Source organism: Thalassophryne amazonica, chromosome 22, assembly GCF_902500255.1.
Source record: "Thalassophryne amazonica chromosome 22, fThaAma1.1, whole genome shotgun sequence".
Taxonomy (NCBI): domain Eukaryota; kingdom Metazoa; phylum Chordata; class Actinopteri; order Batrachoidiformes; family Batrachoididae; genus Thalassophryne; species Thalassophryne amazonica.
Genome location: NC_047124.1, coordinates 38368064 through 38421378, shown reverse-complemented (window position 1 = coordinate 38421378; position 53315 = coordinate 38368064). Strand labels below are relative to the sequence as shown.

The 53315-nt window shown below is 43.4% G+C and overlaps 1 long non-coding RNA gene across 1 annotated transcript; it reads right to left on the bottom strand.

Moving 5' to 3' along the window:
- Window positions 1–8786: 8786 nt before the first annotated feature.
- Window positions 8787–31764, bottom strand: LOC117504188. The gene is made up of 3 exons (XR_004558740.1): window positions 31754–31764; window positions 30833–30841; window positions 8787–8963 (listed from the first exon to the last, which is right to left on the bottom strand). It is a non-coding gene; the product is annotated as an uncharacterized LOC117504188 (long non-coding RNA).
- Window positions 31765–53315: the final 21551 nt, after the last annotated feature.

The following is a 53315-nucleotide window of genomic DNA, read 5'->3' as shown; positions in this document are numbered from 1 at the left end:
AACACCCCCGAGTCACACTAACTCAGAATGCTCGTAGCACGGGCCGGGGCGGAGGATTAGCAGCAATCTTCCATTCCAGCTTATTAATTAATCAAAAACCCAGACAGAGCTTTAATTCATTTGAAAGCTTGTCTCTTAGTCTTGTCCATCCAAATTGGAAGTCCCAAAAACCAGTTTTATTTGTTATTATCTATCGTCCACCTGGTCGTTACTGTGAGTTTCTCTGTGAATTTTCAGACCTTTTGTCTGACTTAGTGCTTAGCTCAGATAAGATAATTATAGTGGGCGATTTTAACATCCACACATGCTGAGAATGACAGCCTCAACACTGCATTTAATCTATTATTAGACTCTATTGGCTTTGCTCAAAAAGTAAATGAGTCCACCCACCACTTTAATCATATCTTAGATCTTGTTCTGACTTATGGTATGGAAATAGAAGACTTAACAGTATTCCCTGAAAACTCCCTTCTGTCTGATCATTTCTTAATAACATTTACATTTACTCTGATGGACTACCCAGCAGTGGGGAATAAGTTTCATTACACTAGAAGTCTTTCAGAAAGCGCTGTAACTAGGTTTAAGGATATGATTCCTTCTTTATGTTCTCTAATGCCATATACCAACACAGTGCAGAGTAGCTACCTAAACTCTGTGAGTGAGATAGATTATCTCGTCAATAGTTTTACATCCTCATTGAAGACAACTTTGGATGCTGTAGCTCCTCTGAAAAAGAGAGCCTTAAATCAGAAGTGCCTGACTCCGTGATATAACTCACAAACTCGCAGCTTAAAGCAGATAAACCGTAAGTTGGAGAGGAAATGGCGTCTCACTAATTTAGAAGATCTTCACTTAGCCTGGAAAAATAGTCTGTTGCTCTATAAAAAAGCCCTTCATAAAGCTAGGACATCTTACTACTCATCACTATTTGAAGAAAATAAGAACAACCCCAGGTTTCTTTTCAGCACTGTAGCCAGGCTGACAAAGAGTCAGAGCTCTATTGAGCTGAGTATTCCTTTAACTTTAACTAGTAATGACTTCATGACTTTCTTTGCTAATAAAATTTTAACTATTAGAGAAAAAATTACTCATAACCATCCCAAAGACATATCGTTCTCTTTGGCTGCTTTCAGTGATGCCGGTATTTGGTTAGACTCTTTCTCTCCGATTGTTCTGAGTTATTTTCATTAGTTACTTCCTCCAAACCATCAACATGTCTATTAGACCCCATTCCTACCAGGCTGCTCAAGGAAGCCCTACCATTAATTAATGCTTCGATCTTAAATATGATCAATCTATCTTTGTTAGTTGGCTATGTACCACAGGCTTTTAAGGTGGCAGTAATTAAACCATTACTTAAAAAGCCAACTCTTGACCTAGCTATCTTAGCTAATTATAGGCCAATCTCCAACCTTCCATTTCTCTCAAAAATTCTTGAAAGGGTAGTTGTAAAACAAATAACTGATCATCTGCAGAGGAATGGTCTATTTGAAGAGTTTCAGTCAGGTTTCAGAATTCATCATAGTACAGAAACAGCATTAGTGGAGGTTACAAATGATCTTCTTATGGCCTCGGACAGTGGACTCGTCTCTGTGCTTGTTCTGTTAGACCTCAGTGCTGCTTTTGATACTGTTGACCATAAAATTTTATTACAGAGATTAGAGCATGTCATAGGTATTAAAGGCACTGCGCTGCGGTGGTTTGAATCATATTTATCTAATAGATTACAATTTGTTCATGTAAATGGGGAATCTTCTTCACAGACTAAGGTTAATTATGGAGTTCCACAAGGTTCTGTGCTAGGACCAATTTTATTCACTTTATACATGCTTCCCTTAGGCAGTATTATTAGACAGCATTGCTTACATTTTCATTGTTACGCAGATGATACCCAGCTTTATCTATCCATGAAGCCAGAGGACACACACCAATTAGCTAAACTGCAGGATTGTCTTACAGACATAAAGACATGGATGACCTCTAATTCCTGCTTTTAAACTCAGATAAAACTGAAGTTATTGTACTTGGCCCCACAAATCTTAGAAACATGGTGTCTAACCAGATCCTTACTCTGGATGGCATTACCCTGACCTCTAGTAATACTGTGAGAAATCTTGGAGTCATTTTTGATCAGGATATGTCATTCAATGCGCATATTAAACAAATATGTAGGACTGCTTTTTTGCATTTGCGCAATATCTCTAAAATTAGAAAGGTCTTGTCTCAGAGTGATGCTGAAAAACTAATTCATGCATTTATTTCCTCTAGGCTGGACTATTGTAATTCATTATTATCAGGTTGTCCTAAAAGTTCCCTGAAAAGCCTTCAGTTAATTCAAAATGCTGCAGCTAGAGTACTGACGGGGACTAGCAGGAGAGAGCATATCTCACCCATATTGGCCTCTCTTCATTGGCTTCCTGTTAATTCTAGAATAGAATTTAAAATTCTTCTTCTTACTTATAAGGTTTTGAATAATCAGGTCCCATCTTATCTTAGGGACCTCATAGTACCATATCACCCCAATAGAGCGCTTCGCTCTCAGACTGCAGGCTTACTTGTAGTTCCTAGGGTTTGTAAGAGTAGAATGGGAGGCAGAGCCTTCAGCTTTCAGGCTCCTCTCCTGTGGAACCAGCTCCCAATTCAGATCAGGGAGACAGACACCCTCTCTACTTTTAAGATTAGGCTTAAAACTTTCCTTTTTGCTAAAGCTTATAGTTAGGGCTGGATCAGGTGACCCTGAACCATCCCTTAGTTATGCTGCTATAGACTTAGACTGCTGGGGGGTTCCCATGATGCACTGAGTGTTTCTTTCTCTTTTTGCTCTGTATGCACCACTCTGCATTTAATCATTAGTGATTGATCTCTGCTCCCCTCCACAGCATGTCTTTTTCCTGGTTCTCTCCCTCAGCCCCAACCAGTCCCAGCAGAAGACTGCCCCTCCCTGAGCCTGGTTCTGCTGGAGGTTTCTTCCTGTTAAAAGGGAGTTTTTCCTTCCCACTGTCGCCAAGTGCTTGCTCACAGGGGGTCGTTTTGACCGTTGGGGTTTTTACGTAATTATTGTATGTCTTTTGCCTTACAATATAAAGCGCCTTGGGGCAACTGTTTGTTGTGATTTGGCGCTATATAAATAAAATTGATTTGATTTTGATTTGATGTCTGTCTGTGTTCCACAAGGTTCTGTGCTAGGACCAATTTTATTCACTTTATACATGCTTCCCTTAGGCAGTATTATTAGACAGCATTGCTTAAATTTTCATTGTTACGCAGATGATACCCAGCTTTATCTATCCATGAAGCCAGAGGACACACACCAATTAGCTAAACTGCAGGATTGTCTTACAGACAGAAAGACATGGATGACCTCTAATTTCCTGCTTTTAAACTCAGATAAAACTGAAGTTATTGTACTTGGCCCCACAAATCTTAGAAACATGGTGTCTAACCAGATCCTTACTCTGGATGGCATTACCCTGACCTCTAGTAATACTGTGAGAAATCTTGGAGTCATTTTTGATCAGGATATGTCATTCAAAGCGCATATTAAACAAATATGTAGGACTGCTTTTTTGCATTTACGCAATATCTCTAAAATCAGAAAGGTCTTGTCTCAGAGTGATGCTGAAAAACTAATTCATGCATTTATTTCCTCTAGGCTGGACTATTGTAATTCATTATTATCAGGTTGTCCTAAAAGTTCCCTAAAAAGCCTTCAGTTAATTCAAAATGCTGCAGCTAGAGTACTGACGGGGACTAGAAGGAGAGAGCATATCTCACCCATATTGGCTTCTCTTCATTGGCTTCCTGTTAATTCTAGAATAGAATTTAAAATTCTTCTTCTTACTTATAAGGTTTTGAATAATCAGGTCCCATCTTATCTTAGGGACCTCATAGTACCATATCACCCCAATAGAGCGCTTCGCTCTCAGACTGCAGGCTTACTTGTAGTTCCTAGGGTTTGTAAGAGTAGAATGGGAGGCAGAGCCTTCAGCTTTCAGGCTCCTCTCCTGTGGAACCAGCTCCCAATTCAGATCAGGGAGACAGACACCCTCTCTACTTTTAAGATTAGGCTTAAAACTTTCCTTTTTGCTAAAGCTTATAGTTAGGGCTGGATCAGGTGACCCTGAACCATCCCTTAGTTATGCTGCTATAGACTTAGACTGCTGGGGGGTTCCCATGATGCACTGAGTGTTTCTTTCTCTTTTTGCTCTATATGCACCACTCTGCATTTAATCATTAGTGATTGATCTCTGCTCCCCTCCACAGCATGTCTTTTTCCTGGTTCTCTCCCTCAGCCCCAACCAGTCCCAGCAGAAGACTGCCCCTCCCTGAGCCTGGTTCTGCTGGAGGTTTCTTCCTGTTAAAAAGGAGTTTTTCCTTCCCACTGTAGCCAAGTGCTTGCTCACAGGGGGGCGTTTTGACCGTTGGGGTTTTACATTTATATTGTATGGCCTTGACTTACAATATAAAGCGCCTTGGGGCAACTGTTTGTTGTGATTTGGCGCTATATAAAAAAATTGATTGATTGATTGATTGATTGTGTATGTGTGGTTATGTGTTTTTTGTGTGTGTGTTTGTGTGTCTGTGTGTGTTTCTGTATTTGTGTGTGTGTGTGTGTGTGTGTGTGTGTGTGTGTGTGTGTGTGTGTGTGTGTGTGTGTGTGTGTGTGTGTGTGTGTGTGCATTTATGTGTGTCTGTGTGTGTGTGTCTGATGCTGATTGGTTCGTCCCTGCAGGAGCTTCCTGGTTCGTAGTGATATCGGGATCATCCTGATCAACCAGTTCATTGCTGAGATGATCCGTCACGCCATTGACGCCCACCTGCAGTCCATCCCCGCCGTGCTGGAGATCCCGTCCAAAGAGCATCCGTACGACGCGTCCAAGGACTCCATCCTGCGCCGCGCCAAGGGCATGTTCTCCGCCGACGACTTCCGATAAACCCGCGTGGCCCTGACACGTGTCCTTCCTGCTGTGTTGTGTTTGTGTCCTGCATGGAAACAATAATATTTATCTGGAGTAGTTCTTTGAGCATTAAACGTCAAGACTGAAAGACTGGTTGGTTAATAAAATAAAAATATAATGCAATGCTAAAATAGCATCGTCTTCTTTATTATTCACAGTTCTTTTAACCGTGTGTGTGTGTGTAACCCCTGGCAAAAATTATGGAATCACCGGCCTCGGAGGATGTTCATTCAGTTGTTTAATTTTGTAGAAAAAAAGCAGATCACAGACATGACACAAAACTAAAGTCATTTCAAATGGCAACTTTCTGGCTTTAAGAAATCAAGAAAAATAATTGTGGCAGTCAGTAACGGTTACTTTTTTAGACCAAGCAGAGGGAAAAAAATATGGAATCAATTCTCAGGAAAAAAATGATGGAATCATGAAAAACTAAAGAACGCTCCAACACATCACTAGTATTTTGTTGCACCACCTCTGGCTTTTCTAACAGCTTGCAGTCTCTGAGGCATGGACTTAATGAGTGACAAACAGTACTCTTCATCAATCTGGCTCCAACTTTCTCTGATTGCTGTTGCCAGATCAGCTTTGCAGGTTGGAGCCTTGCAGTGTTGGGCACGTTACTTTGAAAAAGTAATTAGTTATAGTTACTAGTTACTTCTCCCAAAAAGTTACTGAGTTACTCCACTATAAAAGTAACTAGTTACCACTAAAAGTAACTATTGCGTTACTCGCCTCTTAGCCCCCTTCCCCCCCTTCTCAGAGTGTGTTTCATAAGCCAGATGCATAGAGAGCAGGACAGCAAAGACAAGTACATTCACAGAGCTTTGCATTTATTGCAACTCAACGCAAACTATAGACAACGGATGGACATACAGTTCTCAAAATATGTTTTTAAAAAGAAAAGTACACAATTTAACAGGCTCATTTAAACTGAATTGAAATTGTATATGGATTTGTTAAATCCAACTTAAAGTCCATAACATGCATTCATTCATCTTGCATGTATGCAATCATTTATCCAACCAGCCAACCCAGTCGTCTCACCAACAGCAAAGACCTGCACAAAGGTTTTCATTTACTGCAACTCTAACTTACCAGAATTAGTACACAACTATAGCCAACAGATGGACATAAAGTGCTTCCATTTTGTTTCTTAAAGAAAGTAAATAGCTTAACAGGACTGCTTTTTAAATTGAACTGAAAATGTTCATGCATTTGTTAAATCCAACTCTAAACATGCACGCATTCCTCTCTCCATCCATCCACCCAACCCAGTCATCTCAACATTTTAGCCCTTAAACCAGTGGTTGTATCGTAGGAGAAGCAGCTTCTCAAATTTGAGGTCAGAGAGTCTGTTCCTCTTTGGGGTGAAGACCAGCTTCCCCAGGCTAAACAGTCTCTCCACTGGAGCACTGGATGGAGTGGCAGCATTATACTTCAGGGAAATTCTCTTTATAAGAGGAAATCCATGAAGTGAGTCCATCCCTTGGGCTCCTGATTTCAAATAATCTGCGACTTGACTTTCCGCAGTAGCAGAAGTGTCGTCCTCATCATCAAAGGAGAAGAACGCATCCTCAACAGTTGAGCTGGTACATGTGGGTGGGTGTGGTGGTGCTTGTACCTTTTTGCTGGTCTTCATTTCTTAGACTTGCACGACATACCGCCAGCAGCTCTGCTTTGGCCTTGTCCTTTCTTTCTTGTGTTCGCAGCCAACGTAACTTGAACCTGGGCAGAGTCACAGCAGCCAGGAGAGCACTGTCGCTCTCCAGCACCTCTGTAAATCTTGTTTTTATCGCCTGAAATGACATAAAGCAAAGAACATATGACTGACTGTCTACACACACACACACATTATGAGTACAATATATACTCTATATTATTCATTTTCACAACGTATGGATGTATTAGACAGAAATGTAGTTCTTACCTCGACAATTGCCTCTGGAAGGTTCACAAGTATTTGGAGTCCACTCTTCAGCTCAAGGGTTTTCATCATCAAGGTCTCCAGGGTAGGTAGCAGCATGCCGTGGTAGCAGTTGTCCTCTCCCTGGAGGATATCTAGGGCGACTGTCAGCGGCTTCATCGCAATGCAATATTCCTTCAGGAGCTGATGCTCTTTTTCTGTGATTGCTTTCAAGCCGAACTTGGATGAGATGGTGTTGAGGTCGACTATGGGAATCTCACAGATCCTAGCTAAGGCTTCATAAAAATAATTCCATCTGGTACTGCAAGGCACTATCAGCTTCTTTGCAACCACATCCTCTGCAGCCACTGTGGAACAGCTGGCCTTATTCCACAAGGCTGTGCATTTTGCAGTTGCACTCCTGTAAATTGCCTTCTCTGGTCTGGAGAGAATCCACTTCTCAATGTCAGAACAAGACACAAGGTTCAGTGTGTGTGATGCACACCTGTAGTGTGGTGGTAAATTAATCACATCGTCATCCTCATCAACACGGCTTTGCAAGACATCATTCATGTCAACAAAAGTCACCTCATCATCTTCCTCATCCCCAGAGTCATCCTCCTCGACTGACTGATACCTCTTAAAAGCCTTAATGAAATTTGAGCCATTGTCAGTGACAGTTGCTGTTATTTTGTGCGAAATGCCATATGATGAGTGGATGTTGTCAAGCTCTGTGGCTTTCCCTCAGCCCCAACCAGTCTCAGCAGAAGACTGCCCCTCCCTGAGCCTGGTTCTGCTGGAGGTTTCTTCCTGTTAAAAGGGAGTTTTTCCTTCCCACTGTAGCCAAGTGCTTGCTCATAGGGGGTCGTTTTGACCGTTGGGGTTTTTCATAATTATTGTATGGCCTTGCCTTACAATATAAAGCGCCTTGGGGCAACTGTTTGTTGTGATTTGGCGCTATATAAAAAAAATTGATTGATTGATTGATTGATACTCTCGTGTGTATGACGGCCCTTAAACCGTCGGCATGCCAGGGCAGCTTTTTTTCGTTCCATGTTTGTTGGTGGATGTATCCAGTGTGCAGTTACACCAAGGTAGCTTTTATTGTGTGCAGTCCATATGTCTGCAGTAGCTGCCAAATATTCCAGCTGTTCAAATTCTTTTTTGAGCTCAGCATTCATTTTAACATATTCGGCATCGATGTATTTCAAAATGTCTTTCTACAAGGCGGGCCGACGCCTCCTTTTCTCTGTATTTTCCCTATCAGAGCCCTGAAGGAGTCTGACTCCACTGTTGACATCGGCAGCATGTTCTCCACAATATATCTCCCTATCAAGTCATAGAGCTCTGTCTGCATTAGTTTTTGGGGAGCTGAAGCACAAAAATCAAGCTTTTGCTGCTTACACAGTGAGGGTCCTTCACTGTGCCCTTTGTTAGCGGACCCCACGTTAACACCAGCCCTGCTACCTGTGTCTTGGTCTTCTTGGGCCACTAGTTTAGCGGAAGCGTGAGCCGTCGACAGGTGTTTCAGTAGGTTGGAGTTGCTTACACAAGACGTGGACAAAGTTTTTGCTCGGGGACATAATGTACACTCGACGTGTACATTTTTACCTTTGACCTCAACGTGGTTAAAGTAGTGTCTGTATTTCCATCTGGCAAACGCTGTCTTCACACTTGAATCCTCCTCACTCGCCATCTCTCGCTATGCGTTGTAAACACCCTCCACTATGCATGCGCTCTAAACACCCACCCACCTAGTTTCTCTGATTGGCTGAAGACGTAATCTTACTATACCTTAGCCAATCATCATTGCTTAGGCGGTTATCTCACCCTCCCCTCCTTTGTCACTCACACACACACACACACACACACTGACAAGACACACACACTTGCGCCTGAGAGTCCTGTGTCTGTATGCGTGAAGTAAAAAAAAAAAAAAAAGATTATTGAGCGGCTTCAGTAACGTGCAGTAACGGGGTGTCGGTAGTGGTAACGGCGTTATAGTGACAGTCAGAGTAATTAGTTAGATTAATCGTTACTGAAAAAAGTAACGGCGTTAGTAACGCCGTTTATTTCAACGCCGTTATTCCCATCACTGGAGCCTTGTCATGGACCATTTTCTTCAACTTCCACCAAAGATTTTCAATTGGATTAAGATCCGGACTATTTGCAGGCCATGACATTGACCCTATGTGTCTTTTTGCAAGGAATGTTTTCACAGTTTTTGCTCTATGGCAAGATGCATTATCATCTTGAAAAATGATTTCATCATCCCCAAACATCCTTTCAATTGATGAGATAAGAAAAGTGTCCAAAATGTCAACGTAAACTTGTGCATTTATTGATGATGTAATGAGGCCATCTCCGCAGTGCCTTTACCTGACATGCAGCCCCATATCATCAATGACTGTGGAAATTTACATGTTCTCTTCAGGCAGTCATCTTTATAAATCTCATTGGAACGGCACCAAACAAAAGTTCCAGCATCATCACCTTGCCCAATGCAGATTCGAGATTCATCACTGAATATGACTTTCATCCAGTCATCCACAGTCCACGATTGCTTTTCCTTAGCCCATTGTAACCTTGTTTTTTTTTTCTGTTTAGGTGTTAATGATGGCTTTCGTTTAGCTTTCTGTATGTAAATCTCATTTCCTTTAGGCGGTTTCTTACAGTTCGGTCACAGACGTTGACTCCAGTTTCCTCCCATTCGTTCCTCATTTGTTTTGTTGTGCATTTTTGATTTTTGAGACATATTGCTTTAAGTTTTCTGTCTTGACGCTTTGATGTCTTCCTTGGTCTACCAGTATGTTTGCCTTTAACAACCTTCCCATGTTTGTATTTGGTCCAGAGTTTAGACACAGCTGACTGTGAACAACCAACATCTTTTGCAACATTGCGTGATGATTTACCCTCTTTTAAGAGTTTGATAATCCTCTTCTTTGTTTCAATTGACATCTCTCATGTTGGAGCCATGATTCATGTCAGTCCACTTGGTGCAACAGCTCTTCAAGGTGTGATCACTCCTTTTTAGATGCAGACTAACGAGCAGATCTGATTTGATGCAGGTGTTAGTTTTGGGGATGAAAATTTACAGGGTGATTCCATAATTTATTCCTCAGAATTGAGTGATTCCATATTTTTTTCCCCTCTTCTTCTTCTTTGTCTTTCGGCTGTTCCTGTTAGGGGTTGCCACAGCAGATCAATCGTTTCCATCTCACCCTGTATCTTACGCTGTCACACCAACCACCTGCATGTCCTCCCTCAGCACATCCATAAACCTCCTCTTTGGTCTCCCTCTTCTCCTCCTGCCTGGTGGCTCCATCTTCAGCATCCTTCTCCCTATATACCCTGGGTCCCTCCTCTGCACATGTCCAAACCATCTCAATCTCGCCTCTCTGACTGTCTCCAAACCGTCCCACCTGAGCTGTCCCTCTGATATGTTCATTCATAATCTTGTCCATTCTTGTCACTCCCAAAGAGAATCTCAACATCTTCAGCTCTGCCACCTCCAGCTCTGCCTCCTCTCTTTTTGTTAGTGCCACTGTCTCTAAACCATACAACATAGCTGGTCTCACTACTGTCTTGTAAACTTTCTCCTTCACTCTTGCTGATATTCTTTGGTCACAAATCACTCCTGCCACCTTTCTCCACCCACTCCACCCTGCCTGCACTCTCTTCTTCACCTCTCTACCACACTCTCCATTACTTTGAACAGTTGACCCCAAATATTTAAACTCATCTACTTTCACCACTTCTACTCCTTGTAACTGCACTATTCCACTGGGCTCCCTCTCGTTCACACACATGTACTCAGTCTTGCTTCTACTGACTTTCATTCTCCTTCTCTCCAAAGCATATCTCCACTTCTCCAGACTAGACTCAACTTGCTCTCTACTCTCACTACAGATCACAATGTCATCTGCAAACATCATAGTCCATGGGGACTCCTGTCTGATCTCCCTCAGCCCTAACCAGTCCCAGCAGAAGACTGCCCCTCCCTGAGCCTGGTTCTGCTGGAGGTTTCTTCCTGTTAAAAGGGAGTTTTTCCTTCCCACTGTCGCCAAGTGCTTGCTCACAGGGGGTCGTTTTGACCGTTGGGGTTTTACATAATTATTGTATGGCCTTGCCTTACAATATAAAGCGCCTTGGGGCAACTGTTTGTTGTGATTTGGCGCTATATAAAAAAATTGATTGAAATTGATTGATTGATCTCATCTGTCAACCTGTCCATCACCACTGCAAACAAGAAAGGACTCAAAGCTGATCCTTGGTGTAATCCCACCTCCACCTTGAATGAGTCTGTCATTCCGACTGCACATCTCACCGCTGTCGCACTATTCTTGTACATGTCCTGCACTACCCTAACATACTTCTCTGCCACTCCAGACTTCCTCATACAGTGCCACAACTCTTCTCTTGGCACCCTATCATAAGCTTTTTCTAAGTCCACAAACACACAATGTAACTCTTTCTGTCCTTCTCTGTACTTTTCCAACAGTATTCTCAGAGCAAACATTGCATCTGTAGTGCTCTTTCTCGGCATGAAACCATATTGCTGCTCACAGATCTTCACCTGTTTTCTAAGCCTAGCTTCTACTACTCTTTCCCATAACTTCATGGTGTGGCTGATCAGCTTTATGCCTCTGTAGTTACTGCAGCTCTGCACATCACCCTTGTTCTTGAAAATAGAAACCAGCACACTTCGTCTCCACTCCTCAGGCATCCTCTCACTTTCCAAGATTTTATTAAACAATCTGGTTAGAAACTCTACTGCCATCTCTCCTAGACATTTCCATGCCTCCATTGGAATGTCATCTGGGCCAACTGCCTTTCCACTCTTCATCCTCTTCATAGCAGCCCTCACTTCGTCCTTGCTAATCTCTTTTACTTCCTGATTTACTCTCACCACATCATCCAGCCTTTTCTCTCGCTCATTTTCTTTATTCATCAACTCTTCGAAATATTCCCTCCACCTTCTCAGCACATTACCATGTGCATCTTTTACCACCCTAACCTGCTGCACATCCTTTCAAGCTCTGTCCCTTTGTCTGGCCAATCGGTACAAGTCCTTTTCTCCTTCCTTACTATTTAACTTCTTGTACAGCTCGCAATATGCCTTTTCCTTTGCTTTTGCTCTTCTCGCCTTACGCCGCATCTCCTTGTACTCTTGTCTACTTTCTTCATCTCTCCGACTATCCCAAAACGTTTTTGCCAACCTCTTTCTCCTTATGCTTTCCTGGACATCTTCATTCCACCACCAAGTCTCCTTGTCTTCCTTCCACTGTCCAGATGTCAATCAATCAATCAATCAATTTTTTTATATAGCGCCAAATCACAACAAACAGTTGCCCCAAGGCGCTTTATATTGTAAGGCAAGGCCATACAATAATTATGTAAAACCCCAACAGTCAAAACGACCCCCTGTGAGCAAGCACTTGGCTTGCTCACAGGGGGTCATACCCAGTACTGCCCTAGCTGTCTCCCTCACCACATCTGCAGTACTTTTCCAGTTGTCCAAAATTGCTTCCCCTCCAACTAGTGCTTCTCTCACCTGCTCGCTAAATTTCACACAACAGTCTTCCTCCTTCAGCTTCCACCATCTGATCCTTTGTTGAGCTCTCACTCTCTTCTTCTTCTTTACCTCTAAAGTCATCCTACAAACAACCATCCTATGCTGTCTAGTGACACTCTCTCCTGCTACCACCTTACAGTCTGTGATTTCTTTTAGCTTGCATCTCCTATAAAGAATGTAGTCCACCTGTGTGCACCTTCCTCCACTCTTATATGTTACCCTGTGCTCCTCCCTTTTCTTAAAGTAGGTATTCACCACAGCCATTTCCATCCTTTTTGCAAAATCAACTACCATCTGTCCTTCCCCATTCCTATCCTTGATACCATATCTACCCATTACATCCTCATCACCTCCGTTCCCTTCACCAACATGCTCATTGAAGTCTGCTCCTATCACCACTCTTTCATGCTTGGGTTCACTCTCCACCACGTCATCTAACACACTCCAGAAATCATCTTTCTCCTTCATCTCACAACCTACCTGTGGGGCATATGCACTGATGATATTCATCATCACCCCTTCAGTTTCCAACTTCACACTCATCACCCTGTCAGACACTTGTTTAACCTCCAACACACTTTTAACATACTCTTCCTTTAAAATGACCCCAACACCATTTCTGTTTCTGTCCTCACCATGGTACAACAACTTGTACCCACCGCCGATGCTCCTGCTCTTACTTCCCTTCCACTTGGTCTCTTGCACACACAATATGTCTACCTTTCTCCTCTCCATCATATCAGCCAGCTCTCTCCCTTTACCAGTCATACTGCCAACATTCAAAGTCCCCACTCTCATTTCCACCCTTCTAGTTTTCTTCTTCTCCCGCTGTTCGTGGCAACATTTTCCTCCTCTTCTTCGTCGTCGTCTTCGCCCAGCAGTAGCCCAATTTCCATCGGCACCCTGTTGGGCAATAGCACCAGTGACAGACATTGTTAACCCAGGCTGCGACCGATCCGGTATGGGAATTCAATTTTGAGTCTGCATAGTTGGGTTGGCTTGTTTTACACTGGATGCCCTTCCTGATGCAACCCTCCTCATTTATCCGGGCTTGGGACCGACACTCAGAATGTACTGGCTGCACACCCCATGTGGCTGAGTTCTGCTTGGTCTAAAAAAGTAACCGTTACTGACTGCCACAATCTTTTTTTCTTGATTTCTTATAGTGTTTCTTAAAGCCAGAAAGCGCTCTGACAGCCGCACACAGCAGGTACATTTAAACTGAAAAACGTGCACCTTAACCCGCACGCGGCGCTCGCTGACCCATTCAGATTCTAACTAAAGTCACCAGCTGTTACGTACGTGCGACCTGACCTGCATACCACGTGAACTGTGAAAATAAGGGCTCAGTGAGCGGGTCGCGATCTTATACAGTAAGGCTGACCGTGTGTGTGTTCGCACACATGCGCCTTCAACCTAAGGGTCCCAGTGACCACAGCAAGTTTGCCGTCGACTGCTTCATACCCGTGGCTGTGCACAGAAAACACGCTCAGCCTCATATATCTGATGAAAACATTTGATACTTTCCACTCTTATCATTCAGCGTTGGGGCAACTGTTTGTTGTGATTTGGCGCTATATAAATAAAATTGATTTGATTGATTGATTTTTTCGACTGAAACCCAACTGATTTTCTACTTCCTGGTGTCGCCGACTGAACGGTCCCCCCTAAAACTCACCCTCCCCCACTTCATAGTGGGGCAGATTACTGAAACTATTGTTCACTTTGTGGTACAAACACCAAATTTGCCTCATAAGTGCTTCAGAACTTACTCTCTCAGAAAAGTACGTTATCCGCTTGAAAAAACAAAATGGCCACCATCTTTTCAAGATGGCCACCATTCAAAGTGGTTTTAAACAGTGTATGATTGATATTTTGTTTTAATAGTCTTATTTTAACGGTCTTTACATCAAAATCTAAATAAAGGACCTGCTGTTGATGTACAGCTTTGAGTGGTCACACGTACAGGCACACTACTGGCTACACGTCAGGCTGAGGCAACGGCATTTGCATCGTCCTCGGCATTCAGTCTTGCAGCCACATTTTGTCAGCTGCTCACAAGTCTGAGTAATGGGTGGAAGGGTTGTCCAGAGAACGTCCCAGACCTCACCATCTTGTTGCCTGCAGCCCCAGTTGGCAGGGCTTTCAGTTTCCATTTTGCACGCTGTTGTCTGGCCCCGTATGCAGGCAGCTTGGACGGCAGACCGCTTCACATGCTCAACAAGGGATGCACTTGTCGGTGGAATGGAATCATAAGACATTTGCTTCCGAGCAAACAAGTTCAGTCTTCATCAACCTTGTCTGCTGTGCTTGTCATACATGGTGATGACAAACCTTTCACAGATGTTGAGGTCTGCCTCTTCTGTGATAGACAGGGATAACTTCAGGCCATACCTCTCATGCTTACCATGCAGTTTTCTTGCCTTTGCCACAAAAAGCTGACACAGCATCGCAGCCAGTAATGGTGTGAAAGAACAGGATGCCGCTGGATTTCTCTGGGCCACGATTCACCACCATATCATGAATTGGCAACCACCTAATGGACTGACCCTGGCCAAATTCTACCCAAATCTGTCATGATCCTGCCCTTGATGGGCTTCCTGTCATAAGTTTTGTACTGATTTCTTTCTTGTTCAGTACATCTGTATTTGTATTCTTGTCATGTTGTCATTGGTTTTGTTTTCTGTTCATCATTTATTTATGGTCTTCTGTCAGTGACTGTGTAGTTTTGTCTTAGGAGCTGTTTTGCCATATTGTTTTCATTTATTGTTACCTTATAGTCACTTCAGTCTTAGTTTGGTTCTGTTTACCTCATTTCTTGTATTATGCTTTAGTCACTGATTGCATTATTTGTTTGTTATGCTTTAGTCTGGCTTTTTCTGTGTATTATACTTTTATCTCTGGTTTTGTTTTCAGTTTATCACTTATTTTTCTGTTCAGTCATTTTTTGGTATTATCTGTTATCCTGTAGTCTGGGTTTGTTTTCTGTGTAGTCTATAGGTTGTTTTGACATTTTGTTCTTGTTAGCTTTTATACTTTAGTCATGGTCAGTTCCATTCTAGTTTTGTCTTAGTCTTTTATTTTCTGGCTGGTCTGTTCACCTTAACATTTATTAATTTTGGGTATTTCTTTCCGTTGGCTTGTTATGTTGTTTACTGTAGTTTTTTTTTCTCTCTCTCTCTCTCTTTTCTTTTGTCTCTGTCTCACTGCACTAGTCTGTGTATTTTGTCCTGTTTTTTTTTCCTCTTCATTAGGATTATCTTTTGGTTTTTGCTGTTCAGTCTTTTTGCACTTAGTCACGCCCACCTGAACTTTCCTGTTTCTTCTGTTTTCCACGCCCCTTCCTGATTCTTCTGACACACCTGTTCTCACGTTCCTCATTTCCACCCTTGTTATTTAAGCCGAAGACTTTCCTAATCCTCTTAGCGGCATTTTCTTTGTTAAAAACGACTAGCGACAAATCGAGCTTCTATTTCTGGTGGGGTTTTTTTGTAGCTGCTTGTGTTTGCAGACTGACTTCTATCACTCTTTCTGACTTCTATCTCAGTTTCTGTTCCTACCGAGCAGCGGGTGCTGCTGAGCTCCTTCACCGTCACAAAGCGCTCACAGGCGGATACACTTCACACGAGCCTCGCGCCAGTCCCAGCTAGCGAGCTAGCAAGGTAGCAAGCTGCACATAATGGCAGACAATTTGAATGTTGTTGTGGATTTTGGTGAAGCCATTTGATAGTCTTCCTTATGAAGAAGCCGTGGCTGCTGTCATGGCTTCAGCTCTCAATGGTTTGCAGGCCAAAGTTAAAGCAACAGCCCCCAGGTCAATGTTTGTGCATTGCTCTGCACACAGACTGAATCTGGTTCTGTCTCAGGGGGCTAAATGCAGAATATTTTTTGCATCACTCTCTGGGTTTGTCACATTTTTCTCTAAATCCACAAAGAGGATGTCTTTTTTTGAGTCTGCAGGCTGCTCAAGGTTGCCCAGAAATGCTGCTACTGGATGGACTTTCACATCACGGATAGTGAGCACTGTGGCAAACAATTATGATGCCTCCTGCAAACTTTTGTATATAGACTGTTTTCCTCTTACTTCTTTTGCACTTCTTGTTATTTATGACAAATTATTGTGGTTTGCCATTTTTGCCTTTAAAGAGTGTTAACTTCTTCACTTGTTGCTTCCTGTTTCTTATGATACACAATAGTGTTTGTTATTTCTTCTTATGTGTACATTAATGGGTATAGAATTTACCACTGTCGTTAGTTCATTTATTTATGATACATGATTGTGTTTTACCATTTTTGCCACTTTAATGTATAGGGGTTTTTTGTACATTTTTTGTCACTTCATGGTATTCTGTAATATACAGATTGTTTAACTTCTTTTGTTATTTATATGGTGCGACTTTAATGGAGGTTTAAGTCTTGTTCATTATGGTGAATGTTACTCTATGATAATGCAAAGTGCACTCTGTTGGTAAAACTGAATGACGTGCAATATTTTGACCATCAGGTGGCGCTGTAGTGCAGTTGTGCTTTCTTAAATACCTGTACTGTACATAGTTGTAATATGAAGTCACTGAGTCTTTTGTTTTTTTATGTTCAAAAACTTTATTGAAGTAATTATTGTTTATCTTTGTGTTTGTTATTGCAGTAGTCATTAAAACCGGAAATTTGTTCTTGAAAATAGCTGTTGTGAGTTAATTTGTGGGATTGTGGGTGTTCTAGACGAAGTTAGTGTTTTCATGGGTGGTGGGGCGGAGGTGGTGGCCACGTTAGTGTGCGCGGTGGGGGGGGGGGGGGGGGGCGCACGCAGGGGGTTTAGCCCGGGGAGTAAATCACTCTAGGACCACCACTGCTGCCGACTACCTGTACCTCTGCATCTTTGACTGTCTGTGTACCGAATCCCTGCTTGTTTTGACTGATAAAGCCTTTCTAGTTCCCTCCACTGACTGAGTTTTTGCATTTGGGTCCCACAACCTTCTGTGCCACATCACCTCGAGTTCATGTCAAAATCATTTCTAAGCCTGCATCCTGAAGAGTCGCAAAAATACTGACTGCAACGACAAGAATATCTGTGTTGCATGCCTTAATCAACACAGACTTCATCTGTTGCTTGGTTGCATGAAGAGCATGTGTGAAATTTCTAGAGTTGGATTCTTCATGGTTGCAAGGACTTAAGCCTTCAAGGCTGATGGGTTGGTTTGAAAGAGCCTGCTCTCCTTTGGTCACAACTACAACATTGTCAGTTCACAGGGTCACTATCTTGTCAGCTGGGAACCCAAAGAGCTCAGTCTTGTTGTCGTCTAGCAGGAAGCTTTTCCAGTTGGCTGGTAGTTTGGTTTTATCTGTCAGTCTACATCAATATCCCTTACCTCTGTTTGCTATGCACAAGTCCTCCACACGGCCACCTGCGGGCACTTTGTTCCCTTTGCCGGTTCCTACGCATTCATAGGAACAGGCAATAATCAATTCTATTGATTTTGTAACTGGTCTTATTGCCCTCTAGGGACAACACTGCTGTATTTACTCTGGTGGCTTATTTCATTCCTCTGCCTAAGCTTGCCTCGGCCAGAGAAACAGCTGCCTCAGGTTCCACGGTTTCCCTCGGAACATTGTTTTGATCGCAGACCTCAGTTCAGCTCAGGGTTTTGGAGGGAGTTGCTCTGGAGATGACCCGCTTGCTCTGGGTCATCTCCAGTCTGACATCAGGCTACCATCCACAAGTCACTGGACAGACAGAACTCCTTAACCAGGAGCTAGAAAAGGGACTCCGGATACTTGCCTCTCAACATCCTACGACCTGGTCATCACAGTTGTCTTGGATTGAACTAGCTCATAACAGTCTGCCTTCCTCTTCTTCTGGATTTTCTCCTTTTCATGTTGTGTACGGTCATCAACCTCCCTTGCAGCCTTACGCTCCTCTGTTCCCTCAGCCCTGAGTCTCATCCTCCAGTGTCGACAAACCTGGGAGCTGGAAAGAAGGGCCCTGCTACATTCCTCATCGGCTTACAAGATCACTGCTAACTGGAAGAGATCCATGTCATCATTTTATGCTGCTGGACAGAAGGTGTGGCTCTCCATGCACCACCTGCCCCTGCGAGGACTGCCCAGGAAACTTGCTCCCAGGTTCGTTGGCCCATTCCCAATTTCCAAAATTATTAATCCCGTCTCTGTTTGTCTTTGTCTCCAAAGTCCATGGGCAACCATCCCACGTTCCATGTCAGCCATGTCAAGCCTGTTCGTTCCAGCCTGTTGTGGCCTCTGGCCATTCCCCCTCTCCCGCCCGGTTTGTGGATGGTAGCCCGGTCTTCACTGTGCTTCACTCCTGTACTCTTGTCGGCAGGGTTGTGGCATCCAGTACCTGGTGGACTGGGAGGGCCACGAGGAGTAGACATGGATTCCCTCCCATTTTGTATTGGACCCTGCCTTGATTTGTGGTTTTCATTCTGCTCACCCTGGTTCTGCTGGGCTGTAGGGGTCAGCTATAGAAGGGATCGCTGTTATTTACTTCCACTTTTCCCACACATGCGCACACAGACGGTAGGCAAAAAACTGCAGACTCCAAGCAGATGCGATGAGAAAACGCACAGGAAGATGACTTCAGACTACGTGTCAGCTGTTGATCCCAAAGATCGAAAGCGATATTGTGAGAAATTAAATCTTGGAGATGACGACCATGAAGGATATCAACTTTTTGGAGGCTTACAATTATTTTGACAGTGGTCACATGAGGGCTCCCCTTCTAGCTGCCACCTTATTGTGGTGGGGGAGTTTGCGTACCCAGATGATCCTAGGACCTATGTTGTCGGGGGCTTTGTGCCCCTTGTAGGGTCTCCCAAGGCAAACAGGTCCAAGGTGACGGGTCAGACTAAGGGCAGTTCAGAAGCTCCCATGACCAGTAAAAAAAAATCAAGATGTTGCCCGGAATGGGCGACGTTAAATATGATCAATCTATCTTTATTAGTTGGCTATATACCACAGGCTTTTAAGGTGGCAGTAATTAAACCATTACTTAAAAAGCCATCACTTGACCCAGCTATCTTAGCTAATTATAGGCCAATCTCCAACCTTCCTTTTCTCTCAAAAATTCTTGAAAGGGTAGTTGTAAAACAGCTAACTGATCATCTGCAGAGGAATGGTCTATTTGAAGAGTTTCAGTCAGGTTTCAGAATTCATCATAGTACAGAAACAGCATTAGTGAAGGTTACAAATGATCTTATGGCCTCAGACAGTGGACTCATCTCTGTGCTCATCCTGTTAGACCTCAGTGCAGCTTTTGATACTGTTGACCATAAAATTTTATTACAGAGATTAGAGCATGCCCTAGGTATTAAAGGCACTGTGATGCGGTGGTTTGAATCATATTTATCTAATAGATTACAATCTGTTCATGTAAATGGGGAATCTTCTTCACAGTCTAAGGTTAATTATGGAGTTCCACAAGGTTCTGTGCTAGGACCAATTTTATTCACTTTATACATGCTTCCCTTAGGCAGTATTATTAGAAAGCATTGCTTAAATTTTCATTGTTACGCAGATGATACCCAGCTTTATCTATCCATGAAGCCAGAGGACACACACCAATTAGCTAAACTGCAGGAATGTCTTACAGACATAAAGACATGGATGACCTCTAATTTCCTCCTTTTAAATTCCTTTTTGCATTTGCGCAATATCTCTAAAATTAGAAAGGTCTTGTCTCAGAGTGATGCTGAAAAGCTAATTCATGCATTTATTTCTTCTAGGCTGGACTATTGTAATTCATTATTATCAAGTTGTCCTAAAAGTTCCCTGAAAAGCCTTCAGTTAATTCAAAATGCTGCAGCTAGAGTACTGACGGGGACTAGAAGGAGAGAGCATATTTCACCCATATTGGCTTCTCTTCATTGGCTCCCTGTTAATTCCAGAATAGAATTTAAAATTCTTCTTCTTACTTATAAGGTTTTGAATAATCAGGTCCCATCTTATCTTAGGGACTTCATAGTACCATATCACCCCAATAGAGCGCTTCACTCTCAGACTGCAGGCTTACTTGTAGTTCCTAGGGTTTGTAAGCGTAGAATGGGAGGCAGAGCCTTCAGCTTTCAGGCTCCTCTCCTGTGGAACCAGCTCCCAATTCAGATCAGGGAGACAGACACCCTCTCTACTTTTAAGATTAGGCTTAAAACTTTCCTTTTTGCTAAAGCTTATAGTTAGGGCTGGATCAGGTGACCCTGAACCATCCCTTAGTTATGCTACTATAGACCTAGACTGCCGGGGGTTCCCATGATGCACTGAGTGTTTCTTTCTCTTTTCGCTCTGTATGCACCACTCTGCATTTAATCATTAGTGATACAATACAATACAATATAAAGCGCCTTGGGGCAACTGATTGTTGTGATTTGGTGCTATATAAATAAAATTGATTGATTGGCACAGCCGGGGCCCCACCCTGGAGCCAGGCCTGGGGTTGGGGCGCGAGCGCCTGGTGGTCGGGCCTTAGCCCATCGGGCCCGGCCGGGCTCAGCCCAAAAGAGTGATGTGGGCCCGCCCTCCTGTGGGTTCACCACCTGTAGAGGGGGCCATGGGGGTCGGGTGCAGAGAGGATTGGGTGGCGGTCGAGGGCGGGTGGCCCGGTCCGTGCTCACGGCCCCTGGCTTTTGCGACGTGGAATGCCACCTCACTGGGGGGGAAGGAGCCTGAGCTTGTGTGGGAGGTTGAGAGATACCGACTAGAGATAATCGGGCTCACCTCCACACACAGCTTGGGCTCTGGTACCCAACTCCTGGAGAGGGGCTGGACGCTCCACTTTTCTGGCGTTGCCCACGGGGAGAGGCGGAGAGCTGGGGTAGTATTGCTCCCCAGCTCAGTCACATGTGTTGGAGTTCGCGTCCCTATGCCTTCAGGTCAGGGACAGGTCTCTCACTGTTCAGAATCAGAAGAAGTTTATTGCCATTGCCAGTGAACAGGATTCACAGACTAGGAATTTGCTTCGGTACAATGGTGCAACATTAAGAAGAGATAAAATGCTAAGATAAAATATAACATATGTGTCAAAATAAGATAAAAAAAAGAAATATGAAATATGAAAGGCTGTGTGCAACAGACAAAACAGTGCAGTGGGAGGAGTGCAATTAAAAACCAAAGTACATTGTCTAAAGTGACCTGTGATAAAATGAAAAGTGACAGAGTTATGAGGTGTTCATGAGTCTAACGGCAGAGGGGAAGAAACTGTTCTTATGGCGGGAGGTTCTGGTCCGGATGGACCGTAGCCTCCTGCCCGAGGGGAGTGGTTTGAATAGACCGTGTGCAGGGTGAGAAGGGTCAGCTGTGATCCGACCTGCTCGGCCCAGAGTCCTGGAGACATGCAGGTCGTGGAGAGATGGAAGGCTAAAGCCGATCACCTTCTCAGCAGAGGCCACAATGCGCTGCAGTCTGTGTCTGTCCCTGGCTGTGGCCCCAGCGTACCACACCGTGATGGAGGAGCAGAGGATGGACTTGATGATGGCCGTGTAGAACTGCACCATCAGCTGGACAGGCAGCTTGGCCTTCTTCAGCTGCCGCAGGAAGTACATCCTCTGCTGGGCCTTCTTGATGAGGGAGCTGATGGTTGACTCCCACTTGAGGTCCTGGGTGATGGTGGTGCCAAGGAAGTGGTGACAGACCACAGTCGTGATGGGGCTGTTGGTGAGGGCAAGGGGGCTGTGGCTTTCCTGAAGTCCACGATCATCTCCACTGTTTTCTGGGCGTTGAGCTCCAAGTTGTTGCTGCTGCACCAGGTCACTAGCCGGTCCACCTCCCTCCTGTAGGCAGACTCATCCCCATCCGAAATGAGTCCGATGAGGGTGGTGTCGTCCGCAAACTTGATGAGCTTTACAGAGTCGTGGCTGGAGGTGCAGCAGTTAGTGTAGAGCGAGAAGAGCAGAGGGGAAAGGACACAGCCCTGTGGAGATCCTGTGCTGAGAGCCCGAGTGTTCGAGACATTTTTTCCCAGCCTCACACTCTGACTCCGGTCCGTCAGGAAGTCTGTGATCCACTTGCAGGTGGAGTTGGGCACGTGGAGCAGAGAAAGCTTGTCCTGGAGCAAAGCTGGAAGGATGGTGTTGAATGCAGAGCTGAAGTTCACAAACAGGATCCTAGCGTAGGTTCCTGGGGAGTCCAGGTGCTGCAGGATGGAGTGCAGGGCCAGCTTTATGGTGTCATCTACAGACCTGTTGGCTCTGTAGGCAACTGCAGGGGGTCCAGGAGGGGGTCGGTGATGGACTTCAGGTGGGATAAAACCAGACGTTCGAAGGTCTTCATGACTACAGACATGAGAGCCACAGGCCTGTAGTCATTAAGTCCAGTGATGTGTGGTTTCTTGGGGACTGGAACTATGATTGAGGACTTCAAACAGACTGGAACATGGCATGACTCCAGGGAGGTGTTGAAGATCCCCGTGACGACTGGGGCCAGCTCATCAGCGCAGTGTCTCAGGGTGGCAGGAGAGACACAGTCTGGGCCTTACGTGGATTCAGCCTTTTGAAATATCTCCTCACGTTCTCCTCTTGGACCGAGAGGAGAACAGGGGGAGTGGGGAGGTCCAGAGTGTTTGAATATCCAGTTGTGTGGGGGGTGGGGAGGTGTGAGTCCTTGTCTTCAAAGCGTGAATAGAAGACGTTCAGGTCGTTGGCCAGCTTGAGGTCGTCAATAGAACGAGGTGCTTTGGGCTTGTAGTTGGTGATCTCTTTCAACCCCCTCCACACAGAGGCCGAGTTGTTGGCAGAGAACCTTTGCTGCAGACGTGAACTGTACATGGATTTAGCCTTTGCAACCTCCTTGCTAAATCTGTACTTTGCACCTCTATAGCTGTCTCTGTCTCCTTCTCTGAAAGCCACCTCTTTCTGCTGACAGAGCTGCTGGAGTTTAGGTGTGAACCAGGGCTTATCATTGTTATATCTCACCCTGGTACGCTGTGGGATGATGCTGTCTTCACAGAAATGAATATATGACGTCACAGTGTCCATGTAGTAAGGCCTTGCCTTACAATATAAAGCGCCTTGGGGCAACTGTTTGTTGTGATTTGGCGCTATATAAAAAAATTGATTGATTGATTGATGTAGTCATCTAGACTGTCTGTTGAAGCCTCAAACATATCCCAAACCGTGGTGGCCAATCCGTGGTAGCTCCTCTACAGCTTCATTGCTCCACACTTTAGACGTCCTCACAACAGGTTTAGAGAGTTTAAGTCTCTGTCTGTATGTGGGGATCAAGTGGACCATCACGTGATCTGAGAGTCTCAAAGCTGCACGGGCCATTGCGCGGTAGGCGCCACTCACTGTCGTGTAACAATGATCTAACGTGCTCCCTTCTCTGGTCGGGCATTTAACAAACTGTTTGTATTTTGGAAATTCCTGACTGCGATTCCCTTTGTTAAAATCACCGAGAATTATAACAAGAGAGTCCGGAAAGTCTCTCTCCACGCTCATAATCTGATCCGCGAGCGCGCGCTCGGCCTCGTGCACGTCCACGCTCGGTGGGATATACACAGAGCAAAGTATGAAAGAGTTAAACTCACGTGGAGAGTAGAACGGTCTGCAGTTTATGAGGAGATATTCCAGAGAGGGACAGCAGTGTTGGGAGATCACAGTCACATCGGAGCACCAGGCGTTGTTGATATAGAAGCAGAGTCCTCCCCCTCTAGTTTTTCCACCAGAGAGTGCTCGGTCTCTGTCTGCGCGGAAGAGTTGGAATCCCTCTAGTTGGAGCGCGCAGTCCGGTGTCTGTGCATTTAACCACGTCTCCATGAAGCACAGTACACAAGATGAGGAGAAATCTCTATTCTTCTTCATCAGCAGTGCCAGCTCATCCATCTTGTTGTGGAGTGAGCGGACGTTGGAGAGAAATATCCCAGGTAGGGGTGTGCGCGTGCCCCTTCGTCTGAGGCGCACGAGAGCTCCAGCTCGTTTTCCTCTCCGCCGTCGTCTCACTTTTTGGCCAAAAAGTGAACCAGTTCAACTGCAGGCACTAAAAAAAAACTGGCATAATGTCCGTGGGTGTTGATGATTTGATGTTTAGAAGCTCCTCGCGGGTGTAGGGACACGATGACACACGATTCACGCACAAAAACAGACAAAACAGGGAGCACCAGAATACCAGGGCGCCTTCACATGGCGCCATCTTGGAAGGGTTGTTTCAGCCTACGGGCCGAGCGGCAGTGCAGAGTACCCGACCTTCTTGGAGTCCCTGGGAGGGGTACTAGATAGCGCTCCGACTGGGGACTCCATTGTTCTCCTGGGGGTTTTCAATGCCCATGTGGGCGGCGACAGTGAGACCTGGAGGGCGGTGATTGGGAAGCACGGCCTCCCCAATCTGAACCCGAGTGGTGTTCAGTTGTTGGACTTCTGTGCTAGTCACAGTTTGTCCATCACGAACACCATGTTCGACCACAAGGGTGTCCATAAGTGTACGTGGCACCAGCACACCCTGAGCCAGAGATGGATGATCGACTTTGTAGTCGTATCATCTGACCTTTGGCCACGTGTCTCGGACACTCGAGTGAAGAGAGGGGCTGAGCTGTTGACCGATCATCACCTGGTGGTGAGTTGGATCCGCTGGGAGGGGAGGAAGCCGGTCAGACCTGGCAGGCCCAAACGTATTGTGAGGGTCTGCTGGGAATGACTGGCGGAACCCTCTGTCAGCGAGGTCTTCAACTCCCACCTCCGGGAGAGCTTAGACATGGAGTCCGAGAGGACCATGTTCTCCACCTCCATTGTTGATGTGGCCGCTCATAGCTGTGGTCACAAGGTCTCTGGTGCCTGTCGCGGCGGCAATCCCCGAACCCAGTGGTGGACGCCGGAAGTAAAGGATGCTGTTAAGCTGAAGGAGTCCTACTTGACTTTGTTGGCAGGTGGGACCCCGGAGGCAGCTGACAGGTACCGGCAGGCCAAGTGTGCCGCAGCCCATGTGTTCACAGAGGCAAAAACTCAGGTCTGGGAGGAGTTCGGGGATACCATGGAGGAGGACTATAGGTCGGCTTCAAAGAAATTCTGGCAAACTGTCCGACGCCTCAGGAGGCAGAAGCAGCTCTCCACCAGCACTGTCTACGGTGCGGGTGGGGAGCTGTTGACCCTGACTGGGGATGTTGTTGGGCGGTGGAAGGAATACTTCGAGGATCTCCTCAATCCCATCATCACGTCTTCCAAAGAGGAAGCAGAGGCTGGAGACTCAGAGGCAGACTCATCCATTACCCAGGCCGAAGTCACCGAGGTGGTTAGAAAGCTCCTCGGTGGCAACTATCTATTATCTGTCGTCCACCTGGTCGTTACTGTGAGTTTCTCTGTGAATTTTCAGACCTTTTGTCTGACTTAGTGCTTAGCTCAGATAAGATAATTATAGTGGGCGATTTTAACATCCACACAGATGCTGAGAATGACAGCCTCAACACTGCATTTAATCTATTATTAGACTCTATCGGCTTTGCTCAAAAAGTAAATGAGTCCACCCACCACTTTAATCATATTTTAGATCTTGTTCTGACTTATGGTATGGAAATAGAAGACTTAACAGTATTCCCTGAAAACTCCCTTCTGTCTCATCATTTTTTAATAACATTTACATTTACCCTGATGGACTACCCTGCAGTGGGGAATAAGTTTCATTACACTAGAAGTCTTTCAGAAAGCGCTGTAACTAGGTTTAAGGATATGATTCCTTCTTTATGTTCTCTAATGTCATATACCAACACAGAGCAGAGTAGCTACCTAAACTCTGTAAGGGAGTTAGAGTATCTCGTCAATAGTTTTACATCCTCATTGAAGACAACTTTGGATGCTGTAGCTCCTCTGAAAAAGAGAGCTTTAAATCAGAAGTGTCTGACTCCGTGGTATAACTCACAAACTCGTAGCTTAAAGCAGATAACCCGTAAGTTGGAGAGGAAATGGCGTCTCACTAATTTAGAAGATCTTCACTTAGCCTGGAAAAAGAGTTTGTTGCTCTATAAAAAAAAGCCCTCCGTAAAGCTAGGACATCTTTCTACTCATCACTAATTGAGAAAATAAGAACAACCCCAGGTTTCTTTTCAGCACTGTAGCCAGGCTGACAAAGAGTCAGAGCTCTATTGAGCTGAGTATTCCATTAACTTTAACTAGTAATGACTTCTTTGCTAAAAAAATTTTGACTATTAGAGAAAAAATTACTCATAACCATCCCAAAGATGTATCGTTATCTTTGGCTGCTTTCAGTGATGCCGGTATTTGGTTAGACTCTTTCTCTCCGATTGTTCTGTCTGAGTTATTTTCATTAGTTACTTCATCCAAACCATCAACATGTTTATTAGACACCATTCCTACCAGGCTGCTCAAGGAAGTCCTACCATTATTTAATGCTTCAATCTTAAATATGATCAATCTATCTTTGTTAGTTGGTTATGTACCACAGGCCTTTAAGGTGGCAGTAATTAAACCATTACTTAAAAAGCCATCACTTGACCCAGCTATCTTAGCTAATTATAGGCCAATCTCCAACCTTCCTTTTCTCTCAAAGATTCTTGAGAGGGTAGTTGTAAAACAGCTAACTGATCACCTGCAGAGGAATGGTCTATTTGAAGAGTTTCAGTCAGGTTTTAGAATTCATCATAGTACAGAAACAGCATTAGTGAAGGTTACAAATGATCTTCTTATGGCTTCGGACAGTGGACTTATCTCTGTGCTTGTTCTGTTGGACCTCAGTGCTGCTTTTGATACTGTTGACCATAAAATTTTATTACAGAGATTAGAGCATGTCATAGGTATTAAAGGCACTGCGCTGTGGTGGTTTGAATCATATTTGTCTAATAGATTACAGTTTGTTCATGTAAATGGGGAATCTTCTTCACAGACTAAAGTTAATTATGGAGTTCCACAAGGTTCTGTGCTAGGACCAATTTTATTCACTTTATACATGCTTCCCTTAGGCAGTATTATTAGACGGTATTGCTTAAATTTTCATTGTTACGCAGATGATACCCAGCTTTATCTATCCATGAAGCCAGAGGATACACACCAATTAGCTAAACTGCAGGATTGTCTTACAGACATAAAGACATGGATGACCTCTAATTTCCTGCTTTTAAACTCAGATAAAACTGAAGTTATTGTACTTGGCCCCACAAATCTTAGAAGCATGGTGTCTAACCAGATCGTTACTCTGGATGGCATTTCCCTGACATCTAGTAATACTGTGAGAAATCTTGGAGTCATTTTTGATCAGGATATGTCATTCAAAGCACATATTAAACAAATATGTAGGACTGCCTTTTTGCATTTACGCAATATCTCTAAAATCAGAAAGGTCTTGTCTCAGAGTGATGCTGAAAATGTTATGTGTCGGACGCAGCTCGGAGAACCGACCAGCGTTTGAAGGACCCAGTATGAAATAAGCAGAGCACGGTACAAAGGCTAACTGAATTTAATACATAACAGTGATAATATAATAACAAAAAGGTGCGGCCTGGCGTGGTGCGCTCCCAGCAGCGCTAACGGTCCGGAGCCAGAAGCTGTTTCGGACCCAAGGACCCCGCCGACACCCCCCAGGTGGCCGCAACAACCGAGTCTGTGAAAGAAGGAACCATTATGTGAGTCCACACTCTACACACAGAACACTTAAAGGTGTACAAACAGCAAACACTTCCTGGCTTGATTACTGATCAGCTTCCCAACCTGCAGGCATGGAACATCCAGTTCACAAAACTCCACTGCAGTGGAAGCTGATACATGACTAACAAACAGCTCAATACAATAAGGTGTGAGGGACACCACATTTACTGACTGTATAACTGTTAGTCACAAAATCTAACGTACCTCAGGAAGTGCGCTGACGAGCGTGAAACCTCACCCCCTCCTCTTTCACAGACTGTGCATCAAACCTGGACGTTCTCAGCATCCGCTGCTGATGAGATGGCTCCCGAGACGACGATCTCACCCGTCTAGTCACAAGGTCGAGTCTCTGGCAAATACACACTGTGCACTCCAGTCTTAAATGCCAACATGTTCCAATCCATCCAGATGCACCACAGCTGTGAGTCCTGACGAGTCGCAGGTGATCAGGGTGAGGTCCTGACAGCCTCAGCAACACAGCCACTCAGTCCCAAACGCACGCCACCTGGGAGGAAAACCAAAAGACAGAAACAAACCGGCAGCCAGGCCCCCCCCAGCCATATAACAGAAAAACTAATTCATGCATTTATTTCCTCTAGGCTGGACTATTGTAATTCATTATTATCAGGTTGTCCTAAAAGTTCCCTAAAAAGCCTTCAGTGGTTCAGAATGCTGCAGCTAGAGTACTGACGGGGACTAGCAGGAGAGAGCATATCTCACCCGTGTTGGCCTCTCTTCATTGGCTTCCTGTTAATTCTAGAATAGAATTTAAAATTCTTCTTCTTACTTATAAGGTTTTGAATAATCAGGTCCCATCTTATCTTAGGGACCTCGTAGTACCATATTACCCCATTAGAGCGCTTCGCTCTCAGACTGCGGGCTTACTTGTAGTTCCTAGGGTTTGTAAGAGTAGAATGGGAGGCAGAGCCTTCAGCTTTCAGGCTCCTCTCCTGTGGAACCAGCTCCCAATTCAGATCAGGGAGACAGATACCCTCTCTACTTTTAAGATTAGGCTTAAAACTTTCCTTTTCGCTAAGGCTTATAGTTAGGGCTGGATCGGGTGACCCTGGACCATCCCTTGGTTATGTTGCTTTAGACGTAGACTGTGGGGGGGTTCCCATGATGCACTGTTTCTTTCTCTTTTTGCTCCGTATGCATCACTCTGCATTTAATCATTAGTGATCGATCTCTGCCCCCCTTCTCGGCATGTCTTTTTCCTGGTTCTTTCCCTCAGCCCCAACCAGTCTCAGCAGAAGACTGCCCCTCCCTGAGCCTGGTTCTGCTGGAGGTTTCTTCCTGTTAAAAGGGAGTTTTTCCTTCCCACTGTGGCCAAGTGCTTGCTCATAGGGGGGTCGTTTTGACCGTTGGGGTTTTTCATAATTATTGTATGGCCTTGCCTTACAATATGGAGCGCCTTGGGGCAACTGTTTGTTGTGATTTGGTGCTATATAAGAAAAAAGTTGATTGATTGATTGATTGATTGATTGATTGATTGATTGATTGATTGATTGAACGCTCCTGGGGTGGATGAAGTCCGTCCTGAGTACCTTAAGTCTCTGGATGTTGTGGGACTGTCTTGGCTGACACGCCTCTGCAACATAGCGTGGCGGTCGGGGGAAGTGCCTCTGGATTGGCAGACCGCGGTGGTGGTCCCTCTGTTTAAGAAGGGGGACCGGAGGGTGTGTTCCAGCTACAGGGGGATCACACTCCTCAGCCTCCCTGGTAAGGTCTATTCTAGAGTACTGGAGAGGAGAATTCGACCGATAGTCGAACCTCGGATTCAGGAGGAGCAGTGTGGTTTTCATCCTGGTCGCGGCACACTGGACCAGCGCTACACGCTCCATCGTGTGCTTGAGGGTTCATGGGAGTTCGCCCAACCAGTCCACATGTGCTTTGTGGATCTGGAGAAGGTGTTCGACAGTGTCGCTCGGGGCACCCTGTGGGGGGTGCTCTGGGAGTACGGGGTCCGGGGTCCTTTGTTAAGGGCTATCCGGTCCCTGTACGACCGCAGCAGGAGCTTGGTTCGCATTGCCGGTAGTAAGTCGAACCTGTTTCCAGTGCACGTTGGCCTCCGCCAGGGCTGCCCTTTGTCACCGGTTCTGTTCATTATCTTTATGGACAGAATTTCTAGGCGCAGCCAGGGTGTAGAGGGGGTCTGGTTTGGGAACCACAGAATCTCATCTCTGCTGTTTGTGGATGATGTGGTTCTGTTGGCTTCATCAAATCAGGACCTTCAGCGTGCACTGGGGCGGTTTGCAGCCAAGTGTGAAGCCTCCGGGATGAAAATCAGCACCTCCAAATCTGAGGCCATGGTTCTCGCGCGGAAAAGGTGCTTTGCCCTCTTCAGGTCGGTGGAGTATCCTTGCCTCAAGTGGAGGTGTTTAAGTATCTCGGGGTCTTGTTCACGAGTGAGGGACGGATGGAGCGTGAGATCGACAGACGGATCAGTGCAGCATCTGCAGTGATGCGGTCGCTGTATTGGACCGTCGTGGTGAAGAGAGAGCTGAGTAGGGGGGCAAACCTCTCGATTTACCAATCGATCTACATTCTGATCCTCACCTATGGTCATGAGACTTGGCTCATGACCGAAAGAACGAGATCGCGAATACAAGCAGCCGAGATGAGTTTCCTCCACAGGGTGACTGGGCGCTCCCTTCGACATAGGGTGAGGAGCTCGGTCACTCGGGAGGAGCACATCGAAAGGAGCCATTTGAGGTGGCTTGCCCCCTGTACGCCTCGCTGGAGAGGTGTTCCGGGCACGTCCCATCGGGAGGAGGCCGCAGGGTGTTCAAATACTTATTTTCCTCACTGTATATACCTTTTTCTTGAGCTGCTTAGGTGGGTAGGGAGAGTTCCCATGGGATAAAAAAGATATAAGATATACTTTACTGAATTTTCATGTGTTCACATCAAAATAAACAAATTTTACAACAGCATGACATCACCTTCACAATGATGACATCAGTCAGGACAGCAGATACTGTACTAAGTAAGGAGGAACAAAGATCAACACTTTGTTGATGATGCTGTCCTCTGATGCAACACGACCACAGTAACCCATGGCAACGAAGACCAGTGAGGAAGTGAAACCTGTCTTGGAATTAGGATCTGCAGGCAGATAAAAAAGGAAGAAAAAAAAATCAGTGTCCACCCATTAAAGTAATGTGATACCTGGTGGACGTCTATTCTCTGAAAAATGGCAAAAAAAAACCTCTAAACTTCTGCCAGGGTATGTAAACTTTTGGCCCCAACTGTATATGTTAAAAGTGTGAGTGTGTGATTTTATTTAGTAAGTTCAATGTAAGTACATAATGTTTAATTTACTCAATACTCTGGCCAGAGTAGGACCATATGTACAGTGTCTGTTAGTTTTACACTGGTGATTTTACTGTGCATTAGACTTCTTGTCTTTAATCAGCTGTCCTACCTCTGGATCCTCTGTTATTGCAAATGCACACTGCGCTGCAAACAGAGAGCTTAACCTGACTGTTGTAGTTTTTTATACTTCCCTATATTTGCTCTGTGCAGTGATCGACAGCTCTGCGACGGTAGCTGTTATCACGATGGTGTTCCGGTCCACTCAATAGCACATAAACAGTCCAGCCACTGTCGCATCTCTCCTAAAGAGCTTGAGCAGACATTCTTACCAGGACACCACCTGATTTGGACTTTGGGCTGAAATACAAAGTATTAAATACCAATTGTAAAGGTCAAAATAAAGATACACAACATAATAATTAACACTGTCATCCGATGACAGTGGTGATGAGCAATACTCAGATGACTCAGATGAACATTCCAACGCTGTGTCAGAGGAAAGACTTACTGCATCTCTGGAATCCTTTTTAGAGCGGGTGTCCTTTTAAAGAACTGTAAAAACAAATCTAAAAGATAAAAATAATTGAATAAAACACTCACTTTGCTGTATAATTGTATGCAAATAGAGAAGTACACACAGGGGCAACACATACAGTACATTTTAATATAGTACAAAAGATTTACCTGATGCCAGCTGGTCCTTCAGAAAGTCTCATTCAGGAGTCAGCTCATCAATTTTGTCTTTTCACCAGTCTGCCTTCAACTCCAGCATTTTATTTTTCATCCAACATTGCAGTTGGGGCCATTGAAACGCCTGAGGCAGAGAGCACAGAGAAGTCCATTTATTAAAATAAAAGAAAACTAGAAAATTACACTGAATGGACAATTTTCAAGTTGTGCTGCAGAGACGTCCAGTTAGTGAGCCTCTCGCTCGTCTGTTTGGCGTCATTAGAAACAACACCTTGTTATGACGCCTCGCGGCTAACTGATTGGATGTTATGGGCCAGTTATCATGTTTGTGAAATGTTGCGTCTTCTCCAAAAAAGTGAAACTTAAAAAGCACAACAGTCTGCGAGTCTGAGCAAAAAACAGAAGAGTGACGGACTTCTGCTGACAGGAGCTTCTTTCAGACAGACTGTCAGTGTGGTCAGGGGTTCAGCACTCCCCTCACACTGGCCAGAGAGAGACAGCAGCCAGGCGAATAGCAAACTTCAACTGTCCAGGTCAGTAGTTACTCCCTGTTGTCATGACGCCTCATGGAGCGGCTAACCGACCCGTTGTTATGAGGTCTCACGGAGTGGCTAACTGATTGAAGCTGGACGCTGGTTAAACCATGTCTCTGAAAGTCAATGCAAGTCCAGATTTCTTGTTTCATTTTGGCTTTGGTGTCCTTCATTAGTGACGTGTGACTGGGTCTTTACATTCTTTGCTTGGAAAGTTCAACAACCAAAATACCAATATTCTGGGCACAATGAACATGTTTTCACTATTATTTGATTTCTTTGTGCGATTGACATCATTATTCAAGCATTCAAAAGACGATTCCTACTGTCAGGACTGGTGATGGCTTGACACATGAAGCAGGAGGAGACCAATGCAGACTCATGTAAAGTCTTGTATTTTTTTTGTTAAACTTTGATGACTCCCATCGAGAGTTTTTGTAAAAATAAGAAATGTAAATAAAGTTTGAAAAAAAGCTTCTGTTTACATTTTGCTTACGTGTGGTTTTTGAGCAGTCAGATCGCGTCAGAGCATTGGGTCGTACAGTGCGACAACATAATTGTGTGTTCTGAACTTTTACACAGTGCGGTTTTGTTGTACAGTTTGAGCTGGAGCCGAGTACAACGATTGAAAATATCGTACAGTGTCTGCCCAGCTTAAGGGTGAATACTGCCATGAACACTACTGGCCAGTAGATGGCAGCTGAGACTGTGAAAACTTGCCAAAACAAAATTCCAGATAATCCGTGTCTACTACGTTTAAGATGTGTGGAATTTAATAAACGCAAACTGAATTTCAGACATCTTATATATATTACTCTGGAACAAAGATGACAGACAGTGTTTGACATAAGCAGGACTCTAAACAGCAAACAGGAATCGATTGCAATGATTCCAATTGAAAATAATGGAGAAGCAACCTGGGCTTCTTCTGGCATTTTTACATAAAACAAACACAATAACAACATCTATAAACCCAGAGAATATATTCATGAGAGTTTTAGGCACAATATACAAAGAGTTTAATGCTGTTGTCTGTGTGGAGCCTGATCAGAGCGTCTCAAATGCGTTTCTTCTGGGAGCCGGTGGAGTTGGTGGACGATTACAAATACCCAGGGACAATCTTCAACAGCCTGCTGAACATCTCCAACACAGAGGAGAGTCTCAGGAAGTGCCATCAGCGGCAGTATCTTTGAAGCAAACTCAGTTCCTTTGGAGTCAGTAAAAACATCTTGTTAACGTTTTACTTTTCTTTTATAGAAAGTATTGTTGCGTTCTCTGTGACCTGTTGGTTTCACTCCATCAGCCAGAATCGGCTCGAAAATCACTGGAATTCCATTAGATCGCTTTCTTCCAGCAAACACTCACGTTGGCAAAAAATATTATACAGGATCCATCACATGCTCTCTACACTGCAACTGACTGGCTCTCCTCAGGGTGTTGACATCAGTGCCCTGGGTGCAAGACACAGAGGAGAAGAGTGACCTTTGACTCCAGGGCTGTTCACCTCTTTAACTCCTCTTAACCCCCGCCCCCTCCCCCCTTTCCCCTGGCAGGTTGTGAATTTTATTTGCAATCCCCCAATAATTTGTTAGTTATAATTCGTAGTGATATTTATTTATTGTGATCATTTGTTGTGTTAATATCTTAGTCAGTATGTATGTTTGTTTTTTTGTTGTAATTATTGCATTTTGTCACATTTCACTCCCTGTGTAGCACACAATTTACATCACAGACTCTTGCAACTTCACATATAGCAGCCCCAGGAACGTACCTTTCACCATACAAAAGGATCAAGCTAAAGGTCAAAGGTCAAGGTCCCAGTAAGGTCAAACACCAAACACTAAACGAAACAACTTTCCTGGTCGCAATTTTTGAAATTTTGCCACCACATTTGTCATGAACATCATGATATGCCTTGCCCAAAAGCCATAACCTGGAATAAGTGATTAAAGAGGTCAAAGATCACCTAAATTACAACCCCAATTCCAATGAAGTTGGGACGTTGTGTAAAATGTAAATAAGAACAGAATACAATGATTTTCAAATCCTCTTCAATCTATATTCAACTGAATACAAAGACAAGATATTTAATGTTCAAACTGATAAACTTTATTGTTTTTGTGCAAATATTTGCTCATTTTGAAATGGATGCCTGCAACATGTTTCTAAAAAGCTGGGACAGTGGTATGTTTCCCACTGTGTTACATCACCTTTCCTTCTAACAACACTCAATAAGCGTTTGGGAACTGAGGACACTAACTGTTGAAGCTTTGTAGGTGGAATTCTTTCCCATTCTTGCTTGATGTCCAACTTCAGTTGTTCAACAGTCCGGGGTCTCCGTTGTCGTATTTTGCGCTTCATAATGCGCCACACATTTTCAGTGGGCGACAGGTCTGGACTGCAGGCAGGCCAATCTAGTACTACGAAGCCACGCTGTTGTAACACGTGCAGAATGTGGCTTGACATTGTCTTGCTGAAATAAGCAGGGACGTCCCTGAAAAAGACGTTGCTTGGATGGCAGCATGTGTTGCTCCAAAACCTGGATGTACCTTTCAGCATTGATGGTGCCATCACAGATGGGTAAGCTGTCCATGCCATGGGCACTAACACACCCCCATACCATCACAGATGCTGGCTAAGATGGTCTTTTTCCTCTTTTGTCCAGAGGACACGATGTCCATAATTTCCAAAAACAATTTGAAATGTGGACTCATCAGACCACAGCACACTTTTCCACTTTGCGTCTGCCCATTTCAAATGAGCTCGGGCCCAGAGAAGGCGGCAGCGTTTCTGGATGTTGTTGATGTTTGACTTTCACTTTTCATGGTAGAGTTTTAACTTGCACTTGTAGATGTAGCGACGAACTGTGTTAACTGACAATGGTTTTCTGAAGTGTTCCTGAGCCCACGTGGTAAGATCCTTTACACAATGATGTTGGTATTTAATGCAGTGCCGCCTGAGGGATCAAAGGTCACGGGCATTCAATGTTGGTTTTCAGCCTTGCTGCTTATGTGTAGAAAGTTCTCCAGATTCTCTGAATCTTCTGATTATATTATGGACTGTAGATGATGGAATTCCTAAATTCCTTGCAATTGAACATTGAGAAACATTGTTCTTAAGTTGTTGGGCTATCTTATCATGCAGTTGTTCACAAAGTGGTGATTCTTGCCCCATCTTTGCTTTTGAACGGCTGAGCCTTTCGGGGATGCTCTTTTTATACCCAATCATGACACTTGCCTGTTTCCAATTAACCTGTTCACCTGTGGAATGTTCCAAACAGGTGTTCCTTGAGCATTCATGAACTTTCCCAGTCTTTTGTTGCCACTGTCCCAGCTTTTTTGAAATGTGTTGCAAGCATGCATTTCAAAATAAGCTTCATTTTGGGATTGTATAATGTTCCATGGCGAAGGGTCAAAATGGCGGCCCCACAGTTTGACATAGAAAAAAGCTTATGGTAACTTTTGATTAGAATAGTCTCTGGTTGATCTGAATGAAACCTGATGTGCATTGTTCATTCAAATACAATGTGTGGAAATCACGCCAAAATCAAATGGCTGACTTCCTGTTTGGAGTAGATCAACGGTGCAAGAGACCTTTTTGTATGAAAATCTCATCAAATTCTGTGCAGTAGTTTAGACGTAACCCTGGTAAGACAGACAGACAAATAAATTCATAAATAGTGATGATTTTATTACATCCTTGGCAGACGAAATGCTAAAATACCCTTGACCGTATGCAGTGGTGGGCACACTTCCAGTAATCCAATAACAGATAATTATCGAAGATAATGTTTTCAGTACCGGATTATCTTTTTAGATAACTTTAGAAACCATTATCAGACCAATTATCTTCAGATTAATTTTTGTCCGATAACTTTTAAACCGATAAACAAAATAAACAAAGCTGAAGAGCAACAAGCATTTTTAAAATTAGTTTAGCACCTACCTGTTAGTTTTGTAACAGACACATAATTATAACCTTTGCAAACAGAAGAGAACTGCTTGTATAAAAAGCATCTCAATCTTCTGCAAACAAAGAAAAAAAACAGCCCCAAAAGGAAAAAAAACAAAAACAAAACACATTTCCTTTAACACCATACCAATATGCTGGCAATATGACCTAAGTCATCCAGAGGCATACATTTTTAACTTATGGTTCAAATTTTAACCAAACTAATTTTGGACAAGTTATTTAAAATTACTGTCATGTCTGAAGTTTCATAAAGTAAAAATATCAGATATATGTTTTAGTTTTAAAGTAATGTGCTAATTTTTAAGGTTTTGTGAGCACATGCTCTGCCCCGCAGTGCATTTTGGGTAGGATGATGTAATCTCAGTACGTCATGACAGGACAAATGCATTTCAGACACTCTGTTCAGGCTCCACGGAAAACAGCATTAAACTCTAGTGCCTAAAACTCTCTTGTATATATTCTCTGCGTTTATAGACGTTGATTTTTTTTTATTGCGTTTGTTAAATTCCACGCATTTTAAATGTGAGCAGACAGGGATTATCTAGAATTTGTTTTGAAAGCCTCTACTGCCATCTAGCATCTACTGGCCAGTAGTGTTCATGGCAGTGTCTGGGAACCAGTAGATGGCAGTGTTCTATTTATTTTGACCCCGGTTATGTCAGATGATTGTCAAATCAACTTTTTTGCTTTGCAAATGGCTTTTTTTTTTTTTTTTTTTACAAATGAAGTTTAAAAACAAAACAACTGCAAAATAATAATAATAATAATAATAATAATAATAATAATAATAATAACATTATTACAAGACAGCTCTGCAGTGTTTGCACAGGCACAGTGCGAACGGTTGGATGCTGCTTGTAGCTTTCAGCAGCAGGATAACCTCACGACGGCCGACCACAATAATATATCAAACAGGTTTGATTCTCATTCGACCATACGATCGGCGATCAGGAGGTGGTCGTCAGATGTTGACCGCAGCTTGATACTCCATAAACACTACACGATGCAGGACGCACGATTAACCTGAAACTTGGTCCAAAAAATTCCTGCATGAAAAATCATCTCGCACACTGTAAAGCACGTTTTACAACATCAAATGAATGTTGTAAAGAGAGAATGTGGAGAGACATGCGCACATTCTCTCCACATGCAAAAAATTTTGTGATGACACTTCCAGGGCTCCATAAAAATGCCTGTTTTTACAAATAAAAAAAATGGAATATTTTACAAAAACACATTTAAACACCAACACACGACAGACGTCACATTAACGTGTTGGTTTACATAATGAATGACTGAACCAATCAGTGTTTAGCAGAGGCACGTTTACCCAGAATCCTTTGCGATCTGTCTCTTTGTTACAAAACATCAGAATTAGTGCATTATTCAACATTAAAAGATATATGTTATATTTTAACTTGTACAAATGACAGAATTGACATTAATGGAGTTATTCTATCGGTATTAATGTTATTTATAAATCAACACCATAACTCAATATGACTTTATTTTTCAAGACCTCCGCATGACTGGAGTTTTGTCATTGATAGAGAGCTGGCTTTACGGCTGCTCTCAGAGTGCCTCTGTGTTGGGAGGGCTGTAATAAACAAGAGTTTCCAGTAGGAGCCAAATGTTGAAAGAAAAAAGTGTGGTCTCATTGTTTGGGTCTGTTGTTATTTTTAATATTATTAGAAGCTATTAAATTTGTTTTACTAGTAGTTGTAAATGTGCTAGAGTTAATATTGGAATTTATCGGTTATCTGTAACTTCCGATACATTTTTGGGTGGTTTATTGTTTTATCTTTATCTCAGATAACTTTTCAGTTATGTTGTGAAAGTGTAGGAACACGGACCCACAACAGGGGGCGCAAATGAACGGACAATGGAGGAGTCAAATAACACTGTTTTTACTGTTGTGAAATAGGCACAACAAACACAACCGATTACAATATTGAGATTGAGTCCAATTACAGCGGTGTCGTGTGGGCAGGCTCGATGATAGGAGACGTCTGTCCAAGTCGAACCGGAACCAACCCGATTTCCTCTGCCACCGAACCCCGGGAATACTGGAGCCGCCAAGTCCCGAACTCCCAGGTGGCCACTGCCTCCGCTCGTCGGATCCGGCACTGCTGGCGAGGAACAGAAACAGTCAGGTGTGGGTGCGGCTGCACCCAGCAACACGGAGGGTGGAGACTCCACCTCCACCTCTCGTCAAAAACAATATGGAAATGTAGGAAGGTGAGTACTTATCCAAATATGTCCAGTTCAGTAGTCAGCTGTCCTACAAACAAGCAACAAGTATTACGGCTTCAGTTAATAGCACGTTTGGCTGAGATCGTTACCTCTTTGATAGAGCGATATCTCGGCAATGAGGTGGAGATGCCGTCCAGCTGATATACCCCTCCGCTGATGGATGTCAGCTGTTTTGGTTGATGGGTGACAGCTGTCACCTTGGCTGCTCCTGTGAGGCGGCAGCGCCCTCTGGTGCCTGGAGCCCGCACTCCAGGCAGGGCGCCCTCTGGTGGTGGTGGGCCAGCAGTACCTCCTCTTCAGCGGCCCACACAACAAGTTATCTGATTATCTGTTATCGAAGTTAATTTTTTGGTTATCTGTGCCCACCACTGCCCGTATGAGCCTTGTGTTCTTTATAATTTGCAGTTGTTTGTTTAGATCCTGTTGTCTTACATACAGTTTGTACATGTTCAGTGAAGCTCCTCTATTAATCAGTCAGTCAAAAACAATATTTACATTTTAACAGCATCTGCAGGAGGCTTTACATGTGCATGTTCATGAGCTTTTGACAAAGCGGAAGTTATGCAAATCAAGGAATATTTATAAATCACCCTCTATGCATTTGCTGGTATTAATGAGACAAATTTAACTCCGTAGGAAGTTAGCTTTGAGTTAGCAGAAGTTAGCATGCACGCTAACACCACAAAATGTGTTATCAGGTTACAAAAAGCATTTTCAGTTTTAGAATTTTTTATTTATCGCTACGTTTTACATAATATATGGCAAAGGGGATATATTTATACACAAACAAAACATTTTTGCAGTTAGCTACCAGCCTGTGACGTCACCATGCTAACATCCATAAAATAAGTTCAGAGGTGTTACTAGGATCCAAAAATGGCGTTTCAGCTTTATAAGTATTTATTTCTCACTATCTTTTACATAATACATGACAAAGAGGATATATTTACACATAAACAAAACAGAGTTTTGCAGTTAGCTACCAGCCTGTGACATCACCATGCTAACATCCATAAAATAAGTTCAGAGGTGTTATTAGGTTCCAAAAATGGCGTTTCAGCTTTATAAGTGTTTATTTCTCTCTGTTTTTTACATAATATATGACAAAGAGGTTATATTTTGTTGGGGTTCTGCCCAGTGGCCCATTTGGCCATGGTTTGTGGTTTGGTTTTTGTTTTTTCATTTATCTTTGATGTTTTTTTTAGTAGAATGCAATGGGCCCCAAACCTGGGGTCTAAAGTCGCATCCTAGGTTCTATAGTTATCTTAACCAGATCTGGCATTGTATCCAAGGGCTCTCTTCAAGATGGTGATCGTTCCCTTAATCGCAGACAACTGCACCTCATGTGCACTTGGGTGACCGGGGATTGCCTCAAGGTATTTCTTCAGGTTCTTCTTCATCAGGCCTGTTGCTCCACCACAACTGGAATGATATCGATGTCTTTCAATGACCATGTTGTTCTTAGGTCATTTTTTAGGTCTTGGTATTTTGAGATCTTTCCCCTTTCAGCTCGATTCAGGCCGTAGTCATTGGGGACTGTCACATCAATGATTTTGGCTGTTTTCTCTTGCTTGTTCCAGATGACAATATCAGATTTGATTGCACCACCTTCAGTGTGTCTTCCTGCTGGGATCTCTTTGTCGTAGAAGATCGTTATTTTTCCATTGGATGAGACTGGTGTTGGCTCGTGCTCCCAGACATGTTCTTTGACTTCCAACTCCAGTTCCTTGCAGATCTTCCAGTGGAGATATTGACAGATCTTGTTGTGTCTGGATGTATAATGCCCATCTGCCATGAGGATCTGGCATGCTGATGTTAGATGGTTTACACTCTCAACAGCTGTATGACAGAATCGGCATTTATCATTTTGTGAGATCCCTGCCATTTTTTTGAAGCCATTAGTTAGAAGTCCCTGATCTTGTGCTCCAATCAGAATTCTTTCTCCATCAAAACCAAGTTTTCCATTTTTTAGCCACTGCATTGATCCAACTTTGTCGATGTATTCCTTTTCGAGTTCTTCTTGGAAACGTCCGGCTCTTTTGTGTTGTTTCCATCTTTCCACTCGATGTTTTCCTTCTTTTTTGCTGTATTGTTCTCTGGTCTGTCTTGCAAGTTTTGTTGCAGGCGTGAGACTGTTGCTTTTTCTCTCTTGTAGAAGTTCTCCGCCAAAGTTTTTTGCCAGTTTAGTGATTGAGGTCCGTTCACTTATGGCCTCGTGGTGTTGTGTGACCGTTTTTATGATTTCTTCTTCAGAGCTCTTTAAGTACTGTCCAATACTTATTATCGATGCTCTGTAGGCCTGGTTGATTTCAGTAAGACCCATACCGCCTTCTCTGCGAGGTAGGTATATTCTGTCCATGCACTGATTTCTGTATGTGATTTTGTGGAGGGTGAGCATTTTTCTGGTTTTTGTGTCCAATTTGTTAAGTTCGCATTGTGGCCAGTTCACTATGCCAAACCCATAGGTCACCACTGGTATTGCAAACTGGTTTATGGCTGTGATTTTATTTTTTGGTGTCAGTTGTGTTTTGCAGATCTTTTTTAAGCGGTTTAGGTATTCTTTTGTTGTTTTTGTTCTCATTTTCTTGTGTTCAATTGAATTACTTTGTTCAATTCCCAAGTATTTGTATGTGGAGTCTGCAGCCAGGTCTGCAATGTAGCTCCCTTCATCCAATTGTATGTTTTCGGTTTTTGTCTTTTTTCCTTTTGTCATTGTGCATTTTGAGCATTTATCCAGTCCAAATTCCATGCCAATGTCTTTTGAGAACTTATAGGTAGTTTCCACGAGTTGAGTGAGTCCGTTTTTTGTGTTGGCATAGATTTTCAAATCATCCATGAACAACAGATGGTTCACAAGTTTTTGGTTTTCCTTTCCTTTGTCTTTACTTAAGTCATATCCAATGTCTTGCTCCTTCAGGATCTTGCTGAGCGGGTCCATGATTAAGCAGAATAAGAGAGGTGAAAGGCTGTCTCCTTGAAGTATCCCTCTCTGAACTCGTACGTCTGGGATTGTTATTTGTCCCTCTGTGTGATTGAGGGTGATGGTGGTGTTCCAATTGTTCATTTGTGCTTTCAGGAAGGTTCTTATTTTCTCATTGATGTTGTATAGTTCTAAGCACCTCAAGATCCAGGAGTGTGGTACACTGTCAAATGCCTTTTTGTAATCAATCCAAGCCATGCTGAGGTTCCTCTGCCTTGTTTTGCAGTCCTCCAGGATAGCTTTGTCTGTCAGTAACTGGTCTTTAGCTCCTAATCTTCTTCTGGAACATCCTTTCTGTTCATTTTCCAGGTAGCCACCATTGTCAAGATGTTCATAAATGGCATCAGCTATGATTCCTGTCAGCCATTTGTATGTTGTTGTTAGGCAGCAGATGGGTCTGTACTTGTTGGGAAGCTGTGTTTCCTTGGTCTTTGGAATTAGGCTTGTGTTCCCTGTCGTTAGCCAGTCTGGTGTGTCCTCTTCTCCGTTCAATATTTTTGTGAAAGCCACAGCATAATGTTGGTGTAATGCTGTCAGTCTTTTCAGCCAAAAATTTGGGATTTTGTCGATGTGTTCAGCTGTTGTTGTTGATTTCTTTAAGTATTATTATTTTGTGTATGTGTTCATTCTCTGTATAGGTTTTTGTTCATGTCTGGGTCCCCATGTTCCACCCTTGAACCCTCATCTGTCTGTAGTGTTTTCCATTTGCACTCCCTCACTGGTTTGAGTTCCTCTCTAGTTTTGGTTATGTGTTGTTTTGACTGCTTTGGTATGTCATTATGGATGTAAGCCTACTGCATCAGAAAAATAATGTTAACATGAAATAAAGTGGTACAAAATGTGTTTGAGCCGAATATCTATTGTGACCCCACTGAATGAACGGACTGAAAAATTAAGGAATACAGGAAATTAATGATCAGACAGTTATCATTTTAATATCTCAGTAAATTAGGTGTCATTTGAAAGGTCTTGAGGTCCCCTAACTTGTGGTATTGATTAAATGTCACTTATGTCATTGGTTATGTAAATATAGGCCAAAAGGCCACATGTACTCACAGGAAGTCTAAATTTACCACCTTCCTGATTTCAAATGCTGCTATGGCCAAACCGCTTGGAGCTTTGTCAACCAAATTCTCAGATGTTTTAAGGTAGGCACCCATAAAATTTTGGACTGTAAAGAATTCCAGAGGGGTGCTACAGTTTCAGAGATTAACCCCTTTGCACCAATGACGTAATGCACCATTTTGTCACTTTTACTCAGAAACTGTTTCCTGGGCCATACAAACCACACTCGCTTAAATTGTATTTTGGCTTCTTCCTGTCATTAATAAACATTATTTGTCCAACTGACAAATTGCGCAATTACGAAGGGTGACTTGGAACCAATCTAGCCTTCACCGTCACCATCACTGCTCAACTCTTCCTCGCTCTCAGTATCACTGTCACTATGTCTTTCTGTTTCACTGTCCTCCTCCTCCTCATCCTCTTGGTTCATGGTGTCAGTAATGTCAACCAGTTTGGTTGGCAGCACATTCTTTCCCAACCATTTTGGCTGAATATGCCCACCTTCAACAGTGCAATACCAGAAAATTTGTCTGGTAGGTCACGTAAATGGTGGAACACTGCATTTCCATCCTCTATCACCAATATTTCATTGGGATATGATGTGACTGTGGCATCCTTGCTGTCACACACCAAGTGGCGTATCCCTTTAGATTTGTCTGTCTTACACAAGAACCCATCAGCCAATGGAAGACTGTACAGAACAGGTGTGAGTTAGAAGCTCATCAGTTTTGGAAGGTCAAGCTTATCACCCAACAACTTCTGAGACTTCACCAGCAACTGGAATGCTCCATTCCCCTGTTGGCTATACTGGACTTCCTTATTAGTTTCTTGCTCTTTTTCATGTTGCCAAACATCTTCAGTTTCAGTTTCTTGATTGGGTCAGAGAACCCAGTTCCTTTCTGCAGTCTCGTTGATAAATGCTTGCGCCCCCTCAAACCCAGCTTCTTCTGCTCGGAGAAGATCATTTTCCATTTCTGGTGATGCAGAGACACGTGACAAAATGCAAACCAGTCTCTTTGTCAGCAGAATCAAATGGATTGACAAAGGTTTCAAATGTATCAACTGTTTTCTCGACACAGCTTTCTCCTCTCTTCACTTCAGTTGGCTGGATGTCCTGGAGGGTTGTTCCTCTGTCTCCATCACATCAGCCATCCCATATGCTGCTTGGAGATACTTTGCTCTCTCCTTGGTTGTCTTACACTACCTCTGATAAGCATCATAGTTTGTCTGTATACCCATCAGTCCAGCTCCAGAACCTCCACCTCTTCGGGATTTAGAATGATGCCTGAATGTCTCTATGGTTTTGTCCACGGGACATCAATTGCCAGGTATAAACGATTGGGCCACGGTGAATGCACCACACTTCAAGACGTCCGTTGCTCCAGGATGGGACAGTGATGGTCACCAAGTGTGTAGAAAAGTACGTCAAGTACCTGGCATAATTGAAACCACCGAAACTGAAGAACAAGTCAGGCATCAAGCACAGGCCCTGAGTATATAGGGGTAGATATTGGTTTTAACAGCCCACACGAGACTGAGCAACAACCATATATGATCCATGTATGAAACCCACAGTTGTGCCCTTTCCAGGTTTGTCTTTTCGAGCACCATCTTTGAACGCTGTGTACTCCATCACATATGAACAAACGTGTGGGTCATTCAGAGCAGTACTTTCAGCATCATGTGAAATTGATGACAAGACACCAAGCATCTGAAGGCGAGCTTTTGACTGCTTTGGCAGAGAACAGAACATCTCAGCTTCATTGCATGAAGCCATGAACTGTGTGAGGAGCAAGCATTCAAGAGATTCCACGATAAGCTCATGGAAACTGATGGCCCTGGAATAGTTTTATGCCATTGAGAATTGAAGAGCAAGGATCCAGTTGATATCAACCCAGCTTCAATGAGAACATCTGAAAGTCCAGTTCCTTCCATCTTCTTCCCAATCATCTTGTGGTATACCGATGCAAGGTGGAATGATCCAATAAGAATGATATGGTCTGTGTATCTCCTCTCTTCAGCCCAGATCAAAGGATATGCCTTCATACAAACACCTAGATCAAATGATGTTATCACATATTTCTGTCCCACCTCACGAGCCACATCCTCAGCATAACAAAGACATTCCTGGACAGTCTCATATTCTGTAATTGGTTTTGAAATGATCGGGTAATAATCTATAGTCATCAGTCGTGATGGACTTGTTGTGAAAGTGTAGTGACACGGACCCACAACAGGGGGCGTAAATGAACGGACAATGAAAGACTCAAATATGAACACTTTACTGTTGTGAAAAGCATAACCAAACACAGTAGATTACAGAATGTGTACAATAGTCAATTAACAAAGGTGACGTGTGGGCAGGCTCGAGGATAGAGGACGTCTGTCCTGAGAAGAACCGGAACCACACGATTTCCTCCGCCACCGAACCTGGAGAATACTGGAGCCGCCAAGTCCCGAAAACCCCAGGTGGCCACCATATCCGCGTGTCAGATCTGGTACTGCTGGCGAAGAGCAGAGACAATCAGATGTGGGTGTGTGAACACCCAGTAACAACAATGGTGGAAATTCCACCTCCACCTCTCATACAGAAAGCTGGCACGTGCAGTAGTATGTGTACTTATCAAAGGTTTGGAGTGAAGACGTCAGTCCAAACCCAGCCTCCAGCTGCAAGCACTCACAAAACCTACTGCAAAAATAGCACAAGCAAACACTGTCTGTGGTAGACAAAACAATGGCTGAGAACAAAGTACCTCCTAAGGTAGACGATATCTCGGCAACGAGGTGGAGATGACGTCCGGTCTTTATGGAGTGGGATGATGAAGTGTAGATGGGTGACAGCTGTCAAGAGATAATGAGTGACAGCTGTCACCCCCAGCTGTGTCCGTGGCGGCAGCGCCCTCTCGTGCCTGAAGCCCGCACTTCAGGCAGGGCACCCTCTGGTGGTGGGCCAGCAGTACCTCCTCTTCTGGCGGCCCACACAACATGACTCTCACCAGTGAGTGAAATGTACCCACCCCATCCTGGTATTGTTTGTATCTTTGTCTTTGATACATGAAGACAGACTCTTGTGGGCAACATAAAACTATTGTGGGCATCATTATACCAGATGTTTAGCTGCAAGGCCCAAGAAGCAGTTTTTGGCCATAAGTGCAAAAATGGTACATTGCGTCATCAATCAATCAATCAATCAATCAATTTTTTTTTATATAGCGCCAAATCACAACAAACAGTTGCCCCAAGGCGCTTTATATTGTAAGGCAAGGCCATACAATAATTATGTAAAACCCCAACGGTCAAAACGACCCCCTGTGAGCAAGCACTTGGCTACAGTGGGAAGGAAAAACTCCCTTTTAACAGGAAGAAACCTCCAGCAGAACCAGGCTCAGGGAGGGGCAGTCTTCTGCTGGGACTGGTTGAGGCTGAGGGAGAGAACCAGGAAAAAGACATGCTGTGGAGGGGAGCAGAGATCGATCACTAATGATTAAATGCAGAGTGGTGCATACAGAGCCAAAAAGAGAAAGAAACAGTGCATCATGGGAACCCCCCAGCAGTCTAAGTCTATAGCAGCATAACTAAGGGATGGTTCAGGGTCACCCGATCCAGCCCTAACTATAAGCTTTAGCAAAAAGGAAAGTTTTAAGCCTAATCTTAAAAGTAGAGAGGGTGTCTGTCTCCCTGATCTGAATTGGGAGCTGGTTCCACAGGAGAGGAGCCTGAAAGCTGAAGGCTCTGCCTCCCAATCTACTCTTACAAACCCTAGGAACTACAAGTAAGCCTGCAGTCTGAGAGCGAAGCGCTCTATTGGGGTGATATGGTACTACGAGGTCCCTAAGATAAGATGGGACCTGATTATTCAAAACCTTATAAGTAAGAAGAAGAATTTTAAATTCTATTCTAGAATTAACAGGAAGCCAATGAAGAGAGGCCAATATGGGTGAGATATGCTCTCTCCTTCTAGTCCCCGTCAGTACTCTAGCTGCAGCATTTTGAATTAACTGAAGGCTTTTTAGGGAACTTTTAGGACAACCTGATAATAATGAATTACAATAGTCCAGCCTGTAAGACAATCCTGCAGTTTAGCTAATTGGTGTGTGTCCTCTGGCTTCATGGATAGATAAAGCTGGGTATCATCTGCGTAACAATGAAAATTTAAGCAATACCGTCTAATAATACTACCTAAGGGAAGCATGTATAAAGTGAATAAAATTGGTCCTAGCACAGAACCTTGTGGAACTCCATAATTGACCGTAGTCTGTGAAGAAGATTCCCCATCTACATGAACAAATTGTAATCTATTAGACAAATATGATTCAAACCACCGCAGCGCAGTGCCTTTAATACCTATGGCATGCTCTAATCTCTGTAATAAAATTTTATGGTCAACAGTATCAAAAGCAGCACTGAGGTCTAACAGAACAAGCACAGAGATGAGTCCACTGTCCGAGGCCATAAGAAGATCATTTGTAACCTTCACTAATGCTGTTTCTGTACTATGATGAATTCTAAAACCTGACTGAAACTCTTCAAATAGACCATTCCTCTGCAGATGATCAGTTAGCTGTTTTACAACTACCCTTTCAAGAATTTTTGAGAGAAAAGGAAGGTTGGAGATTGGCCTATAATTAGCTAAGATATCTGGGTCAAGTGATGGCTTTTTAAGTAATGGTTTAATTACTGCCACCTTAAAAGCCTGTGGTACATAGCCAACTAACAAAGATAGATTGATCATATTTAAGATCGAAGCATTAAATAATGGTAGGGCTTCCTTGAGCAGCCTGGTAGGAATGGGGTCTAATAAACATGTTGATGGTTTGGATGAAGTAACTAATGAAAATAACTCAGACAGAACAATCGGAGAGAATGAGTCTAACCAAATACCGGCATCACTGAAAGCAGCCAAAGATAACGATACGTCTTTGGGATGGTTATGAGTAATTTTTTCTCTAATAGTTAAAATTTTGTTAGCAAAGAAAGTCATGAAGTCATTACTAGTTAAAGTTAATGGAATACTCAGCTCAATAGAGCTCTGACTCTTTGTCAGCCTGGCTACAGTGCTGAAAAGAAACCTGGGGTTGTTCTTATTTTCTTCAATTAGTGATGAGTAGAAAGATGTCCTAGCTTTACGGAGGGCTTTTTTATAGAGCAACAGACTCTTTTTCTAGGCTAAGTGAAGATCTTCTAAATTAGTGAGACGCCATTTCGTCTCCAACTTACGGGTTATCTGCTTTAAGCTACGAGTTTGTGAGTTATACCACGGAGTCAGACACTTCTGATTTAAAGCTCTCTTTTTCAGAGGAGCTACAGCATCCAAAGTTGTCTTCAATGAGGATGTAAAACTATTGACGAGATACTCTATCTCACTTACAGAGTTTAGGTAGCTACTCTGCACTGTGTTGGTATATGGCATTAGAGAACATAAAGAAGGAATCATATCCTTAAACCTAGTTACAGCGCTTTCTGAAAGACTTCTAGTGTAATGAAACTTATTCCCCACTGCTGGGTAGTCCATCAGAGTAAATGTAAATGTTATTAAGAAATGATCAGACAGCAGGGAGTTTTCAGGGAATACTGTTAAGTCTTCTATTTCCATACCATAAGTCAGAACAAGATCTAAGATATGATTAAAGTGGTGGGTGGACTCATTTACTTTTTGAGCAAAGCCAATAGAGTCTAATAATAGATTAAATGCAGTGTTGAGGCTGTCATTCTCAGCATCTGTGTGGATGTTAAAATCGCCCACTATAATTATCTTATCTGAGCTAAGCACTAAGTCAGACAAAAGGTCTGAAAATTCACAGAGAAACTCACAGTAACGACCAGGTGGACGATAGATAATAACAAATAAAACTGGTTTTTGGGACTTCCAATTTGGATGGACAAGACTAAGAGTCAAGCTTTCAAATGAATTAAAGCTCTGTCTGGGTTTTTGATTAATTAATAAGCTGGAATGGAAGATTGCTGCTAATCCTCCGCCCCGGCCCGTGCTACGAGCATTCTGACAGTTAGTGTGACTCGGGGGTGTTGACTCATTTAAACTAACATATTCATCCTGCTGTAACCAGGTTTCTGTAAGGCAGAATAAATCAATATGTTGATCAATTATTATATCATTTACCAACAGGGACTTAGAAGAGAGAGACCTAATGTTTAATAGACCACATTTAACTGTTTTAGTCTGTGGTGCAGTTGAAGGTGCTATATTATTTTTTCTTTTTGAATTTTTATGCTTAAATAGATTTTTGCTGGTTATTGGTAGTCTGGGAGCAGGCACCGTCTCTACGGGGATGGGGTAATGAGGGGATGGCAGGGGGAGAGAAGCTGCAGAGAGGAGTGTAAGACTACAACTCTGCTTCCTGGTCCCAACCCTGGATAGTCACGGTTTGGAGGATTTAAGAAAATTGGCCAGATTTCTAGAAATGAGAGCTGCTCCATCCAAAGTGGGATGGATGCCGTCTCTCCTAACAAGACCAGGTTTTCCCCAGAAGCTTTGCCAATTATCTATGAAGCCCACCTCATTTTTTGGACACCACTCAGACAGCCAGCAATTCAGGGAGAACATGCGGCTAAACATGTCACTCCCGGTCCGGTTGGGGAGGGGCCCAGAGAAAACTACAGAGTCCGACATTGTTTTTGCAAAGTTACACACCGATTTAATGTTAATTTTAGTGACCTCCGATTGGCGTAACCGGGTGTCATTACTGCCGACGTGAATTACAATCTTACCAAATTTACGCTTAGCCTTAGCCAGCAGTTTCAAATTTCCTTCAATGTCGCCTGCTCTGGCCCCCGGAAGACAATTGACTATGGTTGCTGGTGTTGCTAACTTCACATTTCTCAAAACAGAGTCGCCAATAACCAGAGTTTGATCCTCGGCGGGTGTGTCGTCGAGTGGGGAAAAACGGTTAGAAATGTGAACGGGTTGACGGTGTACACGGGGCTTCTGTTTAGAACTACGCTTCCTCCTCACAGTCACCCAGTCGGCCTGCTTTCCCGGCTGCTCGGGATCTGCCAGGGGGGAACTAACGGCGGCTAAGCTACCTTGGTCCGCACCGACTACAGGGGCCTGGCTAGCTGTAGAATTTTCCACAGTGCGGAGCCGAGTCTCCAATTCGCCCAGCCTGGCCTCCAAAGCTATGAATAAGCTACACTTATTACAAGTACCGTTACTGCTAAAGGAGGCCGAGGAATAACTAAACATTTCACACCCAGAGCAGAAAAGTGTGGGAGAGACAGGAGAAGCCACCATGCTAAATCGGCTAAGAGCTAGTAGCTGCGCTAAGCTAGCGGATTCCTAAAAACACGCAAAGTGAATAATGTGTAAATAATTTAGAGGTGATTCAGCAGAAGGAGTGCTTTAGTTAAGGCACGTAAAGATTACACTGGGAAACAAATCGTAATCTAGATAACTAGATCAATCTAACTGCGCAGATTAAACAGCTAACAGATACCGAAAAACACCGCTGTGCTCCGGAACAGGAAGTGATACAATACCGCAGTGAGAGCCAACCACCAGTAGAGGCCAGTAGACCACAAGAAGCGGTGTAAAGGGGTTAATCTCTGAAACTGTGGCAGCCCTGTGGAATTCTTTACAGTCAAAAACATTCTTGGTGCCTACCTTAAAACTTCTGAAAATTTGGTTGACAAAGCTCCAAGCGGTTTGGCCACAGCAGCATTTTAAATTGGTAAGGTGGTAAATTTAGACTTCCTTTGAGTACACGTGACCTTTTGGCCTATATTTACATAACCAATGACATAACTGACATTTAATCAATACCACAAGTTAGGGGACCTCACGACCTTTCAAATGACACCTAATTTACTGAGATATTAAAATGATAACTGTCTGGTCTGATCAACTTAATTTCCTGTACCCCTAAATTTTCAGTCTGTTCATTCAGTGGGGTCACAATAGATATTTGGCTAAAATGCATATTTTGTACCACTTTATTTAATGTTCACATCATTTTTTTCTGATGCAGTAGGCTTACATACATAACTTACCAAAGAAGTCAAGCTGTGGAGGGGGTGCATGTGGACTCTGAGTAGCCCATATTATGTTCCACTCACCTGCAGATTCTGTTTAGTTTTGTTCACCTTTTGTTATTAGTTGCCACATGACCCTGTTCCTTGTTTGTCAGTCAGTGTCGGTTCTTTGTTAATGTTTCCCTCTGTGTTCTCTGGTTCTCTTTTGCTCCATAAGAAGTCCTCTGTGAGTATGTTCCAAGACTCTGTGTGTTTTGTAGTCCCCCAGGTAATGATTAAGTGACATTTTGGTTTGTTTTAGGATTGTGTTTTCTGGAGCTGTGTGGCTTCTTGTAGGAACTGGGTCACGGGCCCATTTGAGACTGTTTTGGTTTTGTGTGGATTTTTTGAGAGAACAAAATAAATCACCTTTGTTTTTGGCATCATATCCTCCCGGGTTTTCTTCCTGCATTTGTTGGGGTTCATCTGGACTTTGTACCAATCCTAACATATTTACACCCAAACGAAACAGAGTCTTGCAGCTAGCTACCAGCCTGTGACGTCGCCACTCACCATGCTAACGTCCACGAATAAGTTCAGAGGCGTTATTAGGTTTCAAAAACGGCGTTTTTGGTTTTGGAAGTGTTTATTTCTCTTTAGATTTTACATAATACAGTGTATGAGAGACATGCATATAAACACAAAGCGGTTTTGAAGAGACCAGCCACTGACGTCACGGTGCAGCTCTACTCTGACTGGCTGTCATCCATCAACAGATTCAAACAGAATGTGACTTTTTAGCCTTTTAAAATATGTCAAGGTTAGTCATCTTTGAACTTGTCCAAGGTCTGTGTCCCAAGAATGGCTCCTGTGAATTTGAAGACTGTGGCAGTAACAGGACGGACAGACAGACAGACAGACACCAGGACTTTGTAATACCCGATGGCCATATGTTGGCCTCGGGTAAAAATGACATAATTAACAGGAAATCAAAGGGGTGAGTTCTTCTTCTAAAAACTTTTGAGGTCTAAGGTTCTAAACACATTCTGGACTCACACACCAGTCCAACTCATTATAGAAACTTTGCTTAATTGATTATCCCCTTTGAAAAAATGTCAGCTACCTATTTTATAAACACTACTTAATCTAGAGCCCGTGGATCCCCACAGACAACACACTCATATCTAAATATTTAAATTTGATAAAAGGGCTTAAAAACTTCTGATTTATTATGAAGCAGCTGTTTGATGCCGATTTCAGAAAAGCTTCATGAACTGACCCTGCTCATATCTGCTGGCCCCACCCCTTTGTTCATGACGTCACACGGTCCAAACTGTCCTTCACAGGAGGATGATAAGCAGCACTGATCCCGCTCACTGACCGTCTGATCTCCACGCTGACGATAACATGAAGCCCCATCTGTGCCTCATCCTGATTCCACTGCTCCTGGACCAGGACTCGGACACTGCGTCTGGATTCCCTGTTTCTCTACAGACCCAAACAAGGTCAGATTTAGCATCACAGTCAGGACTGAGCGTGTGACTGAACTCAGAGACACGTGTGGCTGGAGTTGGTCCTCAGAGGAATCAAGACCTTATTTCTGAAAAGTATCTCACGCACATATAGTGGTGGGCACAGTTCCGATAATCCAATAATGATTGAAGATAATGTTTTCATTATCAGATTATCTTTTTAGATAACTTTAGACTTTAGATAACTTTAGATAACTTTAGATAACTTTTTTCTAACTTAATTTACAAAAACTCTCGATGGGAGTACAGAACCCGGGAGAGGTCACTTAAAGTGATATTTTTTCTGGCCATGATCATTTGTGCACATGTTTTCCTTTAATTGAGTCCACGAATTAATAAAATGTGCTGTCAAATTAATAAAATGTGCACACGTTTTCCTGTCCATGATAATTCGTGCGCACGCTTTTCTTTAATTGAGCCCTCGAATTAATAAAACGTGTGCATGTTTTCCTTTTGTTCAAAATGAACTTCATACACTGTCTGCTGGTTTGTTGGCTAATAGCCAACATTTATATGTCAAGACAATATTGAGTGCACGTTTTACAAATTGTGGCCACGTTTAAGGAGATCGTGCCCTTGTTTTACTGAAACGATGCTTAAAACGAGCGTACAATAAAATAAAACGTGTGTGCACAATATAATAAAACGTGCGCACAACATCATAAAACGTGCACACAATATAATAAAACGTGCACACAATATAATAAAATGTGTGCACAATATAATAAAACGTGCGCACAATATAATAAAATGTGTGCACAATATAATAAAATGTGAGCACATCATAAAACGTGCGCACAATATAATAAAACGTGCGCACAATATAATAAAATGTGAGCACATCATAAAATGTGCGCACAATATAATAAAACGTGCACACAATATAATAAAATGTGTGCACAATATAATAAAACGTGCACACAATATAATAAAATGTGTGCACAATATAATAAAACGTGAGCACATCATAAAACGTGAGCACAT